The sequence below is a fragment of the Phodopus roborovskii genome, unplaced genomic scaffold (assembly GCF_943737965.1).
Source record: "Phodopus roborovskii unplaced genomic scaffold, PHOROB, whole genome shotgun sequence".
Classification (NCBI taxonomy): Eukaryota; Metazoa; Chordata; class Mammalia; order Rodentia; family Cricetidae; genus Phodopus; species Phodopus roborovskii.
The window spans coordinates 425703-488948 of NW_026126517.1; the positions used below are offsets into that span (position 1 = coordinate 425703).

Genomic DNA, 63246 nt, shown 5'->3' on the forward strand with positions numbered 1-63246 from the left:
CCATGTTCCCCTCCATGTTCCCCTCCATGTTCCCCTCCATGCTCCCCTCCATGTTCCCCATGTTCCCCTCCATGTTCCCCACCATGTTCCCCACCATGTTCCCCACCATGTTCCCCTCCATGTTCCCCACCATGTTCCCCTCCATGTTCCCCACCATGTTCCCCTCCATGTTCCTCCATGTTCCCCTCCATGTTCTCCATGTTCCCCTCCATGTTCCCCACCATGTACCCCATGTTCCCCACCATGTTCCCCACCATGTTCCCCACCATGTTCCCCACCATGTTCCCCTCCATGTTCCCCATGTTCCCCACCATGTTCCCCATGTTCCCCTCCATGTTCCCCATGTTCCCCTCCATGTTCCCCATGTTCCCCTCCATGTTCCCCATGTTCCCCTCCATGTTCCCCTCCATGTTCCCCATGTTCCCCACCATGTTCCCCTCCATGTTCTCCATGTTCCCCTCCATGTACTCCATGTTCCCCATGTTCCTCACTACACCTCTCTGCCTCACCTCAGGTCCAAAGTGCTGGGACCAATCTACCACAGACCAAAAAGCCCCAGAAGCACAGGCTTAAATCCACCTTCCTCATTGTCTCAGATGTTTCCTCGAGAACTGAAAGCTGGCCAGCTCAGGCCCATGATTAACAGGCCTTCAGCCTCTGTGACACATGATAATCAGAAGACATTCCTAAATACTTAAGACTAAATACTTAAGGTGGCCAGGGTCTGGGGAGATTGATTGGTAAAATGCTTGTTTCACAAGTATAAGTTCATACCTAGAACCAAGGTTTGAAAACAAACCAGTGTGGTGCTAGGTGTTTGTAATCCTAGCACTGGGAGGCAGACACAGGTCAGCCAGGTTAACCTACTTGGCAAATTTCAGGCCAATAAGAGACTTTGCCTTAAAAACTAAAAAAGAAAGAAGAGAAGAAAGGGATGGAGGGAGAAAAAAAAATAAATGAAGGAAGAAAGAAAAAGAGAGAGAGAAAGAAAAAGAAAGAGAAAAAGAAAGTTAAACCAGAGATGGCTGAGCAGGTATGGTGTTGCCATCCTCAAGTCTGAGGACCCAAGTTCAATCCCTGGAACCCATCTGTTGGAAGAAGAGGACAAACTCCTACAAGTTGTCCTTTGACCTCCATGCACATGTTCTGACCTCCACACACATGCTCTGGCCTCCACACACATGCTCTGACCTCACACACATGCTCTGGCCTCCATACACATGCACTGACCTCCACACACATGCTCTGACTTCACACACATGCTCTGATCTCTACACATGTTGTGGCATGCCACCACTACCTCCATCAAATAAAACTTTTTAAAGAGAAAAAAGAAAAAAAAAAAGAGCACAGTTTCTTGGTTTATTCTTGAGATGCCGATTTTGCCCTGTGACCTGGGAAGAAGGGTGAGGGAGGGTAGAGATCCTTCTGGAATCTCTCATCATATCCCAGACTACCTTCAGAAGGAAGAAGATTAAATAGACCACAGACCATTCATTCCTCTTTTCATACAGTTCCAAGTTATGTACAGGCCAGCACCATATAGGATTCTGATTTGTGCCCAACATCTTGGTCCCCAGAATGCCTGGGGACATAGGAGTGGGCCAGGGTAGGCAGAGGAAGGGTGTGTAGAGCTAGGTCAAGGAAGCAGAAGGAAGGCACATCTCAGGGGAGGGAAGTCCCACTTGGATCTTGCTTTATCTGGTACTCCAGAAAGAACAGGAATGAGAGGGAAGGGTCCCAGCCAGGGATCAGGAGGTATCCAGTGCTTCACTATGGGAAGGGATAGCACCAAGAGGTATGGAGGCCACTGATGGCAGTGAGAGGCTTTCATCAGCTCTGAGTTATAAACTCACTGCATTGAAGTCTCAGGGAAGCAGTGGTGGATGGAGAAGAGAAAGAGCCTTGGGATGAACAGGAGAGAGCTGGGCTCTCCACTCTCACCCACACACAGGAGAAAGAATACACAGAGTCACACAACCCTGGATCCACAGTCGCTGGTGATAAACAGAATGGCCTCAAAGCCTCAGCACCAAGTAGCTCCACATGGGCTCCCTTCAACTTCCTTCCCACCTCAAAAGCTCAGCTGTTAAAGCAGATGGGGCCAAGTTCAAACCCAAACTTCTGGTTCGTCTGACCAAAGTCAATGGCAGCCACATCCCACAGAGGCAGAAAACCCGCACGAGAAGAGCTGAATTCAAAGACGGTCTTCGCCTGTCCCTTCCGGAGCTGGCCATGAGAGGGCATGAGGGTGAGTTAGAGTGAGGGTGAGTGAAGGCTTCCCCACCCCACCCTAGCCAGGCCCCTAGCTCCATGGCCTTACCCTGCAGCCATCATGGGAGACTTTGACAGTAGCTTCTGTTGTCTGGTTGAAGGACAGCTCTTCCCAGTTGGTCCCTTGGAAGCTGATGGAACGCCTGTGGTCACCCACAGCTTCATCTAGCCACGCCACTGAGTTCTGGCAGAAGTAAGTGAACCTCTGATGGGCTGCAGCACTCAGCAGCTTCAGGAAGGTCAACTGGACCACATTCACTGGGGAGCCATCAGCATCCACATAGGAGAACTGCAATGGGGCATGGTAGGGTGAGGGGCTCATGCTCCTGATGAGGAACATACTTCCCAGAGTCAGTCCACTGCCAGACCTGGTCTTAAATTCCTGATGTAGCTGAGGATGGCTTTGAACTCCTGAAGTTCTGGTTTATGTGGTGCTAGAAATTGAGCCCAGGGCTTTGTAGGTAAATGCATGCCCTTATCTGTCTATCTTGTTTGTCTCACCTCCAATCCCCAGACCAGTTCTCACAAATTTCCATGCCATCTTCCAAGTTGGCCTTTGGCAACCCACCTTCTTCCCTCTGCGGAAAGTGCTGTACCAGTCTCCAGGCTTCTCTTTGGACCAAGAGGCCAGTTTCACCTGAGGGAGGTGAAACCGGTCATTGGCCTCCAACCCAAGGCCCCTCTGCCTCCTCATAGTGGACACTGTGTATCATGGGCACAGCCAGGGGGGCTGGCAGGTGGGTCCACAGCTCCCTCACCACCACATGTAGCAATTCCCACCATTCTCTATGGTGACTAGATGGAACCCAGGATCCTGTCCATGCTCTAGTAGAGGAGAAGGAAGGCTTGGTACTTCTAGGGAATGGAGCCTGGGGCTATGCATGCTCTTTAAGCTTCTGGGGTGAAGCCCAGGCACCCCACCCCACCCTACCCCTGTCCTGTGCATGCTTGGCAAGCACTGGGGATGGAACCCAGAGGCTCAAGAATGTTGGGCAAGTGCTCTATTGTTTGGCAGCACTCTTGCCTTGAGGTTTGGATTTAGTTCTGCTACTACAGGAATTATTACTTGACACAGGCAGGAGGGACATATGTCATTTGAAGGCAGGATAAGATCCCACAAGTGGCCAAAGATGGAGAAGGTGAGAGAGAGACAGGATGGTTTCCTTTACTCACCATCTCAAACTTCTTGTCTGGATAGAGACAGGTCTCACCTCCCGCAGTGAAGTTGCAGAAAACCTTGAAGGCATCCTGTGAGCAGCCCTGATTGGGGTCAATCCAATAGTCTCCTACCACAAAGCCAGACCCAAATGGGTCAGTGGATAGGAATGGTGAAATGCTTGCCTGCCCTTCCCAGGAGGGACCTGGACCTCACCATCTGGCAGGTGTGGGTGGTTATGGTGAAGCTCATGGCATATGAGGCCTGGGTGCTCGGCTGTGCCAGGAGGTCTCTGCAGTTGCTCCAGCTCCAAGCTCAGCGAATTGAGTGAGGCCACCACCTCCTCCAGGCCACCTTCCAGGGTGTCCAACACTGATCGGCGCCTTCGCAGGCCATGCAGCTCAGCAGGGGGACCCTGAATTCACAAGGGAGTAGAAATGGAGGAGAGGAAGAATCAGATAGATGGGCAGAGAAGAAGACAGACATGGGAGGCAGAGTGATTCAGAAGTGGAAGGAGAGGGGCAGGAAAGGGGGGGGAGCAGAGAATGAAAGAAGTGGAATAGGTATTGAGACAGAGATAAGTAAAAAGATGGAGATGGAGGGAGTGAGAGATGAGATGGGGCAGACATACCCGAGGGAGAAAAGCCCAGGTCAGAGCATCACAAATGGCCCCATTGGGACTGCCACAAGCCATCACCAAGCCCAGACTGTCTTTTGGGTATTTGTTTTGAGACAGGGCCTCATGTACAGTGAGGCTGGCCTCACTGTAGGAAAGGATAACCTTCAACTCCTGATCTTCTTACCTCCACCTCCCCAGTGCAGGAATGTGTACCACCCACCATGCTACACTCCTCCCAAGGATTTCAAGGAATTGTATTTTTGAACCACAGACTGGAAGACCCCAAACCTGGTTCCTGGAACTCACCGGGGGACCAGGAGGACCAGCTGGCCCAATGTCTCCACGAGGACCAAGAGATCCCTATGGGAGAGATCACTTTGGAATGAATTTTGTCAATGAAGACTTGGTTCTACCAACACAAACACACACACATGCAACATGCACATGCATATACATCTACACATACATAGAAAAACACGTGTACACACATACATCTGAACACATGTTTACTTACACACACATGCATGCATACACACCTATACATATGTACTCACATACACTCACATATACCCAGTATTCATGTAGATATGTATATACACTCCTCTAGAAGCCTCCCAAACCCCCAGATATAGGCTCCCACATTAAACTCCCCATTACAGCCTCCAACACAGCCCCCTTCTTGACACATTCTTGTGTCACAAGAACACATTCTTGACTCATATTCCCCCTTCAAGCCACCCCCCCTTGAACATTTTTCTTCCCTCCCAGGACAGGACACACATATTTATATATGTGCTCATACATTTGCATACACATACACACACACATACACACACACACACACACACACACACACACACACACACACACACGGCCCAGGAGATGTTCCCAATATCATGCACTAAACCTAAGCTGTATGTCTCCTTCCCTCATCTTCTGAAATCAACACACAGCACCTCCTGTAAGCCACAACTTAGTCAGCCTGACAATTTCCTTTTCCAGCAGTTCACAAACCCCTTCTACAATGCACAGTACCTCACACTCCAAGAATGCAACAGTAGGGGCTGAACACAGGATGAGTGAACCAATGAACAAAGGAAAGGGGCTGGAAGAATGAGGTGGAGAGGTGTGGGGGCAGGGACATTGAAACCTAGGGGAGTAATGTCACTCACCGGGGACCCCTTGGAGCCCTTCTGTCCCAGAGGGCCCTGTGGGAAGAGAGAAAATGCTGAAGTCCCAACCCTGTCCATCATGGTGACCTCTCCATCCCACCAATACCCCACACTCACCACCACACCTGGGGGACCAGGGTGACCTGATGCACCAATGGGACCAGGAAGACCCTGGAAAAGGGACAGTATGGTCAGCCTTAATGGAGTTCAGCTCTATTACTCAGACACCTCCCAGACATGTATCCATTCAAAAGAATGCCTGAAGTCAAACACAAACTCCCAACTCTTCTAAAAGGCCAAGTACCCAGACATAGCTTTCTACATGACAGTCCCCAGTTACAAGCCCACAGCCCCCCAAACACAGCCCCCCATTTCACATCCCCCATCCTTCAAAACACCCCTTTGAACATTTTTCCCTGCCAAAGACAACACACACACTCACAGTGCCTCCCTGGGGGCCTGGAGGGCCCTGCACTCCTGGGAACCCCTGGTCTCCTTTCTCACCGGCCTCTCCAGGGGGACCAATAAGGCCCATTAGCCCAATATGGCCCTGAAAGAGAAAGGCACCAAACAGACATGTTGGGAATTTTTTTTTCTCTTGGAGCCTTTGAAGGGATGAGTTAGAGAGGAGTAAACCCCCAATTCTCCCAACCTTCTGGCCAGGACAGGAGGTAAAGGTGAGGCAGACGTGGGGAATAACAGAAAGAAGCAGGCTTTACCTTCTCCCCCTTGATACCAGCATCTCCCTTCAGCCCTGGGAGGCCAGGGGGGCCCTGGGGAAAGATGACGTTCAGCTTGTGATCCCTTGAGAACTTAGGATGGGAAGGTACACCAGGGAACCAACCACCCCACTTTCAAATACAAATGACCAGGGCTGGAACCATGGGACAGCCAGGAGACAGGAGGGTTGGTGAGAAAAATGGGGGTGGCAGGGGTCAGGGTCAGTGTAGAACATTAAGATGGGCTCAGGGTAGAGCATCAAGAAGGGCTCAGGAGAGCCATTGGTGTGAAGGCTTGTTGTGTGAGGTCAGTTAGAAGGCAGATGGATGGCAGTGAGGGGCTAGCCTATACCATCAGCACCGGTGTCCCTGGAGGCCTACTGTGGTTTTCAGAGCTGTGGTCACAGGGGTAGAGAAGTCTCTTACCAGGGGCCCTGGAGGACCTATCAGCCCAGGAGGTCCCAGGAGGCCTGGTTCACCCTGTGGAGGAGACAGGGACGGGGTGTCCAGTGTAAACGTTACATCATCCATCAGGGTTGGCTTCTCAACTGTGATGAAGCACCAAGCTAGAAGCCCGGTCCATGCTGGCCCCTCTCCATTTTTACACCACTCACCACAGGACCAGGGATCCCTGGAAGACCATCAGGTCCAAGCCATCCAGGGGGCCCTCGAGCCCCAGTAGGGCCTGTCCTGCCTGGGGGCCCATCAGGCCCAGCATCTCCCTGGAATGAACAGGGGTGGGGGAAACAGTCTCAGGGGACTGCCTGCTGAAGACTGGAGCCTCAGGGGGTGGGGCAGGCCTACTTCTGGTCAGGTGGCACAAGGACCCGTCCCAGGGAGCACTCACCTTGGCTCCTTTCTCTCCCTCTCCGCCTTCTGGACCCATGCGCCCGGGGGAACCCTGAGGATAGAAAGTGTGAGGGTTGGTGTGGGACATTCAGGCTTATGTCAAGAGTGGGCTTGTGGGCTGGCAAGTTGTCTAGGCAGCTGCTAAAGGATGTTACCTGAGACCCATGTGGTAAGAGGAGAGAACAGACTTCCATAAATTGTGCTCTGACCTACACAAATAACCATGGCATGTGCACACACACACACACACACACACACACACACACACACCTAAATAAGAAGTAAATAAATAAATAAAGTAATTAATATAATTTCAAAAATTATAAGAGTGGGGTATATGTGGAGAGAGGGGTTCTTGCACTCCTAACATGAGGTTGACCTGAGACCCTTGGGCAGTAGACAATCGCTCACCCTCTTGCCAGGGAGTCCACGGGCACCAGGTTCTCCTGAAGCTCCAGGTGGTCCCTGTTTAGTCGAGAGAAGCCACAGCATCAACTCAAAACTGAAGACAGTCCCATAGACACTGCCCAGCACCACCCACCTCTCCGTCCAACCATTCACAATCATGCACCCCTGTAGATGCCCTGGATACCCCTCTCTCCCATCACTAGATCTATGCCATCCCCACTCACCGGTCCCCCAATATCACCAGCATCTCCCTTCTCTCCTGGAGCGCCATCCATACCCTAGGGAGAGGACATAGTAGAGGAGTCTTGGGGTAGGTGTGGTAGAGATGGAGCAAGAGGTCATCCACGCCTCTTAACTTGTCCAGGTTTAGGGGAGTTGGAGTAGATGGAGACACATTTACAGAAATATTGGGCTATAGGAAGAGTTTACACCCACCGGAACTCCAGGATCTCCCGGGGGTCCTAGATCTCCAGGGAGTCCTGTGGGGCCCTAGAATTAAACATGCTTACTGTTGACATCTCAGAATGAGTGAAGAGCCATTCCTTCACACCCCTGGTAATGTCCCCAGACTGTTGCAGGGAACATGTTACAAACAAAACATGAAGTGAAGGGCTGGGGTTTTATAGTTCAGGCAATGAGGTGTTAGGTGTGGGGCCAGCAGGAGGGCTCTGCTTCTCCATTCTATTTCCATATTTCATTCACTCAGTCATTCATTGTTTCATCTATTCACTCAGCCTTTATCTGGCTGTCCCATAGAATTAGAAATAGGAAAAGCAGGGGCTGGAGAGATGGCTCAGTGGTTGAGAGCACTGGCTGCTCTTCCAGAGGACCAGGGCCCCATTCCCAGCACCCACAGGTTGGCTCACAGCCATCTGTGTAATTCCAATCCCAGAGCATCCCACATTCTTTTCTGACCTGTACACACATGGTGCACAGACAAACATGTAGGTAAATACCCATAGTCAAAAAAAGGTTTTAAAAAAGAAAAATTAAAAACAAGGAGGAAGAAGAGATGCCTGGCTTACCTTAGGGATCAGGTTCTAAAACAACAAGGGCTCCACATTCTCTGCTCTGTGCCCTCCCAGGACTTACCATGCTCCCCTTAGACCCGTCCTCTCCAGGAGGTCCCTTCTTGCCTGGAGGTCCAGCAGCCCCTGATGGACCCAAATCCCCCTTTTCGCCTATTTCGCCTTTGGGCCCCTTTGTAGAAACAAAGATCAGAAGTCAAAGGTCAGAGTGGCATGGTCTCTTCAGGGAATAATGAGTGCACTTGCCTTGGAAGCCTGGGTTTAATCCCCAGAATCCATGGTCAAAGAGACTGAGCTCCACTTATTCACCACACTCTCACACACAGTACTTAGTATAATATAGATATTTTTAAAGATTAGCAGAGCCAGAAGGTGTCGGTCACAGTGATTAAGAGCACATACTACTCTTGCAAAGGACCCAAACTCAGTTCCTAGTATCCACATTAGACAGCTCACAACACCTTTAACTCCAGCTCCAGGAGAATCTAATGCCAGAGAACTAGAACTCTCTGAGTCAGGGATGGTGTCTTAGTTGTCCATTGGTCTGTCCTACCCCATGTGCTGCCCTTAGGTGCATTAGATAATGGCCCTCCTTTGGGCAACTTTTTATCACTTGGATTAAAACCCCTAGCTGTCTCCTCAGCCCTGCACCCTTATACAGTGGGCAACTTGGGGGACTGTACATAAATTCCCTGAGATCTTTTGAGGGTAGGAGCATCTTTCATTAAGATAACCAGAGATGTCAGGGAGTTTGGGTGTTCTAAAGGGGACATGGTATTCTGACATGCTCAAGGTCAGCAGTCCCCTATAGTAAGTACTATAGAGACTCACGGGGATGCCGGGAACTCCTGGGGATCCAGTGTCTCCAGTATCCCCTGGCTCACCCTGTGAAAGGCAAAGAAAATAGGAAGTGATCCCCCTCTGACAGGCAAGGGGGGGTCCCCATACAGCTGTTGGCAGCAGGGGCAGGTCTTGCCCCCTCCACCCTGGGCAGGCTCAAGCTCTCCTCTTACCTTCTCACCTACAGCGCCAGGCTGCCCTACTCCCCCAGGCAGCCCTGGAGGGCCCTGGAGAGACAAGGGGAGTGTGAATCCCTAGAACTGTGGCAGACTCAAAGAGGCATTCTGTACATCCCAGAATTCTCACCTCTGATCCACTGGGCCCAGGGGGACCCCGAGGGCCTGGAGCTCCATGGGGACCCTGTCAAAAAAACCAAATAGTGTGCAATGAACCTCCATGATTCCACCAGAAAGGCTACACCAGCCATAATAGCCTATAAGATATGTGTGACCCTTAAGATGATAGTGCGCACTGTGAGCTTCCAGATAAATCAGTGGTCACTCCAGTGCCCCACCCATCTTCCATATCCCCCAGGGTGTCCATACCATGGATCCTACGGCTCCAACCTCGCCCTTTTCCCCAGGAGGGCCTGGCAGCCCCTGTAAAACAGAGAGTCAAACTGTAGTTCAGACAGCTGGTGAGATGGCCTATTTGGTCAAGCACTTCCTGAACAAGTGTGAGGACCCGAGTCTGTATCCTAGAATCATTCTCAAAAGGCCAGACACAGTAGAGCTTGCCTGTAACTCCAGGGCAGAGACAGGAGGACCCCTGGGGCTCGCTGGCAGCCAGTGGCTAAATCAAAGAGCTCCAGATTCAATGAGAAACATGGTCTCAAAAACAGGAAAAGCAAGGCCATCAAAATGGCTCAGTAGGTAAAGGTACTTACACCAAGCCTGATGCCATGAGTTTGATCCCTAGGACCCACATGGTAGAAGAAGAACTAACTCCTACAAGTTGTCCTTTGACCTCCACACATGTGTGCCATAGCACGAACAAGCATGCAAGTACACACACACACACACACACACACACACAGAGAGAGAGAGAGAGAGACTAAAAAAATTAGATGGAGAACAATAGAGGAAAACACTGTGTCAACCCTCATCCCCCACATACACATGTACACATTCCAACCTTAATACTGCAATTTGTTCATTTGCTTTAAGACAGAATCACTATGTAACCCACTGGCCTGGAACTCTACATAGACCAGGCTGGCCACAAAGTCACAGAAATCCACCCGCCTCTGCCTCCTGAGCTCTGGGATTATATTCAGTCCTCTGTGCTTTTCGTCTGTATAAATCACTAGGACTCCAGGAAAGCAACAGACAAACACAAACACAGCACACACAAAGATTGGAGCCCAGGGTGAGGGGATACAGAGGTGGTACCCCCAAACTCAAACACCTACCTGCAGACCTGAAGGACCAATTACACCTACAAAGCCTCGGACTCCATCATCTCCCTTCTGCCCAAAGAGGCCAGGGGGTCCCCGGCGACCCTGAGCTCCATCAGCACCCTGTGAAGAAGATGGGGACAAATACATCGGTGTCTAGAATAAAGGTTGCAGACAGGGTCAAGGTTAGGACAGAGGCTAGGGGATAGAATCAAGTTTAGTGATTGTCAGGTTATAGTTTGATGTGGAGTTCGGGCTGAGGATCAAAGTTGAAGAATGAGGTACCAGGTGATGTTTTAAGTCATTGACACATGCTGAGTCAGGACTGTGGTTCAGGCAGTTATGAGCAGGGTTCATAGAAATAGGATGGAAGTTATGACCTAATATGGTTTGTTGACACTCTGACCTGGACCAACAGGTCACTCTTCAGTGACAGGGTTCCTAAGTGGGAGGTGGCCAGGAGATGAGAAGAAAAAAAACAGAGAGCTGGGGTCCAGGTCTTACACCAGCTGTCTTATGCTAAGTAAGCTTATTAGGAAATACATCATCAAGCTGGGTGGGGGGAGTGAGGGGTGGGGAGGTGGAGGGTGGTGCATGTCTTTAATCCCAGCACTAGGGAGGCAGATCTCTATGCGTTTGAGGCCAGCCTGGTCTACAGAGAGAGGCCCAGGACAACCAGGGCTGTTACACAGAGAAAATCTGTCTGGAAAAAATTTCTCTCCCCTCAAAAGAAATACAGCATCATATGTACAGGTTTTGTTGTTGTTGTTGTTTGTTTGTTTCTGAAAGGGGAAATGTGATAAGGTCAGCAGAAAGCTGTCACACAGCAGAACAAAGTGAGAAGCTAATCAGTCACTGCCTCATAAAAGGGCACAGGGTTTCTCAAAGGAGTCTTTTACCAGTAGCCCTTAGGATGGGAAGAGTTGGGTGCTTAGGATCTGAAGCCACAGTTCCCCCCAAGGCCCTGGCCCCAGACCATTGCTGGCTCTGCCCAAAACGTTCCTAGTTCAGAAAAATTATGCTCTTTCTCCACATATCAGGGCCTCAAGGAAAGATTTGGATCAGTCTACTGAACAAGATTCAAAGCTGTTGTGTTAGAACCTTGATCCCAGAATGTATAAGTTGTTTTGAGACAGGCTGTCATGGAGCCCAGGCTGACGTCAGAGTTACTTTGTAGCTGAGAATGACCTTGAACTCATGATGTCTCTGCTAAGGTGTACTAGGGATGAAACCCAGGACTTTATACATGATAGGCAAGTGATCTGCCAACTAACTCACATCACAGGCCTCCTTCCAAGTTCATATGTTGTGGTGGTTTGAAAGAAAATGGCCCCCAGAGGCTCATGGGGAATGGCACTATTAGGAAGCGTGGCCTTGTCAGAGTAGGCGTGATCTTACTGGAGAAGTACCACTCGGCTTTGCATCTCAGTGTGTCATAGTCTCTTCCTGCTGCCTGCAGATTCAGATGCAGAACTCTCAGCTCCTCTCCCACACCAGTCTGCCTGCAGGTCACCACACTTCCAGCCATGATGACAATGGACGACACCTCAGAACTGTAAGCCAGCCCCAGTTAAATGTTTTACTCTATAAGAGATGCCATGGCCATTGTGTCTCTTCACAGCAATAGACACCCTAACTAAGACATGTTGATTGGAGTTAGGGCCTTATGAAGTACTTAGGATCAGATGCAGTCTAATACACCACAATGGTGTATTAGTGGCTTTATAAGAAGATGAAGAAGAAAAAAAAAAGAAAAAAAAATGAAGATGAAGAAAAGATCCAGGTTCACATACTTACTAATAACGCACACTATATTGTGATGAAGCAATAAAACCCTGGCCAGATGCCAGCACCACTATTACGGATTTCCCAGCCTCCGGTACCATGAGTCAACCAAATAAATCACTTAGCCTCAGTGATTTTATAACAATCACAGAAAATTAACTAAGGAAGGCTGGAGTTTAAGTCAAAGTTCAAGTTCCCATTTGAGGCCAGTATTGGAGTGGGGAGACAAGGCTAAGCTGGGATTTGCATGATTTAGGTATTTGATTTGGATGTAGATCAAAGCAAAAAGCAGAGAGTATGGGCTGAGAGGGGATTCAAGGTCAGAGTTGCATTCATCATGGGTGTTGGCACTGAGGGGAGACCAAGGTCAGGCAAGGATGCTGGGATTTTATTCAGAAGAGTGGCACACTGTCTTCACCTCAAGGTAGAGTCACCAAGCTTAGGGGACTCACCGGGAGGCCTGGATGGCCTGCTGGACCCCTTATCCCTGTTGGTCCTGGTGGGCCCTGAAGTGGGAAACAAAATAGAAAATCTTATCAGAGCTGAGCATGGTGGTCTTGTCTGTGATCCCAGCACTCAGGAGGATCAAGTCAGCGTCAGCCACATAGCAAGTGTGAGGCCAGCCTAGGTTACACAGACCTCCCCCTGGGATGGAGTGGGACCTGTTGGTGCTGAGAGTGGGAGTGGAGCTTTAAGTCCTGGGGGAAAGCAGCTGGCTCCAGGCCATGGCAGATTCTCACCACAGAGGAATGGGAGATTTTGAGGTCCAGAGAGACCTTTCTCTAAACTTTTATTTTATTTATGTATTTTGTATGTATGCATGCATGTGTATGGCAGTTTATGATAGTCAATTGTTTTCTTCCACCACAAAGGTCCTGGTGTTGGAATGCAAGTCATCAGGTTTAGTGGCAATGCCTTTAAGACTGAGCCGTGGCACCATCCCTAGAGAGAGGTCTTTCTTAGTCTCCTGTGCTCTCAGGGCTCAAACAGTGCTCAGACGGAGACCTTCAAACTTTTGACTCCAGTGAGCTAGGTGCAAAACCTTGGCTGAGAGAAGCAGAGAGCCCAGGCTACCCCATATCTCCTTCCATGAGCACACCCTCCCTAGGGGTCCCTACTCACCGCATCTCCTTTATCCCCTTTGCTTCCCTTGTGACCAGGCACCCCTACTTCCCCCTGCAGGACAAATGCATTAGGAAGTGTCCAGCCACTATCAGACTCACCCTCTCCCTTGAACAGCCCCTCTCCCTGGTCCCCTCACCTTGTCTCCTTCCTCACCAGAAGGCCCCACAGCCCCAGGTGATCCCTGAAGCCCTGGCAGCCCTGGGATACCATCTTTGCCAGTAGGACCAGGGGCACCCCGTTCTCCCTGATGGAAGAAGAGGAAGGAGAAAAGTTAGGTGCAGGGGATACAGGAGAAGACATCCATATAGCAACTTCTTTAAAATTGAAACTGTCCATTCCTAAGTGAGCTCCTTAAGTCTAGGGATACAAGCAATCCACAAGTCTCAGAAAGTTCCTGAAACTTATAAGATTCACCCCTACTCAAGGCTGTAGGAGCAGTTTACAACTGTCAGGGAGAGTCTTTGTGCCTGAAAGTTGCACAGGAGCTCCAGGGATATAGCTCTTCTGAGCCATGAGCCAGGCTGGGACGGCCATTCAGCCATGTTTTGTAAGTCACTCCTTACCCGTGCTCCTGTAAGTAATCCCAATAAACTCACAGCCTCATTAAGCTGGACTTGGGCAAAATCATTTTAAGAATTGGGTTTTTTAAAGTTTTATTTTATTTTTAATTATGTATATATGTATGTATATGTGAATGGGTAGGTATGTGCAAATGGGTGCAAATGGAGGCCAGAAGAGGTTAACAGATCACCTAGAGCTGGAGTTACAGGCAGCTGTGAGCCCACCAATGTGGATGCTAGGAGCTCAGGTACTCTGCAAGAGCAGTAAGTGCTCTTACCCACTGAGTCATCCTCTCTCCAGCCCACAGAAATAGAAGTTCATTGGTCAGTTGTTGATATCCTATCTGGAGTGAGTAGATGCTTGCTCAAATCTCCCCAGAAAAACTCAACCAACAGATACTTACCGGAGACCCCTTCTCACCAGCAGGACCAATAGGGCCTTGCCCACCACTCTGGCCAGGAAGCCCAATACCACCAGAAGGGCCCACAGGACCACGTTCACCTGGGGAGCCCTGGAAAAGGGAAGGGGGGGCAGGAATGATGAAAATGACAGGACTTTTGGCACCAGTGTCATATCTTACACATAGCCAGAGGGTACTCCTGAGCGCCTAGGGAATGACCCTCTCTACAAACCTCAATGACTATCACCTTCCTCAACTTGAGGCCCACAAAGCCCTGCTTGGACCGTCCCCACCACAAAGGCATTACTTGCCATCATCTTCTCCTTCACCCAGCCCCAGCTACACTGACCTTGCTGTTCCTCAAACCTGTGCAGCATGATCCTATCCCCAGGCTCTTTGCACACGCTCCCCCAGGTATCCACAGGACTGCATGTTCATATCCTCCAGGTGTTGGCTCAAATACAACCTCTCAGGATTGCCTCCCACAACCACACTGTTTAAAATGTTCTTCCCAACACTCCATAGTCTTTTTCCCATTTCTCTCCCCTTTCCTTTCTCTGTCTCCTCTCCCCTTTTATTTCTTCTCCCTTTCCTTTCTTCCTACCTCCCTTCCTTCCCTTCCCTTCAACAGGGCCTCAGTAAGTAGACCAAGCTAGTCTCAAATTCACAATCCCATTGCCTCAGCCTCCCACAAGCCAGGGGACAGTACCGCAATACCACATGCAGCCCATATAATATTTTTCTTTTTCCATTTGTGTGTGTACACATATGGACACATGTGTGGGTGTATGTGCACATGTGTGTATATGGAGGACTGAGGTTGATGTTGGGACTCATCCTCAATCTCCCACCATGTTTATTGGGGCAGGGTCTCCCAGTCAAACCCAGGGCTCACTGATATGGCTAATTCCATTAACCAGCTTCCTCTGGGGACCCTTTGTCTCTGGCTTCCCACGTTGGATTTACAGGTAGGCTACTACACCCACCAATATTTATTCAGGTGCTAGGGTTCTAAATTCAGGTTCTCATACTTGTGTGACAAGGACATAATTGACTTGTGTGTCAAGCCAGCTCCCCACCCAGTCCTTGGCAGCTATTTTAGAAGAGGAAGCTGAGGCTTCCCAGATGAGACTCAGGTCATGAGAACTAGGTTTGCCCCAGGCCCACATTCCCCTAAAGCACAAGCTCTACCCTGAGAACCTGAACACACAGCCCTCTCTAATCCTGTCCCCACCCAGCCAGTATTTATACTTACATTGGCTCCAACAGGACCGGGAGGACCCTTGTTACCCTTCAAACCAATGGGTCCCTGGGGGAATAAATGACCAGTCAGAAAAATCTCCTAAGGACCCTAAGGATTTGCCTTCACTTTGGGGGATTGTATGTGCTCACACTTGTCAAGGTCAGAGGACAACTAGCAAGAGTTAGTTCTCTCCTTCTGTCATGTGGGTCCTGGGGACCAAACTCGGTTTATTAGGCTTAGCAGCAAGCCTCTTCACCTGCTGAACCATCTCACAGCTGCCATTAACATTTCTTTACCCTGGCCTCCTCCAGTTTGCCATCACTGTAGCCACTCTGGAAAAACCTCCTCTTCTCTGCCCCTCAGTACCACACTCCAGCAGACTCTCCAAAGATACTCACTGGGTCTCCGGGGGCTCCTTGGGGGCCAGGAAAACCCATGGGCCCAGGTGGTCCCTCCTTCCCAGGGGACCCCAGGGGTCCTAGCTCACCCTGCAGGAAGCCAAGAAAAGAAAGTTAGACTCAGAAATGGGATGTCTCTCCCAGACCCTGATCCCCTCCCCAAGTAGCTAATTTCCAGCTGTTCTTCCCACAATGTAAAGCACATATTTTGGGTGATGACTTTGGGGTAGTTTATCCAAGATCTTACCTTGGCCCCTTCTTTGCCTTCTATGCCTGGAAGGCCTTGTTCACCAGGAGGTCCAGGGGGCCCTGGGGGACCCCTCTCACCCAGAGGCCCCACGTCCCCTACCTTTCCCTGGAAACAAGCAAGGAACATCTTGAGCAGCCTGGGGTGGGGGTGGGGGATATGTCAGCCCTCCAGCTCCATGTGTTCTTTATGTGAAAAGGCTGCTGGGGACCATCTGACCTGAGGACCAAGAACACCAGCTGGTCCAGGGGGGCCTGTCTGACCTTGGAAGCCCTAGAAGAGAAACAGAAAAGGGAGTCACACGGGAAGAAGAAGAAAAGGGGGGCCCAAAAGCCTGGGGAGTTGGCTCAATGTGTAAAATGCCCTGTGCATCCATGTAGAGAGCCAGGGATGCTGTGTGGCCCACACCTCATCCCTGTGATAGAGATCACTTGCCACCTAGGACTCACGGAAAAGCCAGGCTAACCTAATCATTAAACTCCATGTTCCAATGAGAGGCCCTGTCTCAAAAACTAAGGTGAAAACCAGAGAGATGGCTGAGTGAGTGAGAGCTTCTGCTATTCAAGCAAGAGAACCTGAGCTTGAATCCCAGCACCCATGTACAAAGCCATGCATAGTTCTCATGCCTGTAACCATAGCACTGTACAGTGCAGACAGGTGGGTCTTGGAAATTGTTGGCCAGACAGTCTAGCCAAATGGCAAGCTTCAGGCTCAGTCCTAAGAGGTAAGATACAGAGAGACAAAGGAAGATAGCCAGCATCCTTTCCTGGTCACATCTGCATGCACATGCTACCCCTCCATACATAAGGCCTGACAGTCAGGAGTCATTTACCAATTCTCCTCTTTGCCCAGGGTGTCCAGGTATCCCATCTTTCCCCTGAGGACCCTGGGGGAACAAAGTACAAGGGAATGAACATTTAGAACTTCATTTAGAAGACTTAGAAGATGTAGAGTCAGAGTCAGGGTGACATCACTCACTGGGGGTCCCTTTGGTCCGGGGAATCCTGGAGGACCTTGCAGACCGGGGAGACCCTGAAACAGAACCAAAAATCATTATTCCATCTCTCCTGGGTGTCTTGCATTTAAGTCTCACCAAAAAAAAAAAAAACAAAAAACAAAAAACAAAAAACAAAAAAAAAAAAAAAAAAAAAAAAAAAAACCAAAAAAAAAAACGACCTTAAAAGCCAGTACAGGGCTGGGATGATGGCTCAGTGGGTAAAGGTGCTCTTGTTTACTCAGATAAAACCTATGACCTGAGCTCCATGCCCAGATCCCACAGGTGGATGGAGGGAGCCAACTCCTTCATGCTGTCCTCTGACCTCCCCATTCTCACAAACACAAAGAGAGTTTTGTTGGTGGTGGTTTGGTTTTGTTCTGCATGCAAGGTATGGTTCTGAGCACTTCCTCATGGTATATCATCTTATTCACCACTGCAGCCCACTGAGGTAGTGACCATGGTTACCCTATTTTATAAAAGAGGATACTGAAGCAAAGAGAAGTTAAGCAACTGCCCAAGGTTACACAGCCGGCAAGTGGCACAACTGGGAATTTAACTCATAGATATCTGGCCTTGGAAGCTGAATTCATTCACAGACACCCATACACTGCTCACAGAATCACATTCTCACACATACATATTCACTCACCTTTTCTCCAGGGGCCCCAGGAGACCCGTTTTGGCCCACATCACCCTAGAACAGAAGAAAAGAGCTTCAAGCCCAGAACACACTCAACTGGGAGGACTGGGCAGGAAACTGAGTTAGCCTGAGATAGACAAAGGGCCTTTAGTCATTCCCTATCGCCCACTCACTCCCATACCTTGGGGCCAGGCTGGCCTGTGACCCCTGGTTGTCCTCTGTCTCCTCGAGTGCCCTGCATAGAAAAAAAAATTTTTTTTAAAGTATTCAAAGGAGAGAAGTGAGAAGGTGGGCCTGGGAGAAGACATCACACAGGGTCCCTTCCTCCAGAACCCCTCCAACTCCACCTGGGACAGAGATGGAACTAAGCCTTTCCCTGCCCACTCATGACTTCAACAACCATCTCCCCTCAGACAGGCTCCCCTGTGTAGAGCAGGCTCATTTCCTTACTGGTACACCACGTTCTCCTTCCTCCCCTGGCTGCCCTGCTTTGCCCTGGAAAACAAGTCAAAACAGAAAGTGAGAATTGCCTTGGGCTTCATGAGATACACAGGTGGGGCGTGTATGTATGCAAGGATATGTGCAAAGGAAAACTGCATGCAGGAAGTGAAGCTAGCCCAACAGGGAGATACGTGTTGTAGGCAGCAATACTGGAGGGTGGAGCCATCTAAGCCCTTTGAACCAGAAGCCCCAGATACTAGACACAGAACTACAGAATTTGGTGTTTGCCCTGCTGGGTTTCAGTCTTGCTTTGGCCCAATATTTCCTCACCATGCCTTGTGGAATGGGAATTATTTCTATGGCATCATAATTTGATTTTGTATTTGGCTTTTTTGGTTTAGGTTTTGTTTTGTTTTTTTGTTTGTTTGTTTTGTTTTGTTTTGAGGGGGAGGGAGTTCTAGATAGGGTTTCTCTGTGTAATAGCTCTGGCTGTCCTGGAACTCACTCTGAAGACCAGCTTGGTCTCAAACTCACATAACAGGCCTCTGCCTCCCAAGCACTGAGATTAAAGGCGTATACCATCATTGGCCAGCTTGTATTTGGCTTTTAAAGCATTGGCAGCTTGAAATAAAGACCACAAGGTTTTTCAAGTTAGGTTATATTTTACATTCAGAAAGAAGTGTGAGACTCTGGGGACAGGAAGTGGGAGGTTATGATTTTAAATTGATGTGTTTCTGTGTCCAGTTGACAAGGAATACAGCTATCAGTTAGGTTTTCTTTTTGTAAGATTTATTTTTATTTGTGTGAATACATGTGCATGTGTGTCTGTGTGGGGGGTTGGTACATGAAAGTGCAGGTGTTTCCAGAGGCTAGAAGAAGGGATCAGATCCCCTGGAGCCAGAGCTACAGATGGTTGTAAGCATCTGATGGGTCCCTGAGAACCAATCTCCAATTCTCTGGGAGAGCAGCCAGTGCTTTTAACTGAGCCATCTCTCCAGCCCTGTGGTGGTTAGTGTGAATTGTCAGCTTGGAGCAATCTAGAACTATCCATGGAGAAAGTCTCAGTGAGGGATTATTTAAATCAGGCTAGCCTGTGGGATTGTCTGTGGGAGCATCTGTGGGGGTGTCTTGAATGCCTTCACTGACAGAAGACAACTTACTCTAAAAGCACAAACTGTTCCAACACCCACCTCCTGGCATACAAAAGCTGCTGCCCTTGGGCCAGGCTGACCTTCCCCATACCCACTGGATCTCAACTTACCCTTTTGCCTTTCTCCCCCAGTGGTCCCAGGGGTCCAGGAAATCCAACAGATCCCTGAACAGACAGAATTAAACATGAGATTCTGGGATTAGTAAACATAAGGCAGAATCGGCCCCTGGCTCCATCCTTTGGCCTTCTCGCATCACCCCCAGCCCCAGCCTCCACCCTCCTGCCTGCCTCATTCTCTGATTCCCACCCCACAGCAGTCACACTGCCATCTCCCAAATTCCTCAGGTGTCCTAGCATGTTCCTGCCCCAGAACCTTTGAACACATCCCTTCTTTCACCTTAAATGGTCTTTTCTTAGGTCTACACAAAGCCATCAGTCACTCATCACTTATAATTTTATGTGCATGTGTATGTGATATGTGTAGAATCATGAGTGAAGGTACACACGCAACACACATAGAAGAGCCACAGAAGAATGTCAGCTGGCCTCCTCTATCATTTCATCTAGTAAAACCCCTGCCTAGCATTCAGGAAGCCCTGAGCTCTGCCACCCGCACCATAGCTTAGGTATGGTGGCATCTGCCTGTGGCCCCAGCATTCAAGGTGAAACAGGAGGATCAGGATTTCAAGGTCAGCCTAAACTACTTGTTGTCCTGTCTCAAAAGGAAACAAGAGGGACCGGTGAGTGGGTGTGCTAGCCTGCCTGTAGTCCCAGCACTCAAGAGGAGTCCCTTAAGGAACAAGCTGACTAGCCAGACAACTGGCATCAGTGAGCTCTGGATTCCAGTGAGAGACCCTGCTTCAATACACAAGGTGGGAGCGATGGAGGAAGACGCTGAACACCAACCTCCAGCTTCCACGCTTAGGTAGCCTGCATATGTAGAGGTCAGCACACATCTGAACATGAACACACAAACAAAACAAGCAACTCAAAGGCTGACAAAAAGGGGGTGGGAATTTGAGGGAGATTGTTAGGTTATTGGGGGTAAGCCTATGAGTGGGATTGGGTAACTTGGTCTCTCAATCTCTCTGTATCTCCCTTCTCTCTGTCCCTTTTCCTTTCTCTCTTGCATTCATTCTGCACCTCTCTCCTCTATTCCTACTCTCTCAGTTTATGCTGTGAGTGGCTCCTGTCTGACACCTTAATCCTGCCACCAGAAGCCAAAAGTCACAGGGCCACTCAAGACTGTGAGCCAAATACATCTTATCTGCAAAAGTTAGTTTTCAGTGAGGTGTGGGCAAGACAACCATGTCAACTCCAAACAGCAAAAATATGGAACTCGAGAAGAATTCTGTTTCTGGTGCAATGTCTCAGTGGGTAAAGGTGCTGGCTACCAATCCTAATGACCTGAATTTGATGTGCAGCACCCACAGGATGGAATGAGAGAACTGACCACGAGTTGTCTTTTAGTGTATCTGTGTGTGCCAGAGCCCATTGGGAACAGAAAAGGAAGGACACTAGGTCCCCGAGATTCAAGCTAGAATTACAATCACCATATAGTTGCTGGGAACTGAATCCGATTGTCTGCAAAAGCAGCAAGAGCTCTGAGCATCTCTCTATCCCATAAATGTTTTTTTGTTTGTTTGTTTGCTTGTTTGTTTGTTTTTCCAGACAGAGTTTCTCTCTGTAACAGTCCTGGCTGTCAAGGTATTTGCTCTGTAGGCCAGGCTAGCTTCAGACTCAGAGATCCTCCTGCCTCTGCCTCCTGAGTGCTGGGATCAAAGGTGGATACCACCATACCAGGCTCATAAATGTAATTTTTAAAAGAGGATGCTGCATGCAAATATGCTTCCACATATCTTCAAGTTCCCAAATGAGTTTACATAAACAGACACGCTCAATCGCCCATGATGCAGTCTGGGGTGTGGCTCAGACTGAGAGTACAATCTCATCCACATCCCTCATAACACTGGCACGTGCTTCTACATAACTTCATTTCAGTTTAAGTATACTGTGTTAGGTCATAATCAATTCAAGATTGGACAGATCTCATTTCTGTGAGTTTCTTCTGTTAGGATTCCAATGTCTTTGTGTGCCCTACCCCCTGGATAGGGTACCTTTAAGGGGCATAGTGTAGTGAGAGGAGAGATTAAGAGTTCTCATGGCACCCAGTTAGATCCCATAAGAAGTTAAGATCCCATAAGAAAGGTTTTGGTTTTGTTTTGGTTTTTTTTCTAAGATTTATTTATTACGTACACTGGTCTGTCTACATGTATTCCTTCAGCAGAGAGCACAAAATCTCACTATAGATGGTTGTAAGCCATAATATGGTTGCTGGGAATTGGACACAGGACATCTGGAAAACCAGCTAGTGTTCTTAACCACTGAGTCATCTCTCCAACCCCCATAAGAAGGTTTTTAAAGGAGGCTAGAGAGATGGTTCAGCAAGCAAGAACATTGGCTGTTCTTCCAGAGGACTTGGGTTTGCTTCCCGGCACCCACATGTCAGGCTCACAACATCCTGTAACTCCAGTTCCAGAAGAGGACGTTAGCCCTCTTCTGGCCTCTTCAGACACTGCATGCATCTATGGTGTACAGACATATGTGCAGGCAAAACACCCATACACATAAAATAAAATAAATAAAACCTCAAGAAACATTTAGAAAAGGTATTTTTAAAAAAAAAATTTTTTTTTGATGACAACCACTCAGGATGTTGAGGCAGGTGGATCTCTGTATGTTAAAGACCAGTTTGGCCTATACACAGTGAGACTGTGTCTCAGTAAAATTAAAACATTTTTATTATATTTATTTATTTTCTGGGCGCATGTGTACTGCCACGTGCATGTGGAAGTCAAGAGACAACTTGCAGGAATCAGTGCTCTCTTTCCTTCAAGTGGGTGCTGGGGATGAAACTCAGGCCATGAGATTTGGAGCAAGCACCTTCATCTATTGAATTATCTTACTCATCCAAGAGGATTTTTGTTTGGTATATGTGTGTTCCTATATGTGCACACGAATGTGGAAGCTAGAAGCCAATGCCAGGTGACTTCTTTATGCTCCACTTTGGTGTGGGTGGGTGCCTGTGTGAGAGCATGTGAAAGCATGCACACATGGTATCTATGGTGGTTTGAAAGAAAATGGCCTCCAAAGGGAGAAAATAGCACTTGTTGGAGGAAGTGTATCACTGTGGAGGTGACTTTTGAGGTCTTTTTGCTCAAGCTTCACTCATTGTGACTTTCAGTCAACTTCCTGTTGCCTGCAAGCCAAGATGTAGCCAGCACCACATCTGCCTGCACGCTGCCATGCTCCCCACCATGGTGATAATGGATTGAACCTCTGAATTGTAAGCTGCCATCTCAATTAAATGTTTTCTTTATAAGAATTGCCGTGGTCATGGTGTCTTTTCACAGCAATAGAAACCCAATCTAAGGCAGAATATGAACATGTGTCCAAGCAGAGGCCAGACAGGCTATCTGACATCCACCTCTCTTGCTCTCCATCATATTCCTTTGAGACAGGGTCTCTTACTGAACATGGAGTTAGGCTGGTGGACAACAAACCCCAATGATCTTCCTGTTTCAGCCCCCCATGGTCCTGGGGTTACAGGTACACAGGCCTTGCCTGAACTTTTTTCCTTCCTATTTAAAAGGTGTGTGTGTGTGAGAGAGAGAGAGAGAGAGAGAGAGAGAGACGTTGCAGAGGACAAACTGTCTGGCACTGATGTCACAGGCAGTTGTGAGCTGGCAATTCGGATATGGAGAACTGAGGGCAGCAAGGATTCTCAAGCACTGAGCCATTTCTCCAACCTGGATGTATAAGTGGGAGATGGGAATTTGAACTCATGTGCTTGTTGCAGCAAGCTCTCTCTCCGCTGATCCATCTCCTTAGCCGCTCCACCTTAATTCTTTGAGATAAGGTCTCTCACTAAAACGAGTTTGCTCATTGGTTAGACTGGCTGCCCATTGGCACCCAGGGACCCTCCTCTCTACCTCCCCAGTGCTGAAGTAATAGATATGTGCCATCCACCACACATGGCTTTTCACATGGGTGCTAGGACTCAAATGCTGAAGCGGCAGAGGGACATGGTGGGGCAAGAAAGACCCCAGCAACAGCTTTGTGTTTGCACAGCAAGCACTGTACTGACAGCTGCCTCCCTGGTCTTGAGAGGGTGCTTATTAACGGAAAAAGTGTGGCTATCCCATGTCTGCGTCGCTCTAACTCATACCTGCTTTTGCCATGACATCATCCCCTAATAAAGTAACTCAGCCAGGGAGGGACTTTACCTAGGGCTGAATCAGTGGAGACCTCTGATTTTGAATTATTAGTCTTCAAAGCTATGCTAACCATACTTCTTTTCTTCATAAAGTATCCAGCTTCATATGTTTTTGTTATAGCAGTAGAAAACAGTCTAACACACCCGGCTGGTTGATGGACCAAGCAACCACACCAAAAATCATCAAGTGAATAAGGCAGACACCAAGAGCTGAGAAAATGGGCTGAAGAGCCTCACTCAGTGTCATAAGCAGTGGCCATCTGAGAACAAGTTCATGATGCCCAGGTCCTACTGTACACCCTTGCAGTGACCCACAAGCTGTACAGCCTCACCCCTCAGACCACAGTCTAAACCCATAGGCATCAGTTGTCTACCTTCCCCTGCCCACCTCTACCTTCAAGGCCTCTTACCTTAGGTCCTGGGCGTCCTGGATAACCTGGGAGACCTGGCACCCCAAGCTTGCCCTATAGAAGAAAGATTGTAGGACAAAGGTCAGATATTGCAAGCTAGAAACTAGAGGGGAAGGTTAAGATGGCTGCAGAGCAGAGTGAGAAGCTGAGTCCCTACAAGGGGTGTGCCTGTGAGGAGCTCACTCACCCATGCAAACCACTGTCCAGGTCTTAAAATGGTGATAAAATGTTGATTACAGGGACTGGAGAGATGGCTCAGCAGTTTGGTTCCCAGCACCCACATCAGGGAGCTCATGGCCACCTGTGACCTTAGTTCAGGGGAAGGCCTCTGAAGGCACCTGCACTCATGTATGAATGACTCACACAGACACAATTAAAAATAAAAATAAATCTTTCCTTCTTTGCTAGTCTGTGGTGGTGCATGCCTTTAATCCTTGCACTCAGAAGGTAGAGGCAGGTAGATCTCTGTGAACTCAAGCCAGCCTGGTCTACATAGTGAGTTCCAGGACAACCAGGGCTACACAGTGAAACCCTATTTCAAAAACCAAAAAATCAAATATATATATATATATATATATATATATATATATATATATATATCCTTTTTTTTAGACAGTGCCTCACTGTGTAGCTCTGACTGTCCTAAAACACATGGATATAGCTACCCTCAAACTCATAGAGATCTATGTGCCTTTGCCCTAACCCCAGCCCCAGCTCACCAGAACTGGCATTAAAGGAATATACCACCATGATCTGCTAAAAACAAAATAAATTTTTAAAAATGTCTATTACACAAAGCTGTAGAGATTAAAACACAGGTATATGCAAGGAATTGCTCTATAATGCTCAACAAAGAAATTAAGTATGCTAGGGACTTAGGTCAGTCTTACATCTCTGCCTAGAATCCTCCAGTGAGGGGCTAGAGTGTGGCTCAGTGGTAGATCCCCTGCCTAGAATCCCCCAGTGAGGGGCTGGGACATGGCTCTACAGTACAACTATTTTCTACCATGTGAAAATCCCTCGTTCCATCTCCATATTGGTGGGTGGGGCAGCAGCAAGGTACAGAGAGATTGGCAGTGAACAACATGAGTAAAGCCCATCTGATCACCTTCTCTCCCGCTGCTCCTGGGGGACCCTCTTCCCCAGCCAGTCCCTCAGGCCCCTTTTGTCCTTCCGGACCATCCTCTCCTCTGGAACCTGGGAGTCCAGGGTTTCCCTGAAATAAAATAGAGATTGAAATAGTCATTCATCCTTCCTACTCTGCCCATCCTCTATTTAATTAACCCCAGTTCATTCCCCCTGTGTCTTCCCCAAACCACCCTAGACCCACACAGCCCCTCATCTAGAGCTGGTCTTACCTGATCACCTTTCGGTCCCTCATCACCCTTGAAGCCAGGAAAGCCATCCTCTCCCTAAGGGAAGAGATAGAAATCGAGATGGAGATGGAGCAGTGGGAAGAAGGGAGAAAGGGGAGAGAAAGGGGGGAGTAGTAGAAGCGAAAGAAGGATGGAAGACGAAACATGTCAGAAGTTAGGGCTTTAGGGAAGGGCCACAGCCAGGGCCTCTATGGGGCCCCCTCTCCCTCCCATCCATTGAACCCCTTCCTTCTCACCCTTTCTCCTTTCTCTCCTTGGAGACCCCGGTTGCCAGAGGTACCCTAAAAAAGTTTAAAAGAGCTCTCAGTCTCCTTCCCTGTTTAAGGAGAGCTCTAAACTTTCTCCCTTAACCTAAAATTGTTAGGACAGTTACAAGTGTGTGGTGGGAAGCCATGAAGGAAATGGTCCTGTCTCCCCAGAGCCCTTCAGTGTGTTTCTCAGCTTCCCCTACCCACTGCATGTCTGGTAGCTATCACCCGCCCCAAGTTCATACACGGGGGAACAGGGAAAGCTGAATCTCCTTGCCATTCATTTCTACTTCCCGAGGACACAGTGTCCGTAGTTTTTCTGGCAGCACAAAGAACATTCCAGAGTCCAGCCTGGCTCCCAAAGCAGGGGAGAGTTTTCCCCATTGTGCTAGCCACAATGAGACTCTGTTCCTGGTGACAGCATGACTATCCCGTGCATGCCCTGGACTGACTTCCTGCCTGCAGCACTCTGACAAACTAACTGCACTTGGCTGAGATGGAACTCTGCTCAGTTGAAGAATGAACTAGCAGTTGGAGCTGATACAACTATGTGCTTGGAAACAACATGGCTTTCTGCAGCCCCACAGTAATTCACTGGACCATTGGAAAGAAAGCTTTTGGCTGCCTCTCTTGGCTACAAAGTATCTAGATTCAGATACAATACAGGCTGCAGCCACAGTCCCCCCACTCATCTGCAAAATAAGTTAGGAAACCCCCAGAGGTTGCCTGAAGCTGATAAGACCCGTTCTTATCTGTGCTGCCTCTTTTATGCACACATCAAACTATGATAAAGTCCAGTTTATAAATTAAGCAAAGAAAAAGATGAACAAAAGTAACTAACAATAAAACAGAACCATTAGTATACTATTTTTCATGTTTGTTTATGTTTGTTTTGTTTGTTTGTTTAAGAGAGGGACTTTTTTTCCCCTGGTTTTTCCAGACAGGGTTTCTCTGCGTTGTCTTGGCTGATCTGGAACTAACTCTGTAGACCAGGTTGGCCTCAAACTCATAGAGATCCGCCTGCCTCTGCCTCTCAAGTGCTGGGATTAAAGTTGTGCACTATCACTGCCAGTCAGGAGAGGGACTCTTGTGTTGTTTGGGGGACAGTAGCCCCCCCCCCCCACTTACCTGGCCTGGAATTCACTCTGTAGACCAGGACGGCTTAGAAAGCTCAGAGATCCTCCCTGCCTAAGTGTTCAGGTGTTTTTTTGTCTGTTTCATTTTGTTTTTGAAACAGAGTCTCATTTAGACCAGGCTGGTTTCAAAATCACTATTAGCTAAGGATAACACTGAACTCCCAATCCCTCTGCCTCTACTACCTCAACATTAGGACAAAAGGCATGTACCACCTTATTGAGTGTATAGGATGTTGGGGATAGAACTGGGGTTCTATCCATGCTAGGCAAGCATTCTACCACCAACTGAGCTACAGCCACAGCCTTCTTTTTAATTCTTATTTTGAGACAGGCTGAATTCAAACTTGTATAACAGAGACTAATCTTAAAATCCTGATCCTCCTCCCTCAAGTACTGTGATTACAGGTGTGTGTGTGTGTGTGTATGTGTGAACATGTGTGTTGTTAGTGTTTGTTTTGTGAGCAAGGTCTCAAAATACAATAATGCAATTCAGCCCTGGCTGGCCTAGAACTCACTATATAGCCCAGGCTAGCCTCTATCTTGCAGCATTTGTCTTACCTCTGTCTCCCCAATCCTGGGACCACCGACAGGCACTAAGTTGGTTTTTTGACACCAACACTAATGAACTATCCTATCTTCAAGCCCTCTAGTGTTACCTACCTTCACACCCCGAGGTCCAGGATAGCCCAGAGGGCCTGCTGACCCTGGTGGACCCTGAAAAGAAAATAAGGCCAGTGCTATCCAGTTCCACACTGTCCCTGTTCCGAGTACCCTCTGTCTCCTCACTGCCCCACAGCTACTTACTAATCATCTTCCCCAGACCAGCCACCCTCCTGCGCACTCACCTGCGCCCCCTTTTCTCCTGTGGGGCCCTCATGGCCTGGGTGACCCTGGTGGAGAAACATCAACTCATCAAAGGCCCAATTTGCTATACAAATTCCCAACCCTTCCCCCTGCTCCTGGTTCTCACCGCGGGGCCCTCAGCTCCTGAAACACCTGGAATTCCAGGATTTCCTGGGGGACCCTGAAAGAAAAGGCACAGTCTAGTTTACACTGGTTTACACTCTCAATTTCTGGGACTGGAAGGTTGTGGTACACCTTTCTTTGAAAGTTCATCCAGCGAGTGGTGTCCCACGCCTTTATTCCCCACACTCTGGAGACAAAAGCAAGCAGGTCTCTTCAAGGCCAACCTAATCTACAGAGTTACAGGACAGCAAGAGCTACAGAGAAACCTTGTCTTAAAAGGAGAGAGAGAGAGAGAGAGAGAGAGAGAGAGAGAGAGAGAGAGCACCCCACCCACAGCTTCAGAAGGAAGAGCTTAGGTGGCCCTGAGGGGTTCCTAGTCCCAGTTTCCAGTTTCCATTCCTGGAAGGATCTGATTAGCTTTGCTAGGCTGTGTCCACCTTGGGAACTATCAGATGTTTGCAGGAAATAGGACATTTTTTTGTTTAATGACTGATGTGGACAGCCCACTGTGGGTGGTATCACCCTGAACAGGTGGTCCTGGGCTGTATAAAAAAGGAGGCTGAGCAGCTCTCCACCGTGTCCTCTACTTTAGTTCCTGCCTCCAAATTCCTGCCTTAACTTCCCTCAGTAACATGGAAGCATAGATCAAAAGAGCCGCCTCCTCCTCAAGTCAATGTTTTATTGCACCAACAGAGAAGCAAACTAGGACAGACACACACACACACACACACACACACACACACACAGGTATGCACACACAAGTGTATCTGCCAGGGAAGCAAGCCACAGATGTGCAGAGGGACAAAGACAGAGCACCCTGGTTCCCAGGAAGGGCTGCCCCCCACCCCTTAGCATCTTGGGAGTCCCTTCTATGAGGGCTTCTGTGCTAACAACAGTTCCTCTGTCTGCCAGCCTTGGTGAGCTTCTCCTGGAAACCCTCCCCCAACAATGCCACTCTTGTCACTCTGGCCTGGCTTCTGGAATGTGACTATTCACCAGCAGGAAGTCCCTCAAAGGGGCCCTTGAAAGAAGCTACTCCTGATGACATGAGAAAAGCCACTTACCTTTTCCCCAGGAGTGCCAATGGGCCCCTGAGGGCCTGGAATTCCCTGGGATAAAAAGAGGGTGAGGGAATCATGAGAAGAGAGATGGGTAACAAAACTGGTCAAAGGAGGACTGTGGCTCAGCCAACCACCACACCCCCACTGTTGGGACAGAGGGCTTGAACCTGGGAGCCATGGTTTCCTTGCTGTCCTGGAGGACCTGGTTCTCCAGGAGGACCCTGTGGGGGAAGGGGTGGGTCAGTGAAGCCAGGAAGGTTCAGGGTGTGGAGGGTCAGGAAAGTTCCAAACAGACAAAGCTATCAATGACCGTGAGCTCGGACTGTTAGAAGGGCGAAGGACACTTACCACATTGCCTTTGGCACCTGGTGCACCATCACGTCCAGTCACACCCTGTGAGGACAGATTTGGGGACAGATCAGGATCTGGGTATGAGCTACTAAAAAACATGTAGAAAAGGAAACACCAAGCAACAGAAAGAATATTCCAGCTAGGGAGCTGGCTCAGTGGGTAAAGGCACTTGCTATACAAGCATGAAGGTCTGAAATTGAATCCTCAGAACCCATGCAAAAGCCTGACAGGTAGCATTAGAGTTTGTTATCCCCTACAGGAAGCTGAGAAGCTTGTAGGCCAGCTAGCCCCAGGGACACAGTGGGAAAACAAACAGAAGAACCCTCAAACAGTGAAAAAAGGACAATCTTAACTCTCTAGGGCTTTCACATTTCTGTGCACTCACACACATGAATGTGCATGGCATACACAGAAAGTGAAGGGGGATGGAGAGAGGTTATTTAGTGGGTAAAGGCACTCACTGCCAAGCCTAATAGCCTAAGTTTGAATCCAGGGACCCACACAGTGAAGGAAATGAACCTGATCTCCACATGTGGGCCATGTGTGTGTGTGTGTGTGTGTGTGTGTGTGTGTGTGTGCACACGCACACACCACGAACACACACACACAAATAAATAAATAAATAAGTATGGAAGTAGTGGTGTAAGGGAAGACAGGAAAGGTTACAACAGTCAGGGAGATGAGAGCCAGCAAGATTCTTACCGGGCGTCCTAGGGGTCCAGGGAGGCCTCTGGGGCCAATCAAACCTCGGGGACCCTGCAAGGAAAGGGCCACATAATCCCAGCATCAGAGTTTCATGACCCAAGGGGTATCTCCCTTCCCTTCCACAAGTAAAGGAGACTGGGGTCTCCCAATACTCACCGGCTCTCCAGCCTGGCCAGTGGGCCCTGGAGGTCCCTGCAGGCCCTGTGGAAAGTGTCATCATTATTTGGAGTGGTGAAGTACAGCCCCTTTTAGACTCACTCTGATGTGTCCATATCCCTGCAGATAGAACTCACAGACTCCAGGCCTCAACCTGCCATTCCACATGCTAACCCAAGCTAGCTCTCAGCTCCAATGCTACCTTGCAAAGGCCTCTGGGGCTTCCTGCTCCTCCAACCCAGCCCTAACCAATCCCCAGATACCATTCAGCCTGCTTCTGTTTAAATTTTTTTTTTTTTCAATGTTAGGAATAGAATAGGGCTTCATATATTGTAGAGATATGCTCCAGCACTGAGCCACGCCCCCAGCTCTTCACTGGGAGATTCTAGACAGAGGCTCTACCACTAAGCCACGCCCCCAACCCTTGCCTAGAGGTTTTACCACTTTCCCAACATGCTGAAGGAGTCTGGCAAGAGCTTCCTACTGAGCATATCACCCAAACCCTTGTTCCTCAGATTTCTGAACTTCCAAACCCTCCTCATTCCTAAACCTTCCTCCAACTTACCTTTTCCCCATCCTCTCCTGGGGGACCAGGCTGCCCTACGTGTCCAAAGTCACCCTAGAGCGGGGGGGGGGGGGGGGGGGGGTAGCATTTGAGTGGAGTAGCATGTGCAGGAACCACTCACTTCCAAAAGAAACCTCAGTATGGGGACATGAAGGTTCAGACAGTGTGAAGTTCTGATGCTGATGCTGGGACAAGGAAAAGGATTTGGGAAGCCACCTCACACACTCACCCTCTGGCCCTTCTCACCAGGCAGCCCTGGAAGGCCATCAAAGCCCCGATCACCCTATTGGAAGAGATAGCAGCTGCCTTGAACCTTTGACCTTGACACTCTCCACCCCTAATCAGTCCTGGCCCCATCACCCACCTTAGGTCCAGTGTCTCCCGGGAGACCCCGAGCCCCATCTGCTCCAGCTCGGCCCTAAGAAGGAATGAGACCAAAGTCAAGGACAAGCTTCCCAGGGCACTTCCCTCTGCCTGTCAAGTGTCAGCCTTATGACTAGTATGTGTTTGTTATCTTTTACGACTCCTTTCCCAGAGGCTACTTTCTTTCGTTCTTTCTTTTTTGCTTTTTGTTTTTTTGTTTTTTGTTTTGTTTTTGTTGAGTCACTCTCTTACTATATAACCCTGGTTGGCCTGGTATTCACTATGCTGGGATTAAAGTCATGTGCCACCTCACCTGGCTAGTGTTTTAATTTAAAAGCATTATTTATTTAGTGTGTGTGTGTGTGTGTGTGTGTGTGTGTGTGTGTGTGTACGTGCACGATGCATGAGCCATGGCTCACATGTGGAGGTCAAAGGACAACTTTTGGAAGTCGGTCCTCTCCTCCAATCAGGTGAGTCTCAGGATTGAACTTTGGTCACCAGATCTGGCATTAAGCACTTTACCTCATGCAGAAGTTAAAGGATGACCTTGAACTTTTGATTCTTCTGTTCTGGGGTTACAGGCATGCACTGGCACGCACAGCTGCAGTATTCCTTTTATGTGTCACGCTGCTCAGGCTACTCCTTGTCTGCTCCTGTTTACACTTCAGATCCCAGGCCAAGCATTTCCCATGTTCTCAGGTACCCATAAAGTATGATCTGCCAGATCCCTTCATTGTACACTACCTGCCTTCAATGCTCAGGTCCATCTGCTAACTGAAGACCCAGAGGGACAAAGCTGGGGTTTGTATTAGGTGCTGGGGGTGAGCAGACCACAACTGAAGAACCTAGAAGCTACTTACTATTTTGCCTTCTGGGCCAGCAGGCCCAGGAGGGCCCTGTAATCCTCGGGGACCCTGCAGTGGGAAATAAGAAGAAAGAATGACAAAGGAAGGCTTATGCTTTTTTTGAGTCAGGGTCTCACACTATGTGACTCTGGCTAGCCTAGAACTCACTATATATACCAGGATGCCCTTGATCTACCTACTTCTATGTATTGAAGTGCTGGGATTAAAGATGTTTTATTTATTTTTGAGTCAGGGTTTTATACCCCAGCCTGGCCTCCAACTATCTAAGTAGCTGATCCTCCAGCCTCAGTGCCCCACTATACCCCACAAGGGCTGGGATGACAGCTTTGTACTTCCACACCTGGTTTATGTGTTTACATGCTAAGCAAGTGCTTTACCAGCTGAGTCCCAGTCCCTAGCCCAGGAGGAGCAGAAATCTCAAAGATATATTTCTATTTTCTCCAACCAGTATCCTTAGGAGGAAACTTTTTCCATCTAACCCATTCCCCCCAAATCCCTCCAATCTCACCTGTGGCCCTACTTCTCCTGATTCACCTTTCAGACCTGGATATCCAGGGAGGCCCTTGGAGGACAAGAGACGGGGGGAAGACGACACAGCTTGAGCAATGTGGCCATCTGGCATTGGTGTATCCCTCTTCCCAAAACAGACCCCTTACTTACCACAGGGCCTGGGCGCCCAGTGAGCCCCACTGGACCAGGGGGCCCTTTCATGGAGAGCTGGAAATACAGACAGAAGCAAGAGTCCCCCACGAGACCACAGAAACACTGCTGCAGTTAAGAATGTGCCTCCCTGATTCATAGGTTACAAATTTGTCTCCCAGTTCATTGGTTGATAACATTTTGAGGGAGCCTTTTGGAAGATTGAATTAGATGAAATCAGAAGGCTGGGGTCCTCATAATGGCAATCAGTACCTTTATGAGAGTAATGTCTCATCCTGGTACATTTACTGTGTTGTCAGGTCCACCTTCCACCAGTTACAATACACCCACCCAGGAGTCAGCATTCATTCTGCTCTGGGACTTCCAAGGCTCCAGAATTATTAGCTCTGTTCTTTATAAACTACCCAGCCTCAGGATTTTACTATAACAACAGAGGCTCATGGCAAGCATCTTCAGGAGAGAGGTTCCCTGTATCCCCACCAGTCCTGCATGAATCTTACTTCTGCCATCCCCCACAAAAACACACTCCCCTTATCCCACTCACCTGAGCCTGTTGTAGTATTGCCTGTGCCTGTGTCTGCTGGAAGGAGACTGGGGGCCCTTTCAATGATGAGCTGCTTGCAAAATGGAACTAAGGAACAACTAGAGATGATGAGTAGAGGTCCACAGAAAGGCAGCCCCTGGAGTCAGAACTCCACTCCCCAAGGATGGTACACTCCCTTCCTTACCGGCATCATAATCACAGTGCCTGGTAGACCCCTGACTCCATCCACACCTGGAATTCCTGAGAGACCAGCAGGACCCTGAGAGAGAGAGAGAGAGAGAGGGACGAGGGGAACAGAGGTGGGGATGGGAGACAGAAAAGGAGGGGGAAGAGAGAGGGAGAGCTCTAAAGAAGAGGGGGAGAGCAGTGAGAGGGAGAGAAAGAGTCTGAGGAGGAAGAGAGGAGAGGGGCAAAGAGATGGGAACAGAGACAAAGGTGATAAGAGAGACACTAAAGCAGAGAATCAGGAAGGAAAGGAGAAAAAAGCTACTGTGGGAGAAACTGCAGGGATGGATGAACAAGGGAGACACAGACAGGTGCAGAGGAAACAGATGTAGACTCATGGGTGCTGGAGGGGTGCTCAGCGGTTAACAGACCTTGATGCATAATGATGAGGACTGGAGTTTGGATCCTAGCACCCAAGCGACAAGCCAAGCATCCCACAAAGGAATATAACCCAGCTTACAGGGATCTAAAGCCCTCTCTGGCCTCTGTACACACAGCTATGATTACACATGCGCACACATACAGACACAAATAAATAAAATAAATATTTTTTTAACCAGCAAGACAAGTCAGCAAGTGAAGGCACAGGCTGCCAGGCCTGACAACCTGGGATCCACACGGTGGAAGGAGAGAACTGACCCCTGAAAGGTGCCTTCTGACTTCCACTCAGGTGCCAGGCTACATACTAACACCCAACACGTATGTGTACTCACACAAAATAGATAAATTAAAACATCATAAAATATTTAAAGATACAAAAAACAGGCATGAAGAGAAAATGGATAGTTCCCCAGTGACCATCAGAGAGATGGTTAACAGATGGGGCAACAGGGTCCATGTCACTTCAGCAATGGTGTTCCTAATTCCAGCCCCCCACACCTATATCCAGTCTCCACACTCCCAACCTGAAATCCCACCCTGAAGAGGGACACAGTCCACACCACTGCAGAGGTACTCTCAGTGGGAAGTCTCTTACCGGTAGACCTCGGTCTCCAGGGAAGCCTGGAGGGCCTGGAGGGCCTGAAGGACCAGATATTCCCTGTGAAGGCAGAGGAAAAAGAAGTCACAAGAGATGCAAAATTGGAGGGTAGTTGGCTTCTGACCCACCTGTGACCTTGACTTCAGGCAGACCTCCCTACTCTACTCTTAGCCAGCACCCCGTCCCCACATGTCTGTGACCTGCATCTCTCTCAACTTCACACCATAGACCTGTTTTTGACACATCTTTTGAGCACTGACTATCCAACAACCTCTAGGCAACACTATAACTAATCCCCTCAGGAGGCTGAGGCAGAAGGATCAAGAGATGGATTCCAGACTGGGCTACATAATGAGATCAAGATGAGCCTGAGCTTTATAAAGGTAAAGAAAGGCAGAGAGGGAGGGAGGGGAAGAGGACAGCTACATGAGTGTCTGGTAGCATAGCTGATTTATGTATGGGCTCTAGAATAAAGAGTGGGGGACTAGGGCCAGTACTCACCCGGGGTCCCGGGGCTCCTGCAGGTCCCTCAAACTGCTGTCCCTGGAGGAAACAGAAGTGTGACCCCCGTTCTCACGAGGCCCTCACCCTCCTCACAGGCCCCCTCTCACCTGCTCTATTGTTGCAGGCTCTCCTTTTGCTCCCTTTTCTCCAGGACCCTGAGGACAGTGGGCAAAGAGGAGATGTGAAAGTGCACGCCCTAGGCCAGACAGCGGGGCACACCTTCAATCCCAGTGCTAGGAGGCAGAGGCAAGTGGATCTCTGTGAATTCAAGGCCAGACTGGTCTACAGAGTGAGTTCCAGGACAGGATCCAAAGCTACACAGAGAAACCCTGTCTCAAAAAACCAAAAAGAAAAAAAAAATGCATACCCTACAAGGTTAACACCTGAATTCAGTTCCTCAACTCCACTGTGGAAGGAGATGACTGACTTCTGTAAATCGTTCAAGGTGAAGGGCACAAGCTCCAAAGGTCCTTATCTGCCTCTTCTGATGCTGGACCCTTACTCAACCCTGAAGTCAGTGAGTATGTGACACCCAAAAAGCAAAGGGTTATAGCACCTGACATATGTGTTGACTTATCCTCAATGAGTTTGACAGGGTTTCTCTGTGTAGCCCTGGCTGTCCTGGAACTCACTCTGTAGATCAGGCTGGCCTTGAACTCAGAAATTTGCCTGTCTGCCTCTCCCGCATGCTGGGATTAAAGGCGACCGGATTTGAAGTTGCAAAGGGCCAGGTGTGGTGGCAAACACTTTAATCCTAGCACTCATTACTGAAGATAGATGTGATGGTTAACATTGTCACCTCAACAGGCTCTAGAGTCACCTAAGACAAGCAGCTTGGCATGCCCATATAGGGCAGAGGCAGTCAGCTCTCTGGAAGTTCAAGGGCAGCTGGGTCTACATAGCACATTCCAGAATGACTAGGGCTATACCATAAGACCCTTCTCAAACACAAAGAACAAAAACAAAGAAACCACATCAAAATGAAAGCACCTAGGAGGTTGGTGTCTGAGTGCTTGCAGAGAGAACTTACTGAGGGAGGTGACAGAAAGAAAGGAGGTGGGGGAAAGGTAGCAGAGAATCAGCACTCCCCACTCATTGCCTTTCCTTCTCCACCACATCCGCCCATCTCCACACTCAGCTCAAATGCTTGAGGTCAGGCAACTGTGGGCTGGCCCTCTGAAATGTGAGTGAAGCAACCCTCTCCTCCCACAGGCTGTCTCTACCGGATATTCTGCCATAGCGCCAAGAGGAGTGACAAGGCAAGAAGTCAGCATCAGCCTCAGCTCCAGCTTTTCCTCCGCCAGCACCAAGGAGAGCCAGGCTGGCTCTCTAGATGCTTCCCACCCAAGGCTTTGCCCTGAAGCCCACCTGATGTCCTACTGCATGCCTCTCTTCACTAGCTGCACTATTAACTTCTACTCTGTCCTGAAGCCCACCTGATGTCCTACTGCATGCCTCTCTTCACTAGCTGCACTATTAACTTCTACTCTGTCCTGAAGCCCACTTGATGTCTTACCACATGCCTTTCTGAAGCCCACTTGATGCCCTACTACACGCCTCTCTTCACTAGCTGCACTATTAACTTCTACTTTGCCCTGAAGCCCACTTGATGTCCTACTACATGCCTCTCTTCACTAATTGCACTATTAACTTCTACTCTGTCCTGAAGCCCACTTGATGTCCTACTACACGCCTCTCTTCACTAGCTGCACTATTTTCCTTGCTGTGACAAAATTGCTGACAAGAAGCAGCATAATGGTGGGAGGGTTTGCTTTAGCTTACGTGTTGAGGAGAAGCATCCATCACAGCAGGGAAGGCCTCATGAGGCAGCTGGTCACACTGCAGCCAGTCACAAAGCTGGGCAAGTGTAATGAGTGGTGATGCTCTCCCTCTCTCCTTTTAATTGAGTAGGAGACGTCAGCCTGTGAGCTGGCACCACACATTTAAGGTGTGTCTTCCCTCATTTAACCTAATCTAGATAATGTCTCACAGGCATGCCCAGAGGCTGTTCTCAGGTGATTCTAGAGCCTATGGAGATGACAATGTTAACCATCACAAGTGCCTCCAGCAACAGCAAGTATTTTCTCTCACATTGTTTGCTAACTATAAGCTTCCCCACTGACTCTCTGGCTCCCCCTACTGTCCATTCAGTAGGCAGGGCACTCAGCAAGCTAGAAGCAGGGTTCCATTGGAAGTCAAGTGGCTTCTCATCCTGTTTAGCCAGTTGTATCACTGGTCTCTGTCATACTGTTAAGTGTTTGGTAAACATTTTCAACTGCAACTGCACCAGGGTCACACAAAGATAGTTGACACAAGAAAAAACACAGTCAAGAGAAAGCATGTATCTATGTCCATCTCCTGACCCAGCCCCGGGAGACTCACAGGAAAGATCTGGAACTCAGTCTGTAAAGGCTGCTCTGCTGCCCGGAACTTGTTGCTCATGGTGGGGTCACCTACTTCTTCATCCTCCTCAGTAGTCTCAATCTCTGGAGTCCTCAACTCAGTTTCAGTATCAGAGTCAAATCCCTGCTGAGGACATTTAGAATGCCAAGGTTTGCTCTTGACCTTAATATTTGTCAACTTCAGCACCCCATCCCCTGGCCCAGCACCATACACTCCCCACCAACCTGCAAGACAGTGGCATTTTGTTCAATAGCCACAGTGGTAGTGATGACCAAGGGTGTAAGAGTCGGAGGCTGGTGGGGAACTGGCTTCTCTGCCTCAGGGGTGTGGAGGGAGGTCTGCAGCAGGCATGAAGGAGCATCAGATATGGGGCAAAGCCAATCACAGCAAAGAGGAGCCAAAGCTCTCCCTTAGAGTAGCCCCCAATTTGAGGATGGGTAGACAGAGGTAGCTTCTACCGAGCATAGAGGCTGGTGGAGAGGAAGGCAAGTGTCCTGCACAACTGGTCCAAGGCAGCCAGAGGGACAACCAGATCCAGGAGGAGCACAGCAGGGCCAGGTCTCCCAGGCCTGGGAGTAGAACTGGATTGGCTCCAGGGCCCAGTGATTAAAGTCAAGAGCCAGCACTCAGGGCCAGACTCCAGAAGCCCAGCCCCACATGTTCTTTCCCATGACAGCTCAGCGATCAGCCAGCCAGGCTGCAGCTCCTCCAGCCTGGGCAACTGCAGAAGAACTAGGTCAAGGCAAAGAAAGGAAGCCACAGGTGTACAGGTCAGAATCAGGGGCTGACAAGGACATGTTACATTTGGAATTCATATGGGATAGAAAGATCTGGAACTGACATGTGGTTGCAACCAGTGACCCCTCCAACCAAGGACCACAAGCATTGACCCAACCAATGACTTATGACCCCTTCCCAGTGATCCACCTGTCAATAAGCAACAAAATTAACCCAAATTATTCCAAGCACCAATGACTGCTAAGTGAGCCCCACCTTCATAATTGCCACCAAGGGCTCCAAACAGATACCCTTCCATCCAGGGACCTTACTGTGACCCCAACCAGTGGAATCATCCAACAAAAATCACTATTTAGTGATCTCCAAAATAACCAATTATTCCACTAACAGTGATCCCATCATGTCTTCTAGCAATCTCCCTAACAAATAACCTTAAACTAGTACATTGATTGGTTCTAATGTCAACTTGACCCAACCTAGAGTCACCCTGAAAGGGAGTCTGTGAATGGTTATCTAGACTAGGTGGGCCAGTGGGATGTCTCTAGGAGACTGCCTTGGTTGTTAACTGGTGTGGAAAGACACAGCCCACTGTGACAGGCACCTCCTAGGCAGGGGGGTTCTGAACAGTACAAGAAAAGCAAAAGCTAGCTGAGAGCAGGCGAGCAAGAATTAATGGGTTTATTCTCTCTCTGCTCTTGATTGTGGATATGACACTAAGTTGCTGCCCTGTTTTCCCCAAAATAACAGACTGAAATTGTAAGCTGGAATAAGCCCCCCCTTTCTCCTCTAAGTTGCTAAGGATAGGTGGGGTTTTGTTTTTTGTTTTTGTTGTCAGATGTGTGTGTGTGTGCATGCACTTGCTGGAGCACCACATGAATGCAGATCACTGAAGAGGGCTTCAGTTCCCCTGGAACTGGAGTTACAGGCTGTTCTGAGCCATGTGAATGGGTGCTGGGAACTGAACCGTGCCCCTCTGCAAAAGCAACAAGGGCTCCTAACCTCTGTACCATCTCTCTAACCCTTTGCTCAGGATATTTTAGCACAGTCATAGAATTGAAACAGGGCCACTAGTCCAGAATGCTGTCCTCCAGTGCAGTCCTTAATAGCTGATGCCATCTTCATCAAAAGCAACTGTGACTATGAAAGGCCCTCAAGATCCAGCCTGTGGACATTCCTTATAGAATAAGTTAGTGGGGAGGGCCATTGACCCCCCCATCAGAGATTCTAGCCACTCTCTCCCACACCTGTTTTCTAGCTATTTGTAATTCTATCCAGGCTGCATATGGTCTCCTGATCTCTAGAAAAGCAAGAGTACTGAGTGTGTAAGGGTAACTGACAGGGATTCCATTTGCTAGGCTAAAGAGAAAGTAAGCATCCATGCTTATAGTGTCTTAAAGGTCACCCACACCCTTGTATGTAATCCCTCACAGTTAACTCATTGGTCCCCCATCCTAGATCTAAGTGGAATCATACCTTAGTTAGTCATTAGCTCCCTGTTGTTTATGTCTTTAAGGTCATTAGTTCCCTATCTATTTTCCCTGCCTTCCCAGGAAAAGTTCACACACAACAAAAGAACACCAAAACACCAACAGTGACCCTTTTCAATGGCCTCCTAGTGGAGACCTCCAAGTAGGAAATCCCTGCACTTAGCTCAACAAACAACTTCCTCAACCAACAATCCTAACCCTCTGTCATCCCATTGATCTCCAGGGCTGACTGGACTGATCTAGTGGTCTAGGCAGATGTCTCCTTCCTCCCACCCTGACCCATGTGTGTCTCTTCTAAAGCTGGAGGGAGGGAGTACTTGTGCTCCCATGCTAGAACCTCAAGAAGAGTTCCCATCAAAGGAATAACCCTCACCAATAACTTATGCACCGATTAACCCACCTGATGAGTCCATTAAGAATATATCATGAACCTCCTAATCATCAGGCCTTCTTGTGTTCAGAGGTGTCTCCTCCAGCTCCTCTACTGGAGATTGTGTGGAAGAGACATGGGAGAGCCTCTGACACAGGACCTGGCATCCCCTTTGGCTGAGTAAACCAGACCTCAGATGTCAAGTCCTGAGGACCAATACGAAGATGAGTGACCAGAAATGGGTCTGAATAAGGCAGTGAAGAGCAAAGTGGGAGGTCCCAGGTTCTTACCTGGTTCTCAGAGGCACTAGGGGTTGGGCTCAGCCTTGAGGTATCCTTGTTCTTTTTCTTTCTTCCCTTCCCCTTTCGACCCCGCCCTTTTTTCTTTCCTTTGCCCTTGCGATGAGGGGTTGTTTCTGGTTCTTCCTTGGGGGCCTTAGGAAAGAGTTCTGGTCAGGACTAGAGACTTTCCCCATTGGAAAAGCCATCCTTGACTCTCTGAAGGCCATGATATGGTCCATTATTGTCATTCAACCTGCAGTTTACTTAGGTACATGTGTGTGCATGCATGTGTGCATTGTGTGTATGTGTGTGCATGCATGTGTGTATTGTGTGTGTGTATGTGCATGCATTCGTGTGTGCATGCATATGTGTTCATGTGTGTGTGTACAACTGTGTGCACAAGCACATGGAAGCCAACGGTCAGCCTTGAGTGTCATTCCTCAGGCACCATCCACCTTTTTTTCTATTGTTGAAACCATTTTTTTCCACTGGCTGAGAGCTCACCAGTTAAGCCAGGTTGGCTGGCCAGTGAGCCCCAGGGATCTGCCTGTCTCTGCCTTCCCAGCACTGGGGTTGCAAGTGCCATCATGTTCAGCTTTTCCATACAGGCTCTGGGGACCAAACAGGTCCTGGTGCTTGAAAGCAAAGGTCCTTCGCTGGCTGAGCCATCTCTCCATCTGCAGACTGATTTGTTGTTGTTGTTGTTGTTTTGGAGACAGGATTCTGCTATCTAGTCTAGGTTGCCCTCAAAGTCATGGTCCTTTTGCATCAGCCTCCTGAATACAGAGAGGGCCTCAACACACCTGGCTTGCTATGTCACTTGAGGATAAGGTCATCTTCTGGGATTAGTCCTGTGTTCAGGGTCTAAAGCTGCTCAAATCCTTGTTTCTGGGTCATTGTCCACTCTTTCTTGAAACCTAGAGCCAGGGATGGCTCATCTGCCACCTGGGACCCCTCACTTACCCCTGTGGTTGTAGGATCTGGGGTTTCACAGTCAGGCAGGTAGAGCTCACAAGCCTGGAAGGCACTCTGAGGGTCTGGAATTAACAGCAGCTCCTGGATGTCTCCCTGCACAGAAGGAAAAAGAGCCACAGCATGACTCTGGTCCTGGTTCCCCAGTGTATCTCTGCCCCTTCCTTCCACCAGCCCCATAATGCCACAGGAGAAAACACACCCAGCATGATGGTTAAGCCTGCCAACTTTTTAAACTTATCATTGATTTATGTGTGTGCACATGCACAGGTGTGCCAGGTCACTCAAATATAGAAGTGACAGGGAAACCTTCAGGATTTAGTTCTCTCCCTCCACACATACATTTTGGGTTTGAACTCAGGTCAACAGGCATAGCTGCCAGCACCTTTACTGACTGAACCATCCCACTGGCCCCTAGTTAGTCAATTTGTCAGGATCTAGAATTACCCTGGACACCAGCCTTTGGGTGTGGCTATGAGGTATTATCTACATTGGGGTAATTGAGATGGGTGAGCCCATCTTAAATGTGGTTAGTGCCATTCCTTGGGCTGGGGTCCTAATCTAGATAAAAAGAAAAAACAGAGTTGAATGCCAGCGTCCATCTCTCTCTGTTTCCTGGCTTGAGGTGCAATGCGACTTGCCACCTCATGCTGCTGTTTGCTGTGATGGACTGTGGCCTCAGACTGTGAGTCCACATAAACCTTCTTGTGGGAGCTTTTGTCAAAGCAATGGGAAAAGTGACTAACACACCCAACATCTGCCCCCTGAAGCTCCATGTCCCTTTACTCTCAGGCTACCTCCATGTACCAGGTTCTAGATACCAGGTGGCTCACTGGAGAGATGAGGTTGCTGAGCCTCCTGGAAGGCTCACACCTCAAAAATCACACAGCATAATCTCCACACTACACCAATCAGAGCAATCTGTCCAATTCCACAAACACCCCAGCCTCAGTCACCTGTCATAAGCACATGGTGACCTGATCTCTTGTATGGTGTTCTTGGGCTCTGTGAGGCTAGGTGAAAGCTGGGCACTTTCCTTCTCTGTTCTCTTCTAGTTAAGGCTGAAGACAAAGCTCTCCAGCCTCTGCCTCAGTTTCCCCTGCCTCTGACTCCATACCTCAAAAGTCTTCTCCCTGCCATCCTGGGTTCCCATCATGGTGAGTCCTGCTGTGCTGATAAACTGAGGTCCTTGAACAAACATGGGGGGCTGAGGGTCACAGTCAGCCACCAGGGTCACCTTGTCACCACTGATACTGACCGCCACACGGTGCCACCTGCAAGGGGAACAAGTCTCAGTACAGGAATTTCTGCACGGTACCCTTTCCCCTTTTCCATACTCACCTGCCATCCATGAGGTTGACCTGCTTGGAGAGGGGCCTGATGGGGTCACCAAGGAGACTCAGAGCTGGCCCCAGTGCCAACCCCAGCTGCCGGACCCCCTTCTCATCATAAACAGACAGAAGGACAGACCGATTAGCTGGCTGGCCCCGCACAGTGAACAACACAGAAAAGTTCTCAGGGAAATGCCTGTCTGTATGAATAGAGGGAAGGGGGGCAATTAGACAACCAGGATGATTTCACCCTTCCAAGATGACCCCCCACCTCAGCCTTCCTGCCCTGACTCACCTGGAAAGAGCTGCCATGTGGGGACACTGAGCAGGCTGGACTTGCCCACCCTGAATGCTCTGTCACCCTGTGGAATCCTCTGGGGACAGAAGCCAGGCACCTCGGCAACCCCAGCCTGGTCCCTGTGCACCCCCAAGGCTTTCATTACATCCACCGGCTCTGCTGTAGAGAGATGCAAGGGTGAGGAGGCATGGTCAGAGCTGGCCCAGGAGTCAGACCTGACTGCACATCCCCCAGTCCTGGGAGCTACTCAGAAGGCAGAGGCAGGAGGATCTCCTACTACTCTGCAGTGAGCTCAAGGCCTGAACAACTTAATGAGACTCTGTCTGAAAGTCTGGAAGACAAAAAAAAAAAAAAAAAAAAAAAAAAAAAACTCCAACCAACCTCATAAGACTTGCTCAGGTGAGGTGATGGCACACGCCTTTAATCCCAGCACTTGGGAGGCAGAGGCAGGTGGACCTCTTTGAGTTTGAAGCCAGCCTGGGCTACAAGAGCTAGTTCCAGGACAGCTAGGGCTGTTATACAGAGAAACCCTGGCACAAAAAAACAAAACAAAAAACAAAGACAAAAAAAAAAAAAAAAAGACTTGCTCAGATGTTGGGACTCCCTCTTCCCCCAAGTGTTAACATTCTAGGGAGAAGTAGGCAGCCTGGGACCAACAGCACTACCCCACGGCCCCACAGATGTTCCTGCTACATCAGTCTGTTAACTCTGGCTAATTTTTTTCCTCTAAGTTTTCAGTGAGAAAAAAAGCTGACCTAGTTCTAGGATGAATCAAAGGTTCCTGGCCAGAGCCCCAGAACCAAGCCTTCCCCTTCTCCCTACGCCGCCCCCACACTGGCTTTCTGGATGTCTTCCAGCATTGAGCCCCCTTGCTAGGGAAAAGCCACAAAGGGAAAAGGGGTGTGTGGGTGCATTTTTCTTAGACCCCTTAGCCTCTTTCCTATGATGCCCCAGCCCCAGGCCCCCCTCCATCTGACTCCCAGGCCCCACAGCCTCTCATTCTCCCATCTAACGCCCCCCCTGGCTCCTCTATATGACTACCCATCTAACTTCTACCCTGATCTCTTCCCTCTGACCTCTTCCTTTACCCTTCCCATGTTCCTCCATTTCACCTGCAAAGGGCTTTATCACTGTCTGACCTCCTCATTCTGACATCTATCTCTAATAACCTCTCCCAACTTCCCCCTCTCATCCCAGAAAAGAAAGAATAGGTCTGGCCCAACAGGCCCCTAATCCAAACTGTCCTTGCAGCCTCGCCCAGGCAGCTTGGTCAGTCTTAACTGGATCCACATGGTTTGGACAGGGTTGGTGAGGGCTTCCCCTGGGCCAAAGCACCTGGCCTGTCCCCTCCCCTAGCAAACTGTCCCACTAACCCCCTGACCCAGGCTCTTGGCAGGAGCCAGGTTCTGCTGAATCTGCCATGACCTCACTTCAGAGTGGCTCAGGCTCAGGGTGACTTCACCACTGAGAACTGGGTTGGGGGACCAGACGTTATGACCCAAACTATGGAGTCCCATGCCACTCCCTGTACCCTTCTACCTTCTCTCTGTTCCACTTATTAAACTTGCTTTCTTGGTATTCTCTCTCTCTCTCTCTCTCTCTCTCTCTCTCTCTCTCTCTCTCTCTCTCTCTCTCTCTCTCTCTCTCTCTCTGTCTCTTTCCAGCATCTGTAATTGTGTCTTCAGTGGCCAGGCTGCCATTAAGAGGTATTTGGATCACAGCTCCCTGGGGCTAAATTTGGGTTCTCATGCTCTGCTAACCACAAGGGTCACGCCCAGTGAACCATCCCAGATGTCTCCTCTAGATTGGGAGCCCTGGGGGAGATGCAGACCCACAGCATCATCCAGCAGAGCAACTCTGCCCAGCTCAGTTTGCTGTTTTTGTTAGATAAAGGCTGACCTTGAACTCCTGACCCTCTGTTGCTCCAGAGTGTAGAGATTACAGACAAGTACCACCATGCCCTATGTACACAGCTCGGGGATGGAACACATGGATTTGTAGCTGCTAGCTGAGTGTTAATTGGGTCTCATCCTAACACAGATTCCGACTCCCCTTGGTTACTGCTAACTCCCATTTCAAAAGTCCTCCCTGCCATATAACCCAAAAAGTTTTTGCTTCAATCTCAAGTTCTAGCTGCAATGACCTTTCAGTAGCTAACTGCCCTTTCTCTCTCATGGCTCCATGACAAAGAGGCACACAAGAGCCATTGAGCCTGTGGGGCCAGCAGGAGGGGTCAGGAGCCTTCCAGACTCTCCCCCACATACACACCCTCTCCATGCCATGGTCAAAGCCTCTAGGGAGATGCTTAGTGGAGTCTAAGATGTGGAGGGAGGCACACAGGGAGTAGGCTGGGTCATGGATGGTATTCCCTGAAAATTTACGTATGAAATTTGTAGAGCATAGGGCTTGCCACTTTGAGATGTAGGCAGTTCATTAGATGAAAAGTTTTGAGGACTGACAAGATGGCTCAGCAGGTAAAGACACAGACTGCCAGCAGGCCTGATGACCTCAACTTGACCCCAGGAGCCCACATGGTAGGAGAGGACTGACCCCTTCAGGTTGTCTGATCCCCACATGTGCATGCATGCGGGCACATACATTCGACCACACACACAATACATAAATGTGAAGAGGAAAAATTCTAAGCCTGATGCCATCGTTCTGCATGAGTGGACCCTGGCAACAAGAGTTCTACACCACATACCACACTTGCGATGTGGGGGGGAGGTGGGGGGTGAGAGACAGGGGCTCTAACCCGAAGGGGAATTCTCCCATGCCATGCAAGGGAAAATATGAGCAAGTCACTGAGTGGGCGACTGGTTGTGGAAGATGACAGCATTTGCCTGTGGACCATGAAGAAGCATGTGTGAGAATCTGAAAACACAGGAGGATGATCTTCTGTCTGGGTGGCAGATGGGGTTGCCTGGGTGTGGCCAAATGGTACATTCCTGAAGTCCCAGGGATCTTGTATTCTGAACCAGTGTTTGAGGTTGCGTGACTCTGAGGTTGTGTGAGCATAAGAATGGGGCATAGGTCAGCACTGGGTTCTCCATGTGGGCAACAACCTCCCCAGACTGAGCAGAAATTGGGAACGTGGGGTCTGTGTATGCCCGTGGCCTATTAGGGACAAAACGCATCTTCCTTTACTTCTGGGAGGTGATCTATATAGATCATAGAAGCCTGGTCATTCATCATTTGGAGAGTCATCGTGTCCTTTCACCATTGCCACAGAACCCTGAGAGGCGTGGCTGGGGCACCAGGCCAAATGCTCACAGCTGGGCATGCGTCAGCGGTGACTCACTGGTCCCTCAGCCTTGGGGATCCCCTTGGGGGCCCTGAGAAATTTTTCAGGAAAAATCACCCCAGGATCTTGCAGCTCGGATGCCATGCTACTTCCACTTGGCCGCCCCCACCCCCCACCCCCGCCAACTCTCGGCGTTCATCCAACCCGGCCCCGTGCCGCACCCCTCGCGGAAGCCCTCCCAGGGGCCCTGTCCATGGTGCTGATTCTGAAGCTCTAGGGAGAGGGGGGAGGGGAATTGGGGGAGGGGAAGGAGAGACAGTTTCGGGTAAAGAAGAGATGATGATGTGAAGTCCTCAGGAGAAGTGCAAAAGAGAACTGTGTGGGTCAGAGAGATGGCTGGGGTGGGATGCTTGCCGACAAGCCTAACAATTGAACATGAGTTCAATTCTGGGACCCACATGGTGGAAGGACCTGACCCTTGAAAGTTGTTGTCTGATCTTGACCTACACACACACACACACACACACACACACACACACACACACACACACACACAAGTAGAAAAATGAATGGATGGATGGATGGATGGATAGATAAACATACTTTTAAAAAGAAAACTGAACTCCTAATATATTCACTGCACTCACCACCAACCTCAGAATCAGCCACTCATGTTCCCACAGACAATATTATAAAGCCAACCAAAGACAAATAAACACAACTGTAACACCCCCGATTGCTCTAAACATCATCTCCATGGTTTAAGGATGAAACGTGGTAGAGAGAGTGCTTGTCTAGTATGCTGGAAACCTTGGATTCCATCCCTAGTACTACATACCCTGCCATTCCAGTTCTTGGAGGTTAGAAGCAGAGGATTCAAAGTTCAAGGCCAGCCTGAGCCACATGAGGCCCTATTTCAGGTAATAGACAAGGGGGGAGGATTACAGCTCCTTAGACACATTGAACTGTCACATCTGACTATACACACCCTCCCAGGGATTGTCCTGTCCCTCACATTAACACAGTCCCAGTGAACCCTCACACCCAAGTGCACACAAACCTCTGTAAAATACAGGGTTTTGTTTTGTTCTGTTTGTTTTGTTTTTTTGTTTTGGTTTGGGTTTTTTGTTGTTGTTGTTGTTTGGTTTTTTTTTTTTTTTTTTTTTGGCAAACTCTCATATAGTCCGTGCTGGCCTCAACTTCACTATGTAGTTCAACTCCTCATGCTCCTCCTGCCTCCACAGCCCCAATCCTGTGGTTGTGGATATGTACCATTACGCTTGATTTTATATGGTGCTGAGAATGGAACCTAGAGCTTAGTAGATGCTAGAAAAGCTGTCTACTAACTGAGCTACACCCCTATGCCCCACTCACCCACCCTTTAGAGACAGGGTCTGCTTATGCAACCAAAGATGCCCTTGAATTCAGTACATAAGCCCAGACTAGTCTTGAACCAGCAACTATTTGGTTCTTCCTCTGGAGTGTTGGGATTGCACCACACCCACAACATTCAACTTCACACATCAGTTTGTAAACACAGCCACACATTTCCTAGCAACATCCCCCTCCCCAGTGGTCACAAACATACATCAGCTACAGCTAGAACCTAGAGTCTCCACATCACCATGGCACCCGTTACAAATGACATCTCTCTTGTACACATGTCTTGGGAACTCCTTTGCACCCTTGCACCCTTGGGGTCTCCCTCCCAGCCCTCTGTCCCGCCTCACCAGCCAGCGTCAAGGACACGAGCAGCAAGGAGGCCAGAAGCAGGCAGAGGCCGGCCCGAGGCTGGTTCAGTCTCTGGCGGCTTCTCATCCCAGCGGGCCTCGGTACGCCAAGGCCAAGGGCGATGCAGACTGAGCTGCGGGGAAGCAGTCACTCTGGACAGCCTGAGGCTGTGAGGATCTGCTGGAGACTGCCTGAGACCCCGCCCTAGCCGCGCCCTGCGCTCCAGTGCCCTGGCCGGGCGGGGCCCGGGCGAGGGGGGTGGTGACCCACAGCAGCAGGGAAAAAGTTTGCGAAGTGTGCGCCACACGGTGATTGGCTGTCTGAGATCGGAGTCCTTCTAGCTGGACTTCACTACTTGGAAGATGGACCACGCCCACCAGCCCTAGAATCCCGGGGTGGGGGTGGAGGAGTCCCAGTGTAATACTAAATCTTCGCCTTCAGTGGGCTCTCTGCCTAGCTCTCTAACTAGCAAGATAGTTAGATAGTTCAGCAGGGAGCAGCATTTGCCACTAGGACTGATGACCTGAGTTATGTCCCAAACCCACATGATCCTAAAAGTTGTCCTCTGACTTCCACACACATGCCACAGCACACACACCCCTCACACCCAGGACACACAAAATCAAAGCACCTAAACGAAAGATGTAGTGGCACATGCTTTTAATCCCAGCACTCAGGAGGCAGAGGGCAGGTGGATCTCTGAGTTCGAAGCCAGCCTGGTCTATATAGTGAGTTCCAGGACAGCTAAAACTACATAGTGAGACTATCTCAAAAAATTTAAATAAAATAAAGAATAAAAACCTTCAGCCTCCCCTCAGACATGGAATCAGAGTTAGTTATACCTAATTCTTTCTGTCTCAAGGCCAGCAAAGGGAGAATTCCCAGCATCATCCCAGAGCCTACCTACCCTTCAAAACCCCACTTTTTCCATAATCCTTGCCCCATCCCGAAACTGTCCTAGCCATTCTCTAACCCTCCATTAGTCCACATGAACCTTGGAACTTGGAATTTGATGCCTGATGCAATCCTTAAATTCTCACCATGGATTCCAAACACATTTCTAGCCTTGTAGCCAACTTCTGTGTACTGATGTGTTTGTGTGTGTGCATGGGGTGGGGTGTGCACATGTGAACACCCATATCTGGAGATCAGAACCTGGTCACTGAACCCCATGAATCCCTCTATCTCTTCCTCCACAGGGACTGCATTCCAGGCACTGGCTGATGCACTCAGCTTTTTATATGGATGCTGGGATCTGAACTCTGGTCCTGGGATTCAGGTCCTCAGACTTGTACAGCACACACTTGAGACTGAGCCATCTCTCCAGCCCTCAAATTTTTTTCCTTTCCATTTTATGGAGCTCTTCTTATTATATGAACGCTCTGCCACTGAGCCACACCCCAGGCTGTCCCCAAGTTTTTAATCCCCCAAAGAAAGGAATTGTCCTCCATCCCTCCATCTCTTCTGCCTCACCCTGAGATCATTCAAGGGAGACACCCGCCCCAATCCTAAACCCCCATCAAATGAGAATTTCCAGGTGCCCAACACCAGAGGGTCAGGGACTGCTCTGCAGTTGACTGATGCAGACTGTCAGGAGTCAAGGGAATTCCCCCAGGGAGAAATTAAAGAGGTGTGTCTGTGCCCAGCCTAGGCAACTGGGAGGTGCCAGACAAATCCCTCCCAGCCTTGGTTCCTCAGACAAAGAGTCTCTGTCCCTGGTGAGGAGTGGGCGGGGCCCTGTGTGGCTGGAAGAGATGGGGTTCCCTCGGGTAGAGGAAGAAAAGAGAATCTCCTCTCCCCAGAGACAGCCTTTTCCAAATAAAAGGTCATCATAAAGTCCTAGCCCTGGCCACCTTGCTAGGAAGTTCTTCTGACAGTCAACTACTTGTTTTTGTTTTTGTTTTTTGTTTATTTTTGTTTTTTGTTTTGACATTTATTTATTCGTTGTATGTATATGTGCATGCATGGTCTTTTTCCCACATGTCACAGCTCTCCAGGATAGTCAGAAGACAGCTTTGGGGAGACAGTTGTTCCTTCTCCTTCTACCATGTGAGTCCCTGGGATTGAACTCAGTTCACTGGACTTGGAAACAGGCACCTTTATCCACTGAGACATCTGGCTGCCCCTAGTCTCTCTTCTTCACATCTGACTTTTTGAGGGGAGGGCATACTGGGACAAAAGCCAGGCCTTGTGCATGTTAGGCAAGGTTCTACCTCCAAGTTATATCCCAAAGTCTGCTCTGGCTGACTTCTGTCAGTGAAGACTGTCTCTTCCTCTGTGCAGATAATAAGAAGAAATGCCACTCCCTCCTAAAGCTCACTGACATGCCAGAGGAAACTTTTAGAACCACTTATAAATCAAGCAGCAGGGGTATGGCCTGTGATCCCAGCACCTGAGAGACTGGGGGGGGGGGTGTCTCAATATCAAGTCCACCATGTCCCAAAAAAAGCACAAAAAGTTGGAGGGCTGGCAGAGGGCCCACAGTGTGAAGGTGCTTGCTGCCAAGCAGACAATTTGAGTTGGATCCTTGGAAACACAAGGAGGAAAAAGAGCACTGACTCCCACATATGTCCCCTAATCTCCATGTTCATGCCATGTATGTGGACATACACACACACACTATGCACATTAAAGGTGTGTGCCACCACAGCCCAGCTCCTTTTGAGGTTTTTAAAAAAGAAAAAGGTGCCAGTCGGTGGTGGCACACACCTTTAGTCCCAGCACTCCAGAGGCAGAGGCAGATGGATCTCTGTGAGTTCGAGACCAGCCTGGTCTACAGAGTGAATTCCAGGACAGCCAGAGCTGTTACACAGAGAAACCCTGTCTTGAAAAACAAGCAAAAAAAAAAAACAGAAAAGAACAATGCTGAATATAGTGGCTGAAGAGTGAATGTATGTGCACTGAACTGCACCTCCATTTATTTATTAGTTAGTTAGCTAGTTGAGACATGTTTGGACTGATTACCCAGCCTAAAGGAAAACAATCGCTGACCATGATGGTGCAGCCTTTGATCCCAGCACTTGGGAGACAAAAGCTGGTGGATCTCTGTGAATTCGAGACCAGCCATCTACATATCATTTCCAGGACAGCCTGTCTGGAAAACAAAAATGAAAATAAAATAAAAAAGCCAGGCTACACTCTGTCTTAAGAACTTTCCTTTTGCTGGGTGGTGGTAGCCTACACCTTTAATCCCAGCACTCAGGAGGCAGAGGCAGGTACATCTCTGTGAGTTATAGGACAGCTAGGGCTACACAGAGAAACCTTGTTTCAAAAAAACAAAAATAAACTAAAATAAAACAAATAAGTAAATAAACAAAACTCCCAGACTCTCCATCCTCCTGCCTCAGCTTCCCAAGCCAGTGATGGAATTTGGCCTTTTGTTCCTAGGCTTGGCTCTAAGAAGAGACATCTGCTAGATGAGAGTTAGGTCTGCTAAGTTTAGCAATCTGCAGCTGCCTGTCCAGGGCCAGCCTCAGCCAGGTCCTCCCTGGACCCCTGAGCTCTGCAGGGGTTGAGGATGGAGATAAGCTGAAGCAGTAGGTTCAGTGGGGGTGGGGCAGAGGCTGTGGGGTGACGACACAGGCTCCTGAGAAGATTAGCATGGCCTCCCAGCCTCGGTGTGTGCTCATCTCTGGCTGTTCTTCAGGGATCGGCCTTGAACTCGCTGTTCTGCTGGCTCATGACCCGAGACAACGTTACCAGGGTAAGGACTCACTTCTTAGGGCCCACAAGTTGTAGCACTGTCTCTATTATCACACCTTCCTGGGTGGAGGCTGGGGAAGGCCCTGGACATGTGAGGGTCCTGTCTATTACACTCACTTGAGTAACTCTCTCATCTTATAGTTTTCTTTTTTCTTTAAGACTTAGTTATTTATTTTATGTGTATGGGTATTTTGCCTGCATGTGTGCCTGATGTTCAAGGAGGTCAGAGAGGGTGTTCATTCCCTAGAACTGGAGTTACAGACAGCTATGAGCCACCTTGTGGGTGTTGAGAACTAAATCTTGGTCCTCTGGAAGAGCAGCCAGTGCTAGTAACCACTGAGCCATCTCCTCAGCCTCTCACATATATTTCTTGAGTACTGGATAGTGGATAGGGAAAGTTATGAACAAGAAACTCTGTGTGTGTGTGTGTGTGTGTGTGGATGTAGACCAACTGGTAATGTGTTTGCCTAGCATGCACAAAGCCCTGGATTCTATGCCCACTTGTTGGGCACATTGCCTGTAATCACAGCACTCAAAAGATAAACAGGAGAAATTAGAAAAGCAAAAACAAAAACAAATCAGCCCCAAGTCAGGTTCATTACAGGGCACATCAAGAGGTTGAGGCAGGAGAATTTTGAATTCAGAATAGCCTAGGCCATATAGTGATTCCTATGCCACAAAATAAGCAAGCAAACAAAAACCCTCTACTCTTGGTAGTGTGCAATGGAAGAGGAGAGGAAAGAGAGGCAATAAGTGGATTTTAAAAAATGCAGGCTGGGAATAGTGACAGAGATCCTACCATCCTACCATTCCAGAGCAGAGACTAGAGGATTATAGTAAATTCAAGACCAGCTAAGCCATATAGCAACATCTTACAAAAAAAAAAAAAAAAAAAAAAAAAAACAAGAATAAGAGAAGGGAAAAGAGAGAAAAGAGAGAGTGCATCATGCCCAGTGATAATAAAGCTGGGTGTGGTAGCACAAACCTGTAGTCCCAGCACTCAGGAAGCAGAAACGGGAATCTCTGGGAAACTGAGTCCAGAGCTATTGTCTCCTCTTCTCAGTTCTATTCCCAGCACTGACATAGTGTCTCACAACCATCCAGTTCCAGAGCATCCAAAGACACATGCATGCATACAAAAATATTCTTGCACATAAAGTAAATAAATAAATCTTGAGGGGGGTGTTAGTGAGGAGCTGTTCCAGAAAACATCTCTAAGGAGGCTGGCTTTAGCATTCGAGGATGGTCACTGACAATGTCCCTACTAAGCCAGATTACAGCTCCAAGATGAAACTCTTACTGTCTTACAGTGCACCTGACCTTGGGGCCTTAAAGGGGCCTTTAACCATTGCAGCTGTGCAGCTTATGGCTGTGATGCACAGGCCATCCCTGGATCCTCTGACCCAGAGTATTTGGGAGAGGAAGCTGGCAGACAATGTCACTTTCGAGCCAGCTGCCAGGGTAAGGACATCATCCCAGTTGGCAGAGTTGATTCTTACAGCCTTCTGGGTTAGAGGTGGACATACTTGTGAGTGTCAGAGCATGAATTCCCCTGTGAGCAAAGCTGCATTCCTGTGGGTGGGTATTCATCTTCTAAGGGGCCTACAACACCTCAAATTCAGTTTCTTCTTCCTTAGCCTTGAGAGTCAGGAGTAGCCACACCTCAGATTCAACTTCTCCTTCCCTAGCTTTGAGGTCAGGAGTCAGGGCTCAGCAGTTAAAGGTGTTTGCCACAGAGCCAGCAACCTGTGATTGAACATACAGTGAAAGAAGAAAAACAATTACTACAAATTGTTCTCTGATACACACACACACTCACACTTGCACACATACTCACACATGCACATACAAATAATACACAAAATAAAAGTAAAACTTTTTTAAAAAGTAATATTGATAAAGGAAGTTAGGTACTAAATGTAAGTGTGTAAATATGTGAGTCTCTGTCTGTGACTACTTATGCAAGACCATAGAAATAGTTAGACATGGTAGCTCACAGCCATCATTCCAACACTCAGGAGGCTGAGGCAGGAAGAAGTTCCATGTACTCTTTCCCGCCAGCCGCCTGGGTCCTGCTGCTGCTTCAGCCCCCAAATAACACATGAGACACTATATTAATTATAAAGCTGTTGGCCGTTGACTAGGGCTTCTTAATGGTTAGCTCTGTCTTAATTACTAACCCATTTCTATAAGTCTAAGTATGGTCTTACCAGAGAAAAGGTCCAGGCCTCTTACTCCATTGTGTTCTACATCAAGTCTCTTTGTGCCTACACTTCCCAGAATCCTCCTTATCTCCTAGACCCACCTATCTTGCTTCCCTATTGGCCAACAGTGCTTTATTTATCAACCAATAAGAGAAACATATTTACAGAATGACATCTCCCATCAAAGATCACAAGTTCAAGGTCAGCTTGGTCTACATACTGAGTTCCAAGCCAGCCAAGGATACATAGCAAGACCCTGTCTTTAAACAAAAATAAGATGGATAGAAAGATGGTTCAGTTGTTGAGAGTTTGCTGTTCTTGCAGAGGACTTGGGTTCAGTTCCCATCATTCACATGGTGGCTCACAACCATTCACAAATTCACACATGATACACATACATATTTGCAGACAAAACACTCACACACATTGAAAAAAAATTGGGGTGGTAGTAGTGGTGGTGCACACCTTTAATCCCAGCATGTGGGCAGAGGTGGATGGATCTCTGAATTCGAGACCAGCCTGGTCTACAGAGTGAGTTCTAGGACAGCCAGGACAACACAGAGAAACTCTGTCTCAAAAAAACAAAAATCAATCAATCAATAAAATAAACAACAATAGGTCTGAGATACAGCTAACTCCATAAAGTGCTTTCCACACAAGCATGAAAATCCCATACACAGCTAAAAAAGAAAGGCTCAGTGCTGGAGAGGCAAAGGGAGATGGAGCCCTGAGGCTCACTGACAGCTAGGCTAAAATATTTAATGAGGTCTAAAATCAGAAAGAGACTGTCAAAAAATAAGGTGGGGCTTGCCAGATGGTTCACAGGTAAAAGCATTTGCCTCTCAAGCCTGACAAGCTGAGTTCACTCCCCAGAGCCCACAATGTAAGGAGAAAACTGACTTTCAGTTGTTTACTGACCTCTATGCTTGTGCCACGTGGTTTGCGCATGCTACAAGTGCACACTCGAGTGCATACACACACATATTTAATTAGGGGGGTAGTTGTCTCCTAAGGAATGACATCCAGGATTATCCTGTGGCCTGTACACACATGGACAGACATACACATCCTACAGAGCAAAGAAGCCCAGCACCTGTCAGTTCTGCTCTCTGTCTCCAGTGGTGGCCACCATGAGAGACCTGGGGAAGAAGGAGCCTTTGGAGGCTGCTGCTGGAGAGGCTCTGGGGAAGACCCTCAGTGTAGCCCAGCTGGACGTGTGCAGTGACGAGTCAGTGGCTAACTGTCTCAGCCACATCAAGGGAGAACAAGTGGATGTGCTAGGTGAGACTTGGAAGCCCTTGGGGGTCACCCACACAAACATATTGACTCAAGTATTCACCCTCAGTAAAATCACAACTTCCAGCTTTGGATAAGGGGTAGACCAGTTGGCCAAGAGTCGGAGTACCAATCTGTCAATTAGAAATGCCAGACTTTGGGGTAGAGGCTGCATGGGAGAGACATCCACATATAAAGAGAAAACAACATGTGGTTGGGAAAATTACTTCAGTGAGTCACTGGGAGACAAGAGAATGATGAAGCAGTCATTCATGTCCCTATGGAGCCTGCTAAGGCGGGTGGGTCTGGCCATCTTGGTGCAATTTAGGGGGGCAGACAGGAATTGCTCATGGATAGTATGACAAATATTTGGTTTCCTGTAACTCTTCTACCCACTCTCCCAGGCCCAGAGACCTGTACAGAACCCAAACTGCTTAATATCACCTAGGTTCCATGTGTCTCCCCCTAGACTTGTTCAGAAAACTCAGGTCCTAGGAGTGACTTCAAGCAACACTCTCTGTGCACCCCTATAGTGAACAACGCAGGAGTAGGCCTTGTGGGGCCCCTGGAGGAACTCAGCCTAGATACTATGCAGAATGTGTTCAACACCAACTTTTTTGGGGCTGTCCGTCTGGTCAAAGCTGTTCTTCCAGGCATGAAGAAGAGGCGACAGGGCCACATCGTGGTGGTCAGTAGCGTGATGGGGCTCCAGGGTGAGTCTGGGACACCCCCCCTTCAAGATTAGAAGGGTAGCAAGTAGGTTTTAACTCATAATCCAAACAAACTTATCTTAAGAATGATTCTGAAGGAAATGTTCTGGGGTTGATTTCCTTTGTCTGTTCTGATGCAAGAGTAGGCAGTAATGCTATGCATGTCATAGACAGCCATGCACATCCCAGAATCAACTCCACTTCTGGTATACTTGAAACATTCTTCCATTCACAACCCTGAAATCCAAATGAACCATCAGAGCTCCTCCTCCTTGACAAAAGCCCCATCAGACCCTAGGGATGTTGAAATTCTGAGATACAGCAGAAAAGACAGAGATCCATTTGTGAAGTCTGCCATGGACTATTCCAAAAGCCAAGCCACCCACTTGCCCTCTATGCTCCTCGGATCTTCTTCCTCCTCAAATCCTTCAAGATTCCCCCCACCCTTCCTCATCCTGGACATACTCTGTGATGTGACTTCTTCCCCAGCCACTCCCTAATTGCACTAGCTATGGAAAAGCATTAACAAGTCACTGTGACCATGGACTATGGGGATGGCCTAAGTAAATGGATCACACTAGAGACTAGAGATGGAGGGAAATAAGGGAGTTTCCTGGGAGTAGGTAGAGCTGAAAGGTGGTGATACATTATCCAGAATGACCTCGTCCTGATGTTATGTGTGCCCATTGCACAATTTCATTCACCTATGATTCAGGCCCCTCGTTAAAATGCTCAAATATTCCTTGCTCTAAGTTCCAAAGACTTCATCCCAGACACACACGTCCTTGAGTACTCCTCCCTCCTCCCCTTCCAGGTGTCATGTTCAATGATGTCTACGCAGCCTCTAAGTTTGCCCTGGAAGGATTCTTCGAGAGTCTGGCTATACAGCTGCGACAATTCAATATCTTGTGAGTTGGGCACTTGGACAGCCACAGGGAAAGGGAGATGGTGATGCAGGAGACATAATTAATATATATGCATAATTAATATATGCTAATTTGAACCTTTATCAAAGTGGGAGGAGAGAGGAAGTGGGGAAGCAGGTGAGGATGAGGGGGATGAAGAAAGATGAAGTAATATGAAAGACCGCTGGGGCTATGGCTTAGGAAAGCACTGGTCTATCCTGACAAAGACCTTAGGTTCAATCCATGCCAGTGCTGCAAAATAACAACAACAACAGTAATAATAAATGCTAAGAAGAGAACAGACCTTGTGGTACATAATGTCCCAACACTCAGGAGGCAGAGGCAGGCAAGGCAGGTAGGTCTCTGTAAATTCAAGGCCAGCCTGAGATACATAGTGAGTTCTAGGACATCCAGAGCTACACAGTGAGACCCTGTCTCAATGTAAGAACAATAATAATGACAACTGGAGAAAATGAGTGAGGGGACTAGGCCAGTGTGAGTTTTCTGGAGCCCCACATCCAAGCCCTGGATCTTTTCCCAGCATCTCAATGGTGGAGCCAGGCCCAGTTGCCACTGACTTTGAAGGAAAACTCCTGGCTCAGGTTTCCATGACAGAGTTCCCAGACACTGACCCTGACACTCTGGGCTACTTCCAGGACTTGTACCTCCCAGCTTCCAGGGAGCTCTTCCGCTCTGTGGGACAGAGCCCACAGGATGTGGCCCAGGTGAGTGGGCAGGCACTATGGTTCAGGATGTTGGAGAGCTTTTTAAGTCCCAGAACTCAGGGTCTTCTCCTACAGGTCATTGCCAAGATCATCGGTTCCACCAGACCCCCACTCCGAAGACAGACCAACGCTCGATACCTCCCACTGACCATGCTTAAGGCCATGGATCCCTCTGGAAGTCTGTATGTGAGAACTGCCCACAGGCTCCTTTTCCGCTGGCCTCACCTTCTCAGCCTTGGTCTTCGATGTCTGGTCTGTGGCTGCCTCCCAACCCGTGTGTGGCCTGGATAAGCAGAACAGAACCAACCCTTCCCACGCTGGAGAGCAGGGCTCTGTCCCTAGATCATACAGACTCACTTTTTCATCCATCCTGGTTCATGGTTTAAAAAAAAAAAAATTGACAAGGTCTCACTATGTAGCCCTGTAACTCACTAAGTAGACCAGGCTAGCTAGCCTCAAATTTGGAGATCAGGCTAACTCAGCCTCCCAAGTGTTGTAATTAAAACTACGTACCACCACACCCAGCTAACTTTTTTGTTCATATGTGTGCTAGCACATGTGCCAGGGATGCCCACAGAGGCCAGAAAAAGACATTAGATCCCTTGGAGCTGGAGTACAGTCTGTGAGCTGTCCAGCATGGGTACTGGGACACTCTGTGTTTAAGAGGGTCCTCTGAGGACCCTCTTAAATGCAGAGCCACCTCTCTCACCCAAACCTTTTTTTTTTTTTTTTTTGTAAGTGTGTGTGGTGTGTGTGAGTGTCGTGTGCATGTATTCTGTGTGTAGGTACACACAGACTGTGTGTGACTATATGTGGATGTGTGTGCATGGGCACCTGTGTACATGTAGAAATAGAGACCAGAGGTTGGCATCTTCCCCGATTGCTCGACACCTTATACTTGGAGGCAGGGTCTGCCAACAGCACATGAGTCAGGTGTGGTGGCACATGTCTATAACCATAGCACTCTAGTTATCTGCTGACCTCTACATATGGACTGTGGTGTCCATACATGCACACACACACACACACACACACACACACACACGTAAGAAATAAAGAAGTGTAATTTAAAATTTCACAATAAAAGGGTTCCTTGCAGTTTGGGGTCCAGTGAGAGGCAGAGGGTGGGGGTTCTGGCTGTGACTTTGCATCACTTTGGATTTCCTGAGGCTGAGGCCATGCACCCCCTATGCTGATGAAATCGCACTGAGTCAGACTCAGCTGCATAGGAGGGAGAACCCTCATCGCTAACAGTGGTAACAACACAAACAAACACAGCAAAGGAAGCTAGTACTAAACACCGGCTGAATGATATTGCTGGCCTGGCAGGAAGGCTGGCAGGAGTTCAGACTGAGCTGGAGACAGCCTACACTTGGTTCTGCACTGTTAGACTCCAACAGCCTCCCAGACCTCCTTCGCTGCCTGCTGTCTGCCTTCCTCTCTCCCTTCTTCCCTCCTTTCTCCCTTCCTTCCATCCTCCTTCTTCCCTCTCCCCACTCCCAGGAGATTCCAGCACGCCAATCTTGTGTTCTAACACTGAGCAGCATTCTACCACCCTTTATTATTTACTTTTTAATGACATGTTTGTTTTTGTTTTCTTTGTATGAGTGTATGGAAGCATATATGTGCACCTATTGTATGCAGTGCCTGAGAAGGCCAGAAGAGGGTGTTAGACCTCCTGAAACTGGAATTACCAATTGTTGCTGAACTGCTGATACGTTGAAAACCCAACCCGGGTCCTTTGCAAGCATTGCAAGTGCTTTTAACTGCCGAGCCATCCCTCAAGCCTAGTGATTCAGTTGTTTGCATCTATGTAAAAGGCCCCTAACACCCACAGTGATGCTCCAGGGAAGCCAGCATGAAGACACAACCCTTCAGGGTAAAGATGCTCACACAGCAACTGCAAAGGCACATATCTGGGCCAAGTTATCTCATGAACTCTGGCACATATGTGAAATGATGTGTTCATTCTAATGTTTATATAACAGCAAAAAACATCCTGGAGACAGCCCATTGATCCATCAGTAGCAGACCAGCCCCAGAAATGATTATACAATACAGAATGCATTGCAGGTTTGAAAGAGAATGAGGAAGCCTGTTCAGGCTTCTGCAAAAAATGCTCCATGGTGCATATTCAAGAAAAGAACTCAACAGATCAGCAAGATGGCTTAGCTCGTAAAGGCACTTACCACCAAGCCTGATAGATAGCCTGAGCTCAATTCCTAGGACTCACATTGCAAAAGGAGACAACCAACTCCTGCAAGCTGTCCTACAGCTGCCACACTCAAGGTGTGTCAGGTTCACAGCTGCCTACCCACACACAAATAAACATATGATTAAAAAGAAAAACAAAGAAAGAAGCTAAGTTCCAAACTTGGTATATATTATGGTACTCTCAGTGAAAAGGTTTAAAAGATTGTATTTTTCCTATTAAAGCATTCTGTCCTAATGGTTTAAAAATATGATGAAATGGTCAAAATGTAAACTTTACCATCTCGGTCTCTTCTGAGTCCAGGGTCTTATAGCTGAGACTCCTGACCCTCACACCTTTATATATAAGTGACAGGGCTATAGGCCTGAGCCACCACATCCAGATTTAGTCATTTTAAAAAATGATTTATTTTATGTATGTTAGTGCTTTACCTGCCTGTTTATCTGTGTGATGGTGTCAGATCCCCTGAACTGGAGTTACAGACAGTTGTGAGCTGCCATGAGGGTGCTGGGAACTACTGAGCCATCTCTCCAGCCCCCAGCTTTAGTCATTTTTTAAAATTAAAAACAAAAGTTCAGCAGTTAGAGCACTCATTGCTCTCACAGAAGGCCCAGGTTGGTTTCCAAATACCCATATTAGGCAACTCAGGATCATCTGTAATTCCTACCAAGGAGACAGCACCACACACACTAAAACAAAATAAATCTTCTCTAGAAAAAAAAAAAAGAATATCACAGAATGAAGTTACTTCATTTATTTGTGTGTGTGTGTGTCCTTATATATTGTAGAGGTTTTTGGACAACTTTTAGCATCTCTTCTCTTGGTGGGGTGATGGGAGATGTCATTCTGTATATGTTTCTCACGCTGGTTAATGAATAAAGCACTGTTGGCCAATAGGAAAGGAAGATAGGAGGGGTTAGGAGATAAGGAGGAAATAGGAAATAGTAAGGAGGAGCCAAGATGGAGAGTCTGGAGAGACTAGAACCACCAGCCGCCTCTCGCTGGTAAGACCACGTGGAAATACATAGAAATGGGTTAATACTTAAGACAGAGCTAACCGATAAGAAACAAGTACCATCTTTCTTCCATCTCCAACTCCATCATTCCTTCCTTTGATACTCATATTAGTTTTTTAATCTTTGTATGTATAAATACCATGTGTGTATCTGTGTGAGTGTGTGAGTGTGGGTTCCCAAGCACCACAGCACATATGTAGACAATCTCGGGTGTCCGGTCCTCAGTTCCCACCTTGTTCAGGACAGTATCTTGTTCACTGCCAATGCCAGGCGGCCTGGCCCTTGAGCCTTAGACTTCCCCTGTCTCTCCTCCACATGGCATAGGAGTGCTGGCTACAGACAGGCTGTTACATCTGGCTTTGTGTCAACTCTGGGGGTTCAAACTCAGGTCGTCGCCCTTGCATGGCAAGCACTTCTGCCAAAGCATCTCATCCCTGAGATGCCTCCCAGTCCTGCAGCCCTCCTACCTTTGTGTGTATATGAGAGACAAGGCTTGTGCGTGTTGTCCGTTGTGCGTTAGCCTTGACTTCTGGTTTCAGGTGATTCTTCTGCTTCAGCCTTCTCAGACAGTGGGAGCCACAGGTGCTCATGTCTTTTTGCCCGCTAATGACTTTGTGCTCAGCCTTAATGCTGCTTCCTCTAAGAGGTGTTTCTTCACTACCCAAGGTGCAAGAAGCTGGCAGGACCCTCCTACCCATAGCTTCATACCTCACAGCTGCCTGAAAGCTCAGTTCCAATGCAATAAGAATCTCGGTCAAACTGCCAGGTGTGCACATCCAGAAGGACAAGCACTATACAGAAAAAGTCAGCTTCTGAATTTTCCCTTTCCCTTAGCATCAGGCTCCTGGTAAATGTCCTCACTGCCTGGATGGAAACCCCTTGCAGAGAAGGCAGGTAGAACACATGGTGTCTGGAGAGGTGAGGAAGCCAGGACAGAGTCCAAAGCCTTGAGGAAGTTGAAGGTAGTGATCAGAAGGCCTCTGGGAACTGTGTGGATAAGTGTTATCCCAGCAGAGGGACCTGAGGCAGGAGGATTATGAGTTTGAAGCCAGCCTGGTCTCCTTAGAAGTTCAAGGCCAGCCTGGGCTCCATTATGAATTTAAGGCCAGCCTAGGCTACAGAATACAAATAGAGCCATAGAGATACCTCAGAATGCACTTGCTGGAATCCTGAAAACTAGTCAGTATTCAGATCCCAGAACCCACGTGATGCCCGACGCAGTAGAAGCAGAAGCAACTGCAGTTCAGGAATGAAACAGGCACGGGGGTCCATCCCAGCACTCAGGAGGTAGAGGCAGGAGGATCAGAAGTTCAAGGTCATCTACGGCAGAGGTCTGCCTAGGCCTCTTGATGTCCTTGGAAACTACCCAGCATTCTTGACAGGGTCCATGGCAGAAACAGCACAGTGCCTTTCTGGCAGGCCTCAGTTCCTCATCTGTAAGTTCATGGCGTTGCTAGGGAAGACTTCACTGCTCTGTGCTGGACCGGCTAAGTGTTTAACCAGTTATCAGCCTTTGCCAATTACATGGATACTGGTAATAATATCTTCTGGCTTCCTGTAGCTTGCCTAGCCTTTTCTCGGGAAGCTCTGGGCTGAGTGCCCTGGAGGAGGCAGAGCCCCAGACCACTCATCTTTGCTCAGATAAATCCCTGCAAGGCTAATCCCCAGGTCCCAGGGAGGGGAAGGCGAACTGCATGGCAGTCGCAGCATCAGCAGCTGCTCCGGGCAGGAAGCCAACAGCATTCCTGCGGGAGGCAAGAGCGAGAAGCACTGCCAGTCACCGGCTCACTCGCGCCCTCTTGTGGGCACAAGTGAACTTGACCTTATAAGTCTGTAGACCACCCCCACCAACACACACACACACACACACACACACACACACACACACACACACACACACACACACACACCACCACCACCACCACCACCACCACCACCACCACCACCACCAGTCTTCCCGGCATTGGAAAGGCTGAGACTGGAGGACTACTGTGAGTTCCAGGCCAGCCTGTCTACATGAGATCTTGTCCCAAAACAACACCAGAGAGTAGGTTGTAGGACTGTGACTTAGTTGGTAGACCTTAACAGGTCCAAAGTCCTGGGTCCCATGCACAGCACCACACAAACTGAGTCCGGAGTCACCAACCTGTAATTCCAGCAGTTGTCAGGCAAAGGCAGAGGCTTTGTCAGCCAAAGTCCAAGGCTAGCCTAAGCTACACAATACAGACTCTTTCAAAAACAAAGGCTGTTGAGGTGGCCAAGCAGTGAGAGAGCCTGCTGCCAAGCCTGAGGACCTGGGTTTGATCTCTGGATCCACATGCTGAAAAAAACAACTCCTGAAAGCTGTCCCTGACCCTCATATGAGTGTACAAACATGCACACATGGCATACATGCACACACAGACACACTCATCTTTTTGTTGTTGTTGTTTTCAAAAACAGGTTTTATCTGTGTAGCTTTGGAGCCTGTCCTGGAACTCTATCTGTAGACCAGGCTGGCCTCCAACTCACAGAGATCCGCCTGCCTCTGCCTCCTGAGTTCTGGGATTAAAGGTGTGCACCACCAATGCCCGGCTACACTCATCTTTTTAAAGTATTTTAAAAGCCAGGCAATTTATACCAGCCCACAGCCTGGATTTCAAAGTTGCCAAAGAGACCTTCTTCCCCCAGGTCCCCCGCTGTATTGGCTGAGGGTTTTTGTTACATTTTGCTTGTCAACTTGCTACAAGCTAGAGTCATCTAAGAAGGAACAGCAATTAAGGAGTTGCCTCCATCAGATTGGTCTATGGTCTAGCCTGTGGGA

At 48.6% G+C, this 63246-nt stretch overlaps 2 protein-coding genes across 2 annotated transcripts; one reads left to right on the forward strand and one right to left on the reverse strand.

The window, feature by feature from the left end:
- Positions 1 to 1340: 1340 nt before the first annotated feature.
- Positions 1341 to 47799, reverse strand: Col5a3 (collagen type V alpha 3 chain). Its single transcript, XM_051196743.1, has 67 exons — positions 47694 to 47799; positions 42717 to 42878; positions 42432 to 42621; positions 42208 to 42364; positions 41082 to 41186; positions 40128 to 40271; positions 37467 to 37580; positions 37222 to 37368; positions 34947 to 34994; positions 34837 to 34878; positions 34333 to 34395; positions 33316 to 33390; positions 33132 to 33218; positions 32588 to 32644; positions 32436 to 32489; positions 31922 to 31975; positions 31063 to 31116; positions 30928 to 30981; positions 30699 to 30752; positions 30134 to 30178; positions 29975 to 30028; positions 29270 to 29314; positions 29089 to 29142; positions 28925 to 28969; positions 27865 to 27918; positions 27740 to 27784; positions 27555 to 27608; positions 25747 to 25791; positions 25493 to 25546; positions 25243 to 25350; positions 24135 to 24188; positions 19560 to 19613; positions 18308 to 18352; positions 18039 to 18092; positions 17867 to 17911; positions 17199 to 17252; positions 17053 to 17106; positions 16440 to 16493; positions 16221 to 16328; positions 15974 to 16063; positions 15588 to 15641; positions 14336 to 14443; positions 13508 to 13615; positions 13369 to 13422; positions 12699 to 12752; positions 10477 to 10584; positions 9611 to 9664; positions 9372 to 9425; positions 9239 to 9292; positions 9057 to 9110; positions 8290 to 8397; positions 7633 to 7686; positions 7422 to 7475; positions 7201 to 7254; positions 6788 to 6841; positions 6555 to 6662; positions 6367 to 6420; positions 5941 to 5994; positions 5664 to 5771; positions 5339 to 5392; positions 5222 to 5257; positions 4356 to 4409; positions 3647 to 3845; positions 3448 to 3560; positions 2843 to 2911; positions 2324 to 2563; positions 1341 to 2229 (listed from the first exon to the last, which is right to left on the reverse strand). Exons 1-67 carry the CDS (start codon positions 47779 to 47781, stop codon positions 2083 to 2085), a joined length of 5226 nt encoding a protein of 1741 aa, XP_051052700.1. The 5' UTR covers positions 47782 to 47799; the 3' UTR covers positions 1341 to 2082.
- Positions 47800 to 51294: 3495 nt separating this feature from the next.
- On the forward strand, positions 51295 to 57583 carry Rdh8 (retinol dehydrogenase 8). The gene is made up of 6 exons (XM_051197131.1): positions 51295 to 51397; positions 54720 to 54881; positions 55409 to 55588; positions 56400 to 56493; positions 57032 to 57215; positions 57291 to 57583. The coding sequence occupies exons 1-6, from the start codon at positions 51295 to 51297 to the stop codon at positions 57504 to 57506; spliced, it is 939 nt and encodes a 312-aa protein (XP_051053088.1). The 3' UTR covers positions 57507 to 57583.
- The last annotated feature ends 5663 nt before the right edge of the window (positions 57584 to 63246 follow it).

Excerpts from the sequence above, each read along its gene's own strand:
- Col5a3 (XM_051196743.1), bottom strand. The coding sequence starts at position 47,781 with ATGAGAAGCCGCCAGAGACTGAACCAGCCTCGGGCCGGCCTCTGCCTG. Across the intron at positions 31,976-32,435 it reads CAGGAGAAGTAGGGCCACAG|GGTCCCCGAGGATTACAGGG; the intron begins GTGAGATTGGAG and ends TTCCCACTGCAG. Across the intron at positions 6,842-7,200 it reads GTGGACTCCCTGGCAAGAGG|GGTTCCCCCGGGCGCATGGG; the intron begins GTGAGCGATTGT and ends TTCTATCCTCAG.
- Rdh8 (XM_051197131.1), top strand. The coding sequence starts at position 51,295 with ATGGCCTCCCAGCCTCGGTGTGTGCTCATCTCTGGCTGTTCTTCAGGG. Across the intron at positions 51,398-54,719 it reads CCCGAGACAACGTTACCAGG|TGGTGGCCACCATGAGAGAC; the intron begins GTAAGGACTCAC and ends CTCTGTCTCCAG. Across the intron at positions 55,589-56,399 it reads TAGCGTGATGGGGCTCCAGG|GTGTCATGTTCAATGATGTC; the intron begins GTGAGTCTGGGA and ends CTCCCCTTCCAG.